We start from the raw sequence: 69,348 nt of genomic DNA on the forward strand, positions 1-69,348 counted from the left end.
GGAAGACTCTTTTCAGGGGCAATGGCCGCTGGGGCGTCTGCAGTGCCCCACACTTGCTGTGCGAGAGAGGCCTAAAAACCCAGTCTTTGGGGCTGCCTTTCCTCCCTCCAAGGAAGACCGCCTGCTTTGCCGCCTTCAAGCTGAAAGTCACATTGTGCTGGCAAGTGCTACCTGGGAAGTCAGTTTGCAGGGGCCATGGCCGCTGGGTGCACGTGTTTGCCTAGGGCTCCCACACTGCCCAGAACATCAAGGTTCCCTCCACACAGCTCTTCCCTCAAGTTAGCTCTGCAGTAAAGAGCTCACGAAACTAGGCCTTTCTTGGCTCGGGAAGTGAGGACCTGTTTGCAGGCCTCTTATTCTTGCGTCTGCAGAGTACCATACTTACTGTGCTCGGGAGGCCTGAAAACCCACTCTCTGGGGCTGCCTTTCCTCCCTCCAAGGAAGTCGGCCTGCCCGGCCGACTTCTGTCTGAAACTCACTTCGGGCTGTGAAGTGCTAGTTGGGAAGTCAGTTTTCAAGGGCAATGGCCGCTGGGTGCACGTGTATGCCTAGGGCTCCAACACTGCCCAGGGACATCAAGGTTTCTTCCACACAATTCTTCCTTCACGTTTGGTCTGCAGGAGAGAGCTCGCGAGACTAGGCCTTTCTTCACTCGGAAAGTGAGGCCCTGCTTGCAGGCCTCTTGTACTGGCATCTGCAGAGCCCCACTTTTGCTGTGCGAGGGAGGCCTAAAAATCCACTCTCTGTGGCTGCTTTCCTCCCACCAAGGAAGACAGCCTGCCCGGCCACGTTCGGGCTGAAAGTCACATTGGGTTGGGAAGTGCTAGCTGGGAAGTCAGTTTTCAGGGGCCATGGCCGCTGGCTGCACGTTTACAGCTAGGGCTCCCACACTGCCCGGGAACATCAAGACTCCCTGCAGTCATCTCTTCCACCACGTTTGCTCTATAGCAGAGAGCTCCAGATAGTACGCCTTTCGTGACTCGCGAAGTGAGGCCCTGCTTGCAGGCCTCTTATTCTTGCGTCTGCAGAGCACCATACTTGCAGTGCGCGAGAGGCCTGAAAACCAACTCTCTGGGGCTGCATTTCCTCCCTCCAAGGAAGTGAGCCTGCGCGGCAGACTTCTGGCGGAAACTCACTTCGGGCTGTGAAGTGCTAGTTGGGAAGTCAGTGTTCAAGGGCAATGGCCGCTGGCTGCACGTTTACAGCTAGGGCTCCCACACTGCCCAGAACATCAGGGTTCGCTCCACGCAGCTCACCCCTCACGTTAGCTCCGCAGGAGAGAGCTCGCGAAACTAGGCCTTTCTTGGCTCGGGAAGTGAGGACCTGTTTGCCGGCCTCTTGTACTGGCGTCTGCAGAGCCCCACACTTGCTGTGTGAACGAGGCTTAAAAACACAATCTCTGGGGCTGCCTTTTCTCCGTCCAAGGAAGACCGCATGCTCGGCCGCCTTCAAGCTGAAAGTCACATTGTGCTGGGAAGAGCTACCTGGGAAGTGAGTTTGCAGGGGCCATGGCCGCTGGGTGCACGTGTATCGCTAGGGCTTCCACACTGCCCAGAACATCAAGGTTCCCTCCACGCAGCTCTCCCCTCAGGTTAGCTCTGCAGTAAAGAGCTCACGAAACTAGGCCTTTCTTGGCTCGGGAAGTGAGGACCTGTTTGCAGGCCTCTTATTCTTGCGTCTGCAGAGCACCATACTTTCTGTGCTCGGGAGGCCTGAAAACACACTCTCTGGGGCTGCCTTTCCTCCCTCCAAGGAAGTCAGCCTGCCCGGCCGACTTCTGGCTGAAACTCACTTCGGGCTGTGAAGTGCTAGTTGGGAAGTCAGTTTTCAGGGCCAATAGCTGCTGGGTGCACGTGTATGCCTAGGGCTCCCACACTGCCCACAACATCAAGGCTCCCTCCACACAGCTCTTCCGTCACGTTACCTCTGCAGGAGAGAGATCGCGAAACTAGGCCTTTCTTGACTCGGGAAGTGAGGCCCTGCTCGCAGCACTATGGGTCGGCCTCTCAAGAGCCCCACGTTGCCTGCGCGCTGAAGGCATGAAAACACTCTCTCTGGGGCTGCCATTCCTCCCTCCAAGGAACACAGCATGCCCGGCCTCCTTCTGGCTGAAAGTCACATCGGGCTGGGAAGTGCTAGTTGGGAAGTCAGTTTTCACGGGCAATGGCCGCTGGGTGCACGTGTATGCCTAGGGCTCCCACACTGCCCAGAACATCAGGGTTCCCTCCACACAGCTCTCCCCTCACGTTAGCTCTGCAGTAAAGAGCTCACGAAACTAGGCCTTTCTTGGCTCGGGAAGTGAGGACCTGTTTGCAGGCCTCTTGTACTGGCGTCTGCAGAGCCCTACACTTGCCTTGCGAGAAAGGCCTAAAAACAAAGTCTGTGGGTCTGCCTTTCCTCCCTCCAAGGAAGACCGCCTGCTTGGCCGCCTTCACGCTGAAAGGCACATCGGGCTGGGAAGTGCTAGTTGCGAAGTCAGTTTTCAGGGGCCATGGCCGCTGGCTGCACGTTTACAGCTAGGCCTCCCACACTGCCCGGGAACATCAAGGCTCCCTCCACACAGCCCTGCCGTCACGTTAGCTCTGCAGGATAGAGCTCACGTAACTAGGCCTTTCTTGGCTCGGGAAGTCAGGACCTGTTTGCAGGCCTCTTGTACTGGCGTCTGCAGAGCCCAACACTTGCTGTGCGAGAGAGGCCTAAAAACCCAGTCTCTGGGGCTGCCTTTCCTCCCTCCAAGGAAGACAGCCTGCTCGGCCGCTTTAAAGCTGACAGTCACATTGGGCTGGGAAGTGCTACCTGGGAAGTCAGTTTGCAGGGGCAATCGCCGCTGGCTGCACGTTTACAGCTAGGCTTCCCACACTGCCCGGGAACATCAAGGCTCCCTCCACACAGCTCTTCCGTCACGTTACCTCTGCAGGAGAGAGATCGCGAAACTAGGCCTTTCTTGACTGGGGAAGTGAGGCCCTGCTCGCAGCACTATGGGTCGGGCCTCTCAAGAGCCCCACGTTGCCTGCGCGCTGAAGGCATGAAAACACTCTCTCTGGGGCTGCCATTCTTCCCTCCAAGGAACACAGCATGCCTGGCCTCCTTCTGGCTGAAAGTCACATCGGGCTGGGAAGTGCTGGTTGGGAAGTCAGTTTTCACGGGCAATGGCCGCTGGGTGCACGTGTTTGCCTAGGGCTCCCACACTGCCCAGAACATCAAGGTTCCCTCCACACAGCTCTTCCCTCAAGTTAGCTCTGCAGTAAAGAGCTCACGAAACTAGGCCTTTCTTGGCTCGGGAAGTGAGGACCTGTTTGCAGGCCTCTTATTCTTGCGTCTGCAGAGCACCATACTTTCTGTGCTCGGGAGGCCTGAAAACACACTCTCTGGGGCTGCCTTTCCTCCCTCCAAGGAAGTCAGCCTGCCCGGCCGAATTCTGGCTGAAACTCACTTCGGGCTGTGAAGTGCTAGTTGGGAAGTCAGTTTTCAGGGCCAATAGCTGCTGGGTGCACGTGTATGCCTAGGGCTCCCACACTGCCCAGAACACCAAGGTTCCCTCCACACAGCTCTTCCGTCACGTTAGCTCCGCAGGAAAGAGCTCGCGAAACTAGGCCTTTCTTGGCTCGGGAAGTGAGGACCTGTTTGCCGGCCTCTTGTACTGGCGTCTGCAGAGCCCCACACTTGCTGTGTGAGCGAGGCCTAATAACACAATCTCTGGGGCTGCCTTTTCTCCGTCCAAGGAAGACAGCCTGCTCGGCCGCCTTCAAGCTGACAGTCACATTGTGCTGGGAAGTGCTACCTGGGAAGTCAGTTTGCAGGGGCCATGGCCGCTGGGTGCACGTGTTTGCCTAGGGCTCCCACACTGCCCAGAACATCAAGGTTCCCTCCACACAGCTCTTCCCTCAAGTTAGCTCTGCAGTAAAGAGCTCACGAAACTAGGCCTTTCTTGGCTCGGGAAGTGAGGACCTGTTTGCAGGCCTCTTATTCTTGCGTCTGCAGAGCACCATACTTTCTGTGCTCGGGAGGCCTGAAAACACACTCTCTGGGGCTGCCTTTCCTCCCTCCAAGGAAGTCAGCCTGCCCGGCCGACTTCTGGCTGAAACTCACTTCGGGCTGTGAAGTGCTAGTTGGGAAGTCAGTTTTCAGGGCCAATAGCTGCTGGGTGCACGTGTATGCCTAGGGCTCCCACACTGCCCAGAACACCAAGGTTCCCTCCACACAGCTCTTCCGTCACGTTAGCTCCGCAGGAAAGAGCTCGCGAAACTAGGCCTTTCTTGGCTCGGGAAGTGAGGACCTGTTTGCCGGCCTCTTGTACTGGCGTCTGCAGAGCCCCACACTTGCTGTGTGAGCGAGGCCTAATAACACAATCTCTGGGGCTGCCTTTTCTCCGTCCAAGGAAGACAGCCTGCTCGGCCGCCTTCAAGCTGACAGTCACATTGTGCTGGGAAGTGCTACCTGGGAAGTCAGTTTGCAGGGGCCATGGCCGCTGGGTGCACGTGTTTGCCTAGGGCTCCCACACTGCCCAGAACATCAAGGTTCCCTCCACACAGCTCTTCCCTCAAGTTAGCTCTGCAGTAAAGAGCTCACGAAACTAGGCCTTTCTTGGCTCGGGAAGTGAGGACCTGTTTGCAGGCCTCTTATTCTTGCGTCTGCAGAGCACCATACTTTCTGTGCTCGGGAGGCCTGAAAACACACTCTCTGGGGCTGCCTTTCCTCCCTCCAAGGAAGTCGGCCTGCCCGGCCGACTTCTGGCTGAAACTCACTTCGGGCTGTGAAGTGCTAGTTGGGAAGTCAGTTTTCAGGGCCAATAGCTGCTGGGTGCACGTGTATGCCTAGGGCTCCAACACTGCCCAGGGACATCAAGGTTTCTTCCACACAATTCTTCCTTCACGTTTGGTCTGCAGGAGAGAACTCGCGAGACTAGGCCTTTCTTCACTCGGAAAGTGAGGCCCTGCTTTCAGCCCTCTTCTACTGGCATCTGCAGAGCCCCACACTTGCTGTGCGAGGAAGCCCTGAAAACCAACTCTCTGGAGCTGTCTTTGCTCCTTCCAAGGAAGACAGCCTGCACGGCCGCCTTCGGGCTGAAAGTCACATTAGGCTGGGAAGTGCTAGCTGGGAAGTCAGTTTCCAGGGCCCATGGCACTGGCTGCACGTTTCCGGCTAGGGCCCCACACTGCCCGGGAACGTCAAGGCTCCCTCAAAACAGCTCTTCCGGCACGTTTGCTCAGCAGGAGAGAGCTCGCGAAACTAGGCCTTTCTTGACTCGGGAAGTGAGGCCCTGCTCGCAGCACTATGGGTCGGCCTCTCAAGAGCCCCACGTTGCCTGCGCGCTGAAGGCATGAAAACACTCTCTCTGGGGCTGCCATTCCTCCCTCCAAGGAACACAGCATGCCCGGCCTCCTTCTGGCTGAAAGTCACATCGGGCTGGGAAGTGCTAGTTGGGAAGTCAGTTTTCACGGGCAATGGCCGCTGGGTGCACGTGTATGCCTAGGGCTCCCACACTGCCCAGAACATCAGGGTTCCCTCCACACAGCTCTCCCCTCACGTTAGCTCTGCAGTAAAGAGCTCACGAAACTAGGCCTTTCTTGGCTCGGGAAGTGAGGACCTGTTTGCAGGCCTCTTGTACTGGCGTCTGCAGAGCCCTACACTTGCCTTGCGAGAAAGGCCTAAAAACAAAGTCTGTGGGTCTGCCTTTCCTCCCTCCAAGGAAGACCGCCTGCTTGGCCGCCTTCACGCTGAAAGGCACATCGGGCTGGGAAGTGCTAGTTGCGAAGTCAGTTTTCAGGGGCCATGGCCGCTGGCTGCACGTTTACAGCTAGGCCTCCCACACTGCCCGGGAACATCAAGGCTCCCTCCACACAGCCCTGCCGTCACGTTAGCTCTGCAGGATAGAGCTCACGTAACTAGGCCTTTCTTGGCTCGGGAAGTCAGGACCTGTTTGCAGGCCTCTTGTACTGGCGTCTGCAGAGCCCAACACTTGCTGTGCGAGAGAGGCCTAAAAACCCAGTCTCTGGGGCTGCCTTTCCTCCCTCCAAGGAAGACAGCCTGCTCGGCCGCTTTAAAGCTGACAGTCACATTGGGCTGGGAAGTGCTACCTGGGAAGTCAGTTTGCAGGGGCAATCGCCGCTGGCTGCACGTTTACAGCTAGGCTTCCCACACTGCCCGGGAACATCAAGGCTCCCTCCACACAGCTCTTCCGTCACGTTACCTCTGCAGGAGAGAGATCGCGAAACTAGGCCTTTCTTGACTGGGGAAGTGAGGCCCTGCTCGCAGCACTATGGGTCGGGCCTCTCAAGAGCCCCACGTTGCCTGCGCGCTGAAGGCATGAAAACACTCTCTCTGGGGCTGCCATTCTTCCCTCCAAGGAACACAGCATGCCTGGCCTCCTTCTGGCTGAAAGTCACATCGGGCTGGGAAGTGCTGGTTGGGAAGTCAGTTTTCACGGGCAATGGCCGCTGGGTGCACGTGTTTGCCTAGGGCTCCCACACTGCCCAGAACATCAAGGTTCCCTCCACACAGCTCTTCCCTCAAGTTAGCTCTGCAGTAAAGAGCTCACGAAACTAGGCCTTTCTTGGCTCGGGAAGTGAGGACCTGTTTGCAGGCCTCTTATTCTTGCGTCTGCAGAGCACCATACTTTCTGTGCTCGGGAGGCCTGAAAACACACTCTCTGGGGCTGCCTTTCCTCCCTCCAAGGAAGTCAGCCTGCCCGGCCGAATTCTGGCTGAAACTCACTTCGGGCTGTGAAGTGCTAGTTGGGAAGTCAGTTTTCAGGGCCAATAGCTGCTGGGTGCACGTGTATGCCTAGGGCTCCCACACTGCCCAGAACACCAAGGTTCCCTCCACACAGCTCTTCCGTCACGTTAGCTCCGCAGGAAAGAGCTCGCGAAACTAGGCCTTTCTTGGCTCGGGAAGTGAGGACCTGTTTGCCGGCCTCTTGTACTGGCGTCTGCAGAGCCCCACACTTGCTGTGTGAGCGAGGCCTAATAACACAATCTCTGGGGCTGCCTTTTCTCCGTCCAAGGAAGACAGCCTGCTCGGCCGCCTTCAAGCTGACAGTCACATTGTGCTGGGAAGTGCTACCTGGGAAGTCAGTTTGCAGGGGCCATGGCCGCTGGGTGCACGTGTTTGCCTAGGGCTCCCACACTGCCCAGAACATCAAGGTTCCCTCCACACAGCTCTTCCCTCAAGTTAGCTCTGCAGTAAAGAGCTCACGAAACTAGGCCTTTCTTGGCTCGGGAAGTGAGGACCTGTTTGCAGGCCTCTTATTCTTGCGTCTGCAGAGCACCATACTTTCTGTGCTCGGGAGGCCTGAAAACACACTCTCTGGGGCTGCCTTTCCTCCCTCCAAGGAAGTCAGCCTGCCCGGCCGACTTCTGGCTGAAACTCACTTCGGGCTGTGAAGTGCTAGTTGGGAAGTCAGTTTTCAGGGCCAATAGCTGCTGGGTGCACGTGTATGCCTAGGGCTCCCACACTGCCCAGAACACCAAGGTTCCCTCCACACAGCTCTTCCGTCACGTTAGCTCCGCAGGAAAGAGCTCGCGAAACTAGGCCTTTCTTGGCTCGGGAAGTGAGGACCTGTTTGCCGGCCTCTTGTACTGGCGTCTGCAGAGCCCCACACTTGCTGTGTGAGCGAGGCCTAATAACACAATCTCTGGGGCTGCCTTTTCTCCGTCCAAGGAAGACAGCCTGCTCGGCCGCCTTCAAGCTGACAGTCACATTGTGCTGGGAAGTGCTACCTGGGAAGTCAGTTTGCAGGGGCCATGGCCGCTGGGTGCACGTGTTTGCCTAGGGCTCCCACACTGCCCAGAACATCAAGGTTCCCTCCACACAGCTCTTCCCTCAAGTTAGCTCTGCAGTAAAGAGCTCACGAAACTAGGCCTTTCTTGGCTCGGGAAGTGAGGACCTGTTTGCAGGCCTCTTATTCTTGCGTCTGCAGAGCACCATACTTTCTGTGCTCGGGAGGCCTGAAAACACACTCTCTGGGGCTGCCTTTCCTCCCTCCAAGGAAGTCGGCCTGCCCGGCCGACTTCTGGCTGAAACTCACTTCGGGCTGTGAAGTGCTAGTTGGGAAGTCAGTTTTCAGGGCCAATAGCTGCTGGGTGCACGTGTATGCCTAGGGCTCCAACACTGCCCAGGGACATCAAGGTTTCTTCCACACAATTCTTCCTTCACGTTTGGTCTGCAGGAGAGAACTCGCGAGACTAGGCCTTTCTTCACTCGGAAAGTGAGGCCCTGCTTTCAGCCCTCTTCTACTGGCATCTGCAGAGCCCCACACTTGCTGTGCGAGGAAGCCCTGAAAACCAACTCTCTGGAGCTGTCTTTGCTCCTTCCAAGGAAGACAGCCTGCACGGCCGCCTTCGGGCTGAAAGTCACATTAGGCTGGGAAGTGCTAGCTGGGAAGTCAGTTTCCAGGGCCCATGGCACTGGCTGCACGTTTCCGGCTAGGGCCCCACACTGCCCGGGAACGTCAAGGCTCCCTCAAAACAGCTCTTCCGGCACGTTTGCTCAGCAGGAGAGAGCTCGCGAAACTAGGCCTTTCTTGACTCGGGAAGTGAGGCCCTGCTCGCAGCACTATGGGTCGGCCTCTCAAGAGCCCCACGTTGCCTGCGCGCTGAAGGCATGAAAACACTCTCTCTGGGGCTGCCATTCCTCCCTCCAAGGAACACAGCATGCCCGGCCTCCTTCTGGCTGAAAGTCACATCGGGCTGGGAAGTGCTAGTTGGGAAGTCAGTTTTCACGGGCAATGGCCGCTGGGTGCACGTGTATGCCTAGGGCTCCCACACTGCCCAGAACATCAGGGTTCCCTCCACACAGCTCTCCCCTCACGTTAGCTCTGCAGTAAAGAGCTCACGAAACTAGGCCTTTCTTGGCTCGGGAAGTGAGGACCTGTTTGCAGGCCTCTTGTACTGGCGTCTGCAGAGCCCTACACTTGCCTTGCGAGAAAGGCCTAAAAACAAAGTCTGTGGGTCTGCCTTTCCTCCCTCCAAGGAAGACCGCCTGCTTGGCCGCCTTCACGCTGAAAGGCACATCGGGCTGGGAAGTGCTAGTTGCGAAGTCAGTTTTCAGGGGCCATGGCCGCTGGCTGCACGTTTACAGCTAGGCCTCCCACACTGCCCGGGAACATCAAGGCTCCCTCCACACAGCCCTGCCGTCACGTTAGCTCTGCAGGATAGAGCTCACGTAACTAGGCCTTTCTTGGCTCGGGAAGTCAGGACCTGTTTGCAGGCCTCTTGTACTGGCGTCTGCAGAGCCCAACACTTGCTGTGCGAGAGAGGCCTAAAAACCCAGTCTCTGGGGCTGCCTTTCCTCCCTCCAAGGAAGACAGCCTGCTCGGCCGCTTTAAAGCTGACAGTCACATTGGGCTGGGAAGTGCTACCTGGGAAGTCAGTTTGCAGGGGCAATCGCCGCTGGCTGCACGTTTACAGCTAGGCTTCCCACACTGCCCGGGAACATCAAGGCTCCCTCCACACAGCTCTTCCGTCACGTTACCTCTGCAGGAGAGAGATCGCGAAACTAGGCCTTTCTTGACTCGGGAAGTGAGGCCCTGCTCGCAGCACTATGGGTCGGGCCTCTCAAGAGCCCCACGTTGCCTGCGCGCTGAAGGCATGAAAACACTCTCTCTGGGGCTGCCATTCCTCCCTCCAAGGAACACAGCATGCCCGGCCTCCTTCTGGCTGAAAGTCACATCGGGCTGGGAAGTGCTAGTTGGGAAGTCATTTTTCACGGGCAATGGCCGCTGGGTGCACGTGTATGCCTAGGGCTCCCACACTGCCCAGAACATCAAGGTTCCCTCCACACAGCTCTTCCGTCACGTTAGCTCCGCAGGAAAGAGCTCGCGAAACCAGGCCTTTCTTGGCTCGGGAAGTGAGGACCTGTTTGCCGGCCTCTTGTACTGGCGTCTGCAGAGCCCCACACTTGCTGTGTGAGCGAGGCCTAATAACACAATCTCTGGGGCTGCCTTTTCTCCGTCCAAGGAAGACAGCCTGCTCGGCCGCCTTCAAGCTGACAGTCACATTGTGCTGGGAAGTGCTACCTGGGAAGTCAGTTTGCAGGGGCAATCGCCGCTGGCTGCACGTTTACAGCTAGGCTTCCCACACTGCCCGGGAACATCAAGGCTCCCTCCACACAGCTCTTCCGGCACGTTAGCTCTGCAGGAGAGAGCTCGCGAGACTAGGCCTTTCCAGGCTCGGGAAGTGAGGACCTGTGTGCAGGCCTCTTGTACTGACGTCTGCAGAGCCCCACACTTGCTGTGCGAGGGAGGCATAAAAACACAGACACTGGGGTTGCCTTTCCTCCCTCCAAGGAAGACAGCCTGCTCGGCCGCTTTCAAGCTGACAGTCACATTGGTCTGAGAAGTGCTAGTTGGGAAGTCAGTTTTCAGGGCCAAGAGCTGCTGGGTTCACGTGTATGCCTAGGGCTCCCACACTGCCCAGAACATCAAGGTTCCCTCCACACAGCTCTTCCGTCATGTTACCTCTGCAGGAGAGAGATCGCGAAACTAGGCCTTTCTTGGCTGGGGAAGTGAGGACCTGTTGGCAGTTCTCTTGTACTGGCGTCTGCAGAGCCCCACACTTGCTGTGAGAGGGAGGCCTAAAAACACCGTTTGTGGGTCTGCCTTTCCTCCCTCCAAGGAAGACCGCCTGCTTTGCCGCCTTCAAGCTGAAAGTCACATTGTGCTGGGAAGTGCTACCTAGGAATTCAGTTTGCAGGGGCCATGCCGCTGGGTGCACATGTATGCCTAAGGCTCCCACACTGCCCAGAACATCAAGGTTCCCTCCACACAGCTCTCCGCTCACGTTAGCTCTGCAGTAAAGAGCTCACGAAACTAGGCCTTCCTTGGCTCGGGAAGTGAGGACCTGTTTGCCGGCCTCTTGTACTGGCGTCTGCAGAGCCCCACACTTGCTGTGTGAGCGAGGCCTAAAAACACAATCTCTGGGGCTGCCTTTTCTCCGTCCAAGGAAGACCGCCTGCTCGGCCGCCTTCAAGCTGAAAGTCACATTGTGCTGGGAAGTGCTACCTGGGAAGTGTTTGCAGGGGCCATGGCCGCTGGGTGCACGTGTATGCCTAGGGCTCCCACACTGCCCAGAACATCAAGGTTCCATCCATACAGCTCTTTCGGCACTTTACCTCTGCAGGAGAGAGATCGCGAAACTAGGCCTTTCTTGACTCGAGAAGTGAGGCCCTGCTCGCAGCCCTATGGTCGGGCCTCTCAAGATCCCCACGCTGCCTGCGCGCGGGAGGCATGAAAACGCTCTCTCTGGGGCTGCCTTTCCTCCCTCCAAGGAAGAGAGCCTACCCAGCCGGCTTCTGGCTGAAAGTCACATCGGGCTTGGAAGTGCTCTTTGGGAAGACTCTTTTCAGGGGCAATGGCCGCTGGGGCGTCTGCAGTGCCCCACACTTGCTGTGCGAGAGAGGCCTAAAAACCCAGTCTTTGGGGCTGCCTTTCCTCCCTCCAAGGAAGACCGCCTGCTTTGCCGCCTTCAAGCTGAAAGTCACATTGTGCTGGCAAGTGCTACCTGGGAAGTCAGTTTGCAGGGGCCATGGCCGCTGGGTGCACGTGTTTGCCTAGGGCTCCCACACTGCCCAGAACATCAAGGTTCCCTCCACACAGCTCTTCCCTCAAGTTAGCTCTGCAGTAAAGAGCTCACGAAACTAGGCCTTTCTTGGCTCGGGAAGTGAGGACCTGTTTGCAGGCCTCTTATTCTTGCGTCTGCAGAGTACCATACTTACTGTGCTCGGGAGGCCTGAAAACCCACTCTCTGGGGCTGCCTTTCCTCCCTCCAAGGAAGTCGGCCTGCCCGGCCGACTTCTGTCTGAAACTCACTTCGGGCTGTGAAGTGCTAGTTGGGAAGTCAGTTTTCAAGGGCAATGGCCGCTGGGTGCACGTGTATGCCTAGGGCTCCAACACTGCCCAGGGACATCAAGGTTTCTTCCACACAATTCTTCCTTCACGTTTGGTCTGCAGGAGAGAGCTCGCGAGACTAGGCCTTTCTTCACTCGGAAAGTGAGGCCCTGCTTGCAGGCCTCTTGTACTGGCATCTGCAGAGCCCCACTTTTGCTGTGCGAGGGAGGCCTAAAAATCCACTCTCTGTGGCTGCTTTCCTCCCACCAAGGAAGACAGCCTGCCCGGCCACGTTCGGGCTGAAAGTCACATTGGGTTGGGAAGTGCTAGCTGGGAAGTCAGTTTTCAGGGGCCATGGCCGCTGGCTGCACGTTTACAGCTAGGGCTCCCACACTGCCCGGGAACATCAAGACTCCCTGCAGTCATCTCTTCCACCACGTTTGCTCTATAGCAGAGAGCTCCAGATAGTACGCCTTTCGTGACTCGCGAAGTGAGGCCCTGCTTGCAGGCCTCTTATTCTTGCGTCTGCAGAGCACCATACTTGCAGTGCGCGAGAGGCCTGAAAACCAACTCTCTGGGGCTGCATTTCCTCCCTCCAAGGAAGTGAGCCTGCGCGGCAGACTTCTGGCGGAAACTCACTTCGGGCTGTGAAGTGCTAGTTGGGAAGTCAGTGTTCAAGGGCAATGGCCGCTGGCTGCACGTTTACAGCTAGGGCTCCCACACTGCCCAGAACATCAGGGTTCGCTCCACGCAGCTCACCCCTCACGTTAGCTCCGCAGGAGAGAGCTCGCGAAACTAGGCCTTTCTTGGCTCGGGAAGTGAGGACCTGTTTGCCGGCCTCTTGTACTGGCGTCTGCAGAGCCCCACACTTGCTGTGTGAACGAGGCTTAAAAACACAATCTCTGGGGCTGCCTTTTCTCCGTCCAAGGAAGACCGCATGCTCGGCCGCCTTCAAGCTGAAAGTCACATTGTGCTGGGAAGAGCTACCTGGGAAGTGAGTTTGCAGGGGCCATGGCCGCTGGGTGCACGTGTATCGCTAGGGCTTCCACACTGCCCAGAACATCAAGGTTCCCTCCACGCAGCACTCCCCTCAGGTTAGCTCTGCAGTAAAGAGCTCACGAAACTAGGCCTTTCTTGGCTCGGGAAGTGAGGACCTGTTTGCAGGCCTCTTATTCTTGCGTCTGCAGAGCACCATACTTTCTGTGCTCGGGAGGCCTGAAAACACACTCTCTGGGGCTGCCTTTCCTCCCTCCAAGGAAGTCAGCCTGCCCGGCCGACTTCTGGCTGAAACTCACTTCGGGCTGTGAAGTGCTAGTTGGGAAGTCAGTTTTCAGGGCCAATAGCTGCTGGGTGCACGTGTATGCCTAGGGCTCCCACACTGCCCACAACATCAAGGCTCCCTCCACACAGCTCTTCCGTCACGTTACCTCTGCAGGAGAGAGATCGCGAAACTAGGCCTTTCTTGACTCGGGAAGTGAGGCCCTGCTCGCAGCACTATGGGTCGGCCTCTCAAGAGCCCCACGTTGCCTGCGCGCTGAAGGCATGAAAACACTCTCTCTGGGGCTGCCATTCCTCCCTCCAAGGAACACAGCATGCCCGGCCTCCTTCTGGCTGAAAGTCACATCGGGCTGGGAAGTGCTAGTTGGGAAGTCAGTTTTCACGGGCAATGGCCGCTGGGTGCACGTGTATGCCTAGGGCTCCCACACTGCCCAGAACATCAGGGTTCCCTCCACACAGCTCTCCCCTCACGTTAGCTCTGCAGTAAGGAGCTCACGAAACTAGGCCTTTCTTGGCTCGGGAAGTGAGGACCTGTTTGCAGGCCTCTTGTACTGGCGTCTGCAGAGCCCTACACTTGCCTTGCGAGAAAGGCCTAAAAACAAAGTCTGTGGGTCTGCCTTTCCTCCCTCCAAGGAAGACCGCCTGCTTGGCCGCCTTCACGCTGAAAGGCACATCGGGCTGGGAAGTGCTAGTTGCGAAGTCAGTTTTCAGGGGCCATGGCCGCTGGCTGCACGTTTACAGCTAGGCCTCCCACACTGCCCGGGAACATCAAGGCTCCCTCCACACAGCCCTGCCGTCACGTTAGCTCTGCAGGATAGAGCTCACGTAACTAGGCCTTTCTTGGCTCGGGAAGTCAGGACCTGTTTGCAGGCCTCTTGTACTGGCGTCTGCAGAGCCCAACACTTGCTGTGCGAGAGAGGCCTAAAAACCCAGTCTCTGGGGCTGCCTTTCCTCCCTCCAAGGAAGACAGCCTGCTCGGCCGCTTTAAAGCTGACAGTCACATTGGGCTGGGAAGTGCTACCTGGGAAGTCAGTTTGCAGGGGCAATCGCCGCTGGCTGCACGTTTACAGCTAGGCTTCCCACACTGCCCGGGAACATCAAGGCTCCCTCCACACAGCTCTTCCGTCACGTTACCTCTGCAGGAGAGAGATCGCGAAACTAGGCCTTTCTTGACTGGGGAAGTGAGGCCCTGCTCGCAGCACTATGGGTCGGGCCTCTCAAGAGCCCCACGTTGCCTGCGCGCTGAAGGCATGAAAACACTCTCTCTGGGGCTGCCATTCTTCCCTCCAAGGAACACAGCATGCCTGGCCTCCTTCTGGCTGAAAGTCACATCGGGCTGGGAAGTGCTGGTTGGGAAGTCAGTTTTCACGGGCAATGGCCGCTGGGTGCACGTGTTTGCCTAGGGCTCCCACACTGCCCAGAACATCAAGGTTCCCTCCACACAGCTCTTCCCTCAAGTTAGCTCTGCAGTAAAGAGCTCACGAAACTAGGCCTTTCTTGGCTCGGGAAGTGAGGACCTGTTTGCAGGCCTCTTATTCTTGCGTCTGCAGAGCACCATACTTTCTGTGCTCGGGAGGCCTGAAAACACACTCTCTGGGGCTGCCTTTCCTCCCTCCAAGGAAGTCAGCCTGCCCGGCCGAATTCTGGCTGAAACTCACTTCGGGCTGTGAAGTGCTAGTTGGGAAGTCAGTTTTCAGGGCCAATAGCTGCTGGGTGCACGTGTATGCCTAGGGCTCCCACACTGCCCAGAACACCAAGGTTCCCTCCACACAGCTCTTCCGTCACGTTAGCTCCGCAGGAAAGAGCTCGCGAAACTAGGCCTTTCTTGGCTCGGGAAGTGAGGACCTGTTTGCCGGCCTCTTGTACTGGCGTCTGCAGAGCCCCACACTTGCTGTGTGAGCGAGGCCTAATAACACAATCTCTGGGGCTGCCTTTTCTCCGTCCAAGGAAGACAGCCTGCTCGGCCGCCTTCAAGCTGACAGTCACATTGTGCTGGGAAGTGCTACCTGGGAAGTCAGTTTGCAGGGGCCATGGCCGCTGGGTGCACGTGTTTGCCTAGGGCTCCCACACTGCCCAGAACATCAAGGTTCCCTCCACACAGCTCTTCCCTCAAGTTAGCTCTGCAGTAAAGAGCTCACGAAACTAGGCCTTTCTTGGCTCGGGAAGTGAGGACCTGTTTGCAGGCCTCTTATTCTTGCGTCTGCAGAGCACCATACTTTCTGTGCTCGGGAGGCCTGAAAACACACTCTCTGGGGCTGCCTTTCCTCCCTCCAAGGAAGTCAGCCTGCCCGGCCGACTTCTGGCTGAAACTCACTTCGGGCTGTGAAGTGCTAGTTGGGAAGTCAGTTTTCAGGGCCAATAGCTGCTGGGTGCACGTGTATGCCTAGGGCTCCCACACTGCCCAGAACACCAAGGTTCCCTCCACACAGCTCTTCCGTCACGTTAGCTCCGCAGGAAAGAGCTCGCGAAACTAGGCCTTTCTTGGCTCGGGAAGTGAGGACCTGTTTGCCGGCCTCTTGTACTGGCGTCTGCAGAGCCCCACACTTGCTGTGTGAGCGAGGCCTAATAACACAATCTCTGGGGCTGCCTTTTCTCCGTCCAAGGAAGACAGCCTGCTCGGCCGCCTTCAAGCTGACAGTCACATTGTGCTGGGAAGTGCTACCTGGGAAGTCAGTTTGCAGGGGCCATGGCCGCTGGGTGCACGTGTTTGCCTAGGGCTCCCACACTGCCCAGAACATCAAGGTTCCCTCCACACAGCTCTTCCCTCAAGTTAGCTCTGCAGTAAAGAGCTCACGAAACTAGGCCTTTCTTGGCTCGGGAAGTGAGGACCTGTTTGCAGGCCTCTTATTCTTGCGTCTGCAGAGCACCATACTTTCTGTGCTCGGGAGGCCTGAAAACACACTCTCTGGGGCTGCCTTTCCTCCCTCCAAGGAAGTCGGCCTGCCCGGCCGACTTCTGGCTGAAACTCACTTCGGGCTGTGAAGTGCTAGTTGGGAAGTCAGTTTTCAGGGCCAATAGCTGCTGGGTGCACGTGTATGCCTAGGGCTCCAACACTGCCCAGGGACATCAAGGTTTCTTCCACACAATTCTTCCTTCACGTTTGGTCTGCAGGAGAGAACTCGCGAGACTAGGCCTTTCTTCACTCGGAAAGTGAGGCCCTGCTTTCAGCCCTCTTCTACTGGCATCTGCAGAGCCCCACACTTGCTGTGCGAGGAAGCCCTGAAAACCAACTCTCTGGAGCTGTCTTTGCTCCTTCCAAGGAAGACAGCCTGCACGGCCGCCTTCGGGCTGAAAGTCACATTAGGCTGGGAAGTGCTAGCTGGGAAGTCAGTTTCCAGGGCCCATGGCACTGGCTGCACGTTTCCGGCTAGGGCCCCACACTGCCCGGGAACGTCAAGGCTCCCTCAAAACAGCTCTTCCGTCACGTTACCTCTGCAGGAGAGAGCTCGCGAAACTAGGCCTTTCTTGACTCGGGAAGTGAGGCCCTGCTCGCAGCACTATGGGTCGGCCTCTCAAGAGCCCCACGTTGCCTGCGCGCTGAAGGCATGAAAACACTCTCTCTGGGGCTGCCATTCCTCCCTCCAAGGAACACAGCATGCCCGGCCTCCTTCTGGCTGAAAGTCACATCGGGCTGGGAAGTGCTAGTTGGGAAGTCAGTTTTCACGGGCAATGGCCGCTGGGTGCACGTGTATGCCTAGGGCTCCCACACTGCCCAGAACATCAGGGTTCCCTCCACACAGCTCTCCCCTCACGTTAGCTCTGCAGTAAAGAGCTCACGAAACTAGGCCTTTCTTGGCTCGGGAAGTGAGGACCTGTTTGCAGGCCTCTTGTACTGGCGTCTGCAGAGCCCTACACTTGCCTTGCGAGAAAGGCCTAAAAACAAAGTCTGTGGGTCTGCCTTTCCTCCCTCCAAGGAAGACCGCCTGCTTGGCCGCCTTCACGCTGAAAGGCACATCGGGCTGGGAAGTGCTAGTTGCGAAGTCAGTTTTCAGGGGCCATGGCCGCTGGCTGCACGTTTACAGCTAGGCCTCCCACACTGCCCGGGAACATCAAGGCTCCCTCCACACAGCCCTGCCGTCACGTTAGCTCTGCAGGATAGAGCTCACGTAACTAGGCCTTTCTTGGCTCGGGAAGTCAGGACCTGTTTGCAGGCCTCTTATTCTTGCGTCTGCAGAGTACCATACTTACTGTGCTCGGGAGGCCTGAAAACCCACTCTCTGGGGCTGCCTTTCCTCCCTCCAAGGAAGTCGGCCTGCCCGGCCGACTTCTGTCTGAAACTCACTTCGGGCTGTGAAGTGCTAGTTGGGAAGTCAGTTTTCAAGGGCAATGGCCGCTGGGTGCACGTGTATGCCTAGGGCTCCAACACTGCCCAGGGACATCAAGGTTTCTTCCACACAATTCTTCCTTCACGTTTGGTCTGCAGGAGAGAGCTCGCGAGACTAGGCCTTTCTTCACTCGGAAAGTGAGGCCCTGCTTGCAGGCCTCTTGTACTGGCATCTGCAGAGCCCCACTTTTGCTGTGCGAGGGAGGCCTAAAAATCCACTCTCTGTGGCTGCTTTCCTCCCACCAAGGAAGACAGCCTGCCCGGCCACGTTCGGGCTGAAAGTCACATTGGGTTGGGAAGTGCTAGCTGGGAAGTCAGTTTTCAGGGGCCATGGCCGCTGGCTGCACGTTTACAGCTAGGGCTCCCACACTGCCCGGGAACATCAAGACTCCCTGCACTCATCTCTTCCACCACGTTTGCTCTATAGCAGAGAGCTCCAGATAGTACGCCTTTCGTGACTCGCGAAGTGAGGCCCTGCTTGCAGGCCTCTTATTCTTGCGTCTGCAGAGCACCATACTTGCTGTGCGCGAGAGGCCTGAAAACCAACTCTCTGGGGCTGCATTTCCTCCCTCCAAGGAAGTGAGCCTGCGCGGCAGACTTCTGGCGGAAACTCACTTCGGGCTGTGAAGTGCTAGTTGGGAAGTCAGTGTTCAAGGGCAATGGCCGCTGGCTGCACGTTTACAGCTAGGGCTCCCACACTGCCCAGAACATCAGGGTTCGCTCCACGCAGCTCACCCCTCACGTTAGCTCCGCAGGAGAGAGCTCGCGAAACTAGGCCTTTCTTGGCTCGGGAAGTGAGGACCTGTTTGCCGGCCTCTTGTACTGGCGTCTGCAGAGCCCCACACTTGCTGTGTGAACGAGGCTTAAAAACACAATCTCTGGGGCTGCCTTTTCTCCGTCCAAGGAAGACCGCCTGCTCGGCCGCCTTCAAGCTGAAAGTCACATTGTGCTGGGAAGAGCTACCTGGGAAGTGAGTTTGCAGGGGCCATGGCCGCTGGGTGCACGTGTATCGCTAGGGCTTCCACACTGCCCAGAACATCAAGGTTCCCTCCACGCAGCTCTCCCCTCAGGTTAGCTCTGCAGTAAAGAGCTCACGAAACTAGGCCTTTCTTGGCTCGGGAAGTGAGGACCTGTTTGCAGGCCTCTTATTCTTGCGTCTGCAGAGCACCATACTTTCTGTGCTCGGGAGGCCTGAAAACACACTCTCTGGGGCTGCCTTTCCTCCCTCCAAGGAAGTCAGCCTGCCCGGCCGACTTCTGGCTGAAACTCACTTCGGGCTGTGAAGTGCTAGTTGGGAAGTCAGTTTTCAGGGCCAATAGCTGCTGGGTGCACGTGTATGCCTAGGGCTCCCACACTGCCCACAACATCAAGGCTCCCTCCACACAGCTCTTCCGTCACGTTACCTCTGCAGGAGAGAGATCGCGAAACTAGGCCTTTCTTGACTCGGGAAGTGAGGCCCTGCTCGCAGCACTATGGGTCGGCCTCTCAAGAGCCCCACGTTGCCTGCGCGCTGAAGGCATGAAAACACTCTCTCTGGGGCTGCCATTCCTCCCTCCAAGGAACACAGCATGCCCGGCCTCCTTCTGGCTGAAAGTCACATCGGGCTGGGAAGTGCTAGTTGGGAAGTCAGTTTTCACGGGCAATGGCCGCTGGGTGCACGTGTATGCCTAGGGCTCCCACACTGCCCAGAACATCAGGGTTCCCTCCACACAGCTCTCCCCTCACGTTAGCTCTGCAGTAAAGAGCTCACGAAACTAGGCCTTTCTTGGCTCGGGAAGTGAGGACCTGTTTGCAGGCCTCTTGTACTGGCGTCTGCAGAGCCCTACACTTGCCTTGCGAGAAAGGCCTAAAAACAAAGTCTGTGGGTCTGCCTTTCCTCCCTCCAAGGAAGACCGCCTGCTTGGCCGCCTTCACGCTGAAAGGCACATCGGGCTGGGAAGTGCTAGTTGCGAAGTCAGTTTTCAGGGGCCATGGCCGCTGGCTGCACGTTTACAGCTAGGCCTCCCACACTGCCCGGGAACATCAAGGCTCCCTCCACACAGCCCTGCCGTCACGTTAGCTCTGCAGGATAGAGCTCACGTAACTAGGCCTTTCTTGGCTCGGGAAGTCAGGACCTGTTTGCAGGCCTCTTGTACTGGCGTCTGCAGAGCCCAACACTTGCTGTGCGAGAGAGGCCTAAAAACCCAGTCTCTGGGGCTGCCTTTCCTCCCTCCAAGGAAGACAGCCTGCTCGGCCGCTTTAAAGCTGACAGTCACATTGGGCTGGGAAGTGCTACCTGGGAAGTCAGTTTGCAGGGGCAATCGCCGCTGGCTGCACGTTTACAGCTAGGCTTCCCACACTGCCCGGGAACATCAAGGCTCCCTCCACACAGCTCTTCCGTCACGTTACCTCTGCAGGAGAGAGATCGCGAAACTAGGCCTTTCTTGACTCGGGAAGTGAGGCCCTGCTCGCAGCACTATGGGTCGGGCCTCTCAAGAGCCCCACGTTGCCTGCGCGCTGAAGGCATGAAAACACTCTCTCTGGGGCTGCCATTCCTCCCTCCAAGGAACACAGCATGCCCGGCCTCCTTCTGGCTGAAAGTCACATCGGGCTGGGAAGTGCTAGTTGGGAAGTCATTTTTCACGGGCAATGGCCGCTGGGTGCACGTGTATGCCTAGGGCTCCCACACTGCCCAGAACATCAAGGTTCCCTCCACACAGCTCTTCCGTCACGTTAGCTCCGCAGGAAAGAGCTCGCGAAACCAGGCCTTTCTTGGCTCGGGAAGTGAGGACCTGTTTGCCGGCCTCTTGTACTGGCGTCTGCAGAGCCCCACACTTGCTGTGTGAGCGAGGCCTAATAACACAATCTCTGGGGCTGCCTTTTCTCCGTCCAAGGAAGACAGCCTGCTCGGCCGCCTTCAAGCTGACAGTCACATTGTGCTGGGAAGTGCTACCTGGGAAGTCAGTTTGCAGGGGCAATCGCCGCTGGCTGCACGTTTACAGCTAGGCTTCCCACACTGCCCGGGAACATCAAGGCTCCCTCCACACAGCTCTTCCGGCACGTTAGCTCTGCAGGAGAGAGCTCGCGAGACTAGGCCTTTCCAGGCTCGGGAAGTGAGGACCTGTGTGCAGGCCTCTTGTACTGACGTCTGCAGAGCCCCACACTTGCTGTGCGAGGGAGGCATAAAAACACAGACACTGGGGTTGCCTTTCCTCCCTCCAAGGAAGACAGCCTGCTTTGCCGCCTTCAAGCTGAAAGTCACATTGTGCTGGGAAGTGCTACCTAGGAATTCAGTTTGCAGGGGCCATGCCGCTGGGTGCACATGTATGCCTAAGGCTCCCACACTGCCCAGAACATCAAGGTTCCCTCCACACAGCTCTCCGCTCACGTTAGCTCTGCAGTAAAGAGCTCACGAAACTAGGCCTTCCTTGGCTCGGGAAGTGAGGACCTGTTTGCCGGCCTCTTGTACTGGCGTCTGCAGAGCCCCACACTTGCTGTGTGAGCGAGGCCTAAAAACACAATCTCTGGGGCTGCCTTTTCTCCGTCCAAGGAAGACCGCCTGCTCGGCCGCCTTCAAGCTGAAAGTCACATTGTGCTGGGAAGTGCTACCTGGGAAGTGTTTGCAGGGGCCATGGCCGCTGGGTGCACGTGTATGCCTAGGGCTCCCACACTGCCCAGAACATCAAGGTTCCATCCATACAGCTCTTTCGGCACTTTACCTCTGCAGGAGAGAGATCGCGAAACTAGGCCTTTCTTGACTCGAGAAGTGAGGCCCTGCTCGCAGCCCTATGGTCGGGCCTCTCAAGATCCCCACGCTGCCTGCGCGCGGGAGGCATGAAAACGCTCTCTCTGGGGCTGCCTTTCCTCCCTCCAAGGAAGAGAGCCTACCCAGCCGGCTTCTGGCTGAAAGTCACATCGGGCTTGGAAGTGCTCTTTGGGAAGACTCTTTTCAGGGGCAATGGCCGCTGGGGCGTCTGCAGTGCCCCACACTTGCTGTGCGAGAGAGGCCTAAAAACCCAGTCTTTGGGGCTGCCTTTCCTCCCTCCAAGGAAGACCGCCTGCTTTGCCGCCTTCAAGCTGAAAGTCACATTGTGCTGGCAAGTGCTACCTGGGAAGTCAGTTTGCAGGGGCCATGGCCGCTGGGTGCACGTGTTTGCCTAGGGCTCCCACACTGCCCAGAACATCAAGGTTCCCTCCACACAGCTCTTCCCTCAAGTTAGCTCTGCAGTAAAGAGCTCACGAAACTAGGCCTTTCTTGGCTCGGGAAGTGAGGACCTGTTTGCAGGCCTCTTATTCTTGCGTCTGCAGAGTACCATACTTACTGTGCTCGGGAGGCCTGAAAACCCACTCTCTGGGGCTGCCTTTCCTCCCTCCAAGGAAGTCGGCCTGCCCGGCCGACTTCTGTCTGAAACTCACTTCGGGCTGTGAAGTGCTAGTTGGGAAGTCAGTTTTCAAGGGCAATGGCCGCTGGGTGCACGTGTATGCCTAGGGCTCCAACACTGCCCAGGGACATCAAGGTTTCTTCCACACAATTCTTCCTTCACGTTTGGTCTGCAGGAGAGAGCTCGCGAGACTAGGCCTTTCTTCACTCGGAAAGTGAGGCCCTGCTTGCAGGCCTCTTGTACTGGCATCTGCAGAGCCCCACTTTTGCTGTGCGAGGGAGGCCTAAAAATCCACTCTCTGTGGCTGCTTTCCTCCCACCAAGGAAGACAGCCTGCCCGGCCACGTTCGGGCTGAAAGTCACATTGGGTTGGGAAGTGCTAGCTGGGAAGTCAGTTTTCAGGGGCCATGGCCGCTGGCTGCACGTTTACAGCTAGGGCTCCCACACTGCCCGGGAACATCAAGACTCCCTGCACTCATCTCTTCCACCACGTTTGCTCTATAGCAGAGAGCTCCAGATAGTACGCCTTTCGTGACTCGCGAAGTGAGGCCCTGCTTGCAGGCCTCTTATTCTTGCGTCTGCAGAGCACCATACTTGCAGTGCGCGAGAGGCCTGAAAACCAACTCTCTGGGGCTGCATTTCCTCCCTCCAAGGAAGTGAGCCTGCGCGGCAGACTTCTGGCGGAAACTCACTTCGGGCTGTGAAGTGCTAGTTGGGAAGTCAGTGTTCAAGGGCAATGGCCGCTGGCTGCACGTTTACAGCTAGGGCTCCCACACTGCCCAGAACATCAGGGTTCGCTCCACGCAGCTCACCCCTCACGTTAGCTCCGCAGGAGAGAGCTCGCGAAACTAGGCCTTTCTTGGCTCGGGAAGTGAGGACCTGTTTGCCGGCCTCTTGTACTGGCGTCTGCAGAGCCCCACACTTGCTGTGTGAACGAGGCTTAAAAACACAATCTCTGGGGCTGCCTTTTCTCCGTCCAAGGAAGACCGCCTGCTCGGCCGCCTTCAAGCTGAAAGTCACATTGTGCTGGGAAGAGCTACCTGGGAAGTGAGTTTGCAGGGGCCATGGCCGCTGGGTGCACGTGTATCGCTAGGGCTTCCACACTGCCCAGAACATCAAGGTTCCCTCCACGCAGCTCTCCCCTCAGGTTAGCTCTGCAGTAAAGAGCTCACGAAACTAGGCCTTTCTTGGCTCGGGAAGTGAGGACCTGTTTGCAGGCCTCTTATTCTTGCGTCTGCAGAGCACCATACTTTCTGTGCTCGGGAGGCCTGAAAACACACTCTCTGGGGCTGCCTTTCCTCCCTCCAAGGAAGTCAGCCTGCCCGGCCGACTTCTGGCTGAAACTCACTTCGGGCTGTGAAGTGCTAGTTGGGAAGTCAGTTTTCAGGGCCAATAGCTGCTGGGTGCACGTGTATGCCTAGGGCTCCCACACTGCCCACAACATCAAGGCTCCCTCCACACAGCTCTTCCGTCACGTTACCTCTGCAGGAGAGAGATCGCGAAACTAGGCCTTTCTTGACTCGGGAAGTGAGGCCCTGCTCGCAGCACTATGGGTCGGCCTCTCAAGAGCCCCACGTTGCCTGCGCGCTGAAGGCATGAAAACACTCTCTCTGGGGCTGCCATTCCTCCCTCCAAGGAACACAGCATGCCCGGCCTCCTTCTGGCTGAAAGTCACATCGGGCTGGGAAGTGCTAGTTGGGAAGTCAGTTTTCACGGGCAATGGCCGCTGGGTGCACGTGTATGCCTAGGGCTCCCACACTGCCCAGAACATCAGGGTTCCCTCCACACAGCTCTCCCCTCACGTTAGCTCTGCAGTAAAGAGCTCACGAAACTAGGCCTTTCTTGGCTCGGGAAGTGAGGACCTGTTTGCAGGCCTCTTGTACTGGCGTCTGCAGAGCCCTACACTTGCCTTGCGAGAAAGGCCTAAAAACAAAGTCTGTGGGTCTGCCTTTCCTCCCTCCAAGGAAGACCGCCTGCTTGGCCGCCTTCACGCTGAAAGGCACATCGGGCTGGGAAGTGCTAGTTGCGAAGTCAGTTTTCAGGGGCCATGGCCGCTGGCTGCACGTTTACAGCTAGGCCTCCCACACTGCCCGGGAACATCAAGGCTCCCTCCACACAGCCCTGCCGTCACGTTAGCTCTGCAGGATAGAGCTCACGTAACTAGGCCTTTCTTGGCTCGGGAAGTCAGGACCTGTTTGCAGGCCTCTTGTACTGGCGTCTGCAGAGCCCAACACTTGCTGTGCGAGAGAGGCCTAAAAACCCAGTCTCTGGGGCTGCCTTTCCTCCCTCCAAGGAAGACAGCCTGCTCGGCCGCTTTAAAGCTGACAGTCACATTGGGCTGGGAAGTGCTACCTGGGAAGTCAGTTTGCAGGGGCAATCGCCGCTGGCTGCACGTTTACAGCTAGGCTTCCCACACTGCCCGGGAACATCAAGGCTCCCTCCACACAGCTCTTCCGTCACGTTACCTCTGCAGGAGAGAGATCGCGAAACTAGGCCTTTCTTGACTGGGGAAGTGAGGCCCTGCTCGCAGCACTATGGGTCGGGCCTCTCAAGAGCCCCACGTTGCCTGCGCGCTGAAGGCATGAAAACACTCTCTCTGGGGCTGCCATTCCTCCCTCCAAGGAACACAGCATGCCCGGCCTCCTTCTGGCTGAAAGTCACATCGGGCTGGGAAGTGCTAGTTGGGAAGTCATTTTTCACGGGCAATGGCCGCTGGGTGCACGTGTATGCCTAGGGCTCCCACACTGCCCAGAACATCAAGGTTCCCTCCACACAGCTCTTCCGTCACGTTAGCTCCGCAGGAAAGAGCTCGCGAAACCAGGCCTTTCTTGGCTCGGGAAGTGAGGACCTGTTTGCCGGCCTCTTGTACTGGCGTCTGCAGAGCCCCACACTTGCTGTGTGAGCGAGGCCTAATAACACAATCTCTGGGGCTGCCTTTTCTCCGTCCAAGGAAGACAGCCTGCTCGGCCGCCTTCAAGCTGACAGTCACATTGTGCTGGGAAGTGCTACCTGGGAAGTCAGTTTGCAGGGGCAATCGCCGCTGGCTGCACGTTTACAGCTAGGCTTCCCACACTGCCCGGGAACATCAAGGCTCCCTCCACACAGCTCTTCCGGCACGTTAGCTCTGCAGGAGAGAGCTCGCGAGACTAGGCCTTTCCAGGCTCGGGAAGTGAGGACCTGTGTGCAGGCCTCTTGTACTGACGTCTGCAGAGCCCCACACTTGCTGTGCGAGGGAGGCATAAAAACACAGACACTGGGGTTGCCTTTCCTCCCTCCAAGGAAGACAGCCTGCTTTGCCGCCTTCAAGCTGAAAGTCACATTGTGCTGGGAAGTGCTACCTAGGAATTCAGTTTGCAGGGGCCATGCCGCTGGGTGCACATGTATGCCTAAGGCTCCCACACTGCCCAGAACATCAAGGTTCCCTCCACACAGCTCTCCGCTCACGTTAGCTCTGCAGTAAAGAGCTCACGAAACTAGGCCTTCCTTGGCTCGGGAAGTGAGGACCTGTTTGCCGGCCTCTTGTACTGGCGTCTGCAGAGCCCCACACTTGCTGTGTGAGCGAGGCCTAAAAACACAATCTCTGGGGCTGCCTTTTCTCCGTCCAAGGAAGACCGCCTGCTCGGCCGCCTTCAAGCTGAAAGTCACATTGTGCTGGGAAGTGCTACCTGGGAAGTGTTTGCAGGGGCCATGGCCGCTGGGTGCACGTGTATGCCTAGGGCTCCCACACTGCCCAGAACATCAAGGTTCCATCCATACAGCTCTTTCGGCACTTTACCTCTGCAGGAGAGAGATCGCGAAACTAGGCCTTTCTTGACTCGAGAAGTGAGGCCCTGCTCGCAGCCCTATGGTCGGGCCTCTCAAGATCCCCACGCTGCCTGCGCGCGGGAGGCATGAAAACGCTCTCTCTGGGGCTGCCTTTCCTCCCTCCAAGGAAGAGAGCCTACCCAGCCGGCTTCTGGCTGAAAGTCACATCGGGCTTGGAAGTGCTCTTTGGGAAGACTCTTTTCAGGGGCAATGGCCGCTGGGGCGTCTGCAGTGCCCCACACTTGCTGTGCGAGAGAGGCCTAAAAACCCAGTCTTTGGGGCTGCCTTTCCTCCCTCCAAGGAAGACCGCCTGCTTTGCCGCCTTCAAGCTGAAAGTCACATTGTGCTGGCAAGTGCTACCTGGGAAGTCAGTTTGCAGGGGCCATGGCCGCTGGGTGCACGTGTTTGCCTAGGGCTCCCACACTGCCCAGAACATCAAGGTTCCCTCCACACAGCTCTTCCCTCAAGTTAGCTCTGCAGTAAAGAGCTCACGAAACTAGGCCTTTCTTGGCTCGGGAAGTGAGGACCTGTTTGCAGGCCTCTTATTCTTGCGTCTGCAGAGTACCATACTTACTGTGCTCGGGAGGCCTGAAAACCCACTCTCTGGGGCTGCCTTTCCTCCCTCCAAGGAAGTCGGCCTGCCCGGCCGACTTCTGTCTGAAACTCACTTCGGGCTGTGAAGTGCTAGTTGGGAAGTCAGTTTTCAAGGGCAATGGCCGCTGGGTGCACGTGTATGCCTAGGGCTCCAACACTGCCCAGGGACATCAAGGTTTCTTCCACACAATTCTTCCTTCACGTTTGGTCTGCAGGAGAGAGCTCGCGAGACTAGGCCTTTCTTCACTCGGAAAGTGAGGCCCTGCTTGCAGGCCTCTTGTACTGGCATCTGCAGAGCCCCACTTTTGCTGTGCGAGGGAGGCCTAAAAATCCACTCTCTGTGGCTGCTTTCCTCCCACCAAGGAAGACAGCCTGCCCGGCCACGTTCGGGCTGAAAGTCACATTGGGTTGGGAAGTGCTAGCTGGGAAGTCAGTTTTCAGGGGCCATGGCCGCTGGCTGCACGTTTACAGCTAGGGCTCCCACACTGCCCGGGAACATCAAGACTCCCTGCACTCATCTCTTCCACCACGTTTGCTCTATAGCAGAGAGCTCCAGATAGTACGCCTTTCGTGACTCGCGAAGTGAGGCCCTGCTTGCAGGCCTCTTATTCTTGCGTCTGCAGAGCACCATACTTGCAGTGCGCGAGAGGCCTGAAAACCAACTCTCTGGGGCTGCATTTCCTCCCTCCAAGGAAGTGAGCCTGCGCGGCAGACTTCTGGCGGAAACTCACTTCGGGCTGTGAAGTGCTAGTTGGGAAGTCAGTGTTCAAGGGCAATGGCCGCTGGCTGCACGTTTACAGCTAGGGCTCCCACACTGCCCAGAACATCAGGGTTCGCTCCACGCAGCTCACCCCTCACGTTAGCTCCGCAGGAGAGAGCTCGCGAAACTAGGCCTTTCTTGGCTCGGGAAGTGAGGACCTGTTTGCCGGCCTCTTGTACTGGCGTCTGCAGAGCCCCACACTTGCTGTGTGAACGAGGCTTAAAAACACAATCTCTGGGGCTGCCTTTTCTCCGTCCAAGGAAGACCGCCTGCTCGGCCGCCTTCAAGCTGAAAGTCACATTGTGCTGGGAAGAGCTACCTGGGAAGTGAGTTTGCAGGGGCCATGGCCGCTGGGTGCACGTGTATCGCTAGGGCTTCCACACTGCCCAGAACATCAAGGTTCCCTCCACGCAGCTCTCCCCTCAGGTTAGCTCTGCAGTAAAGAGCTCACGAAACTAGGCCTTTCTTGGCTCGGGAAGTGAGGACCTGTTTGCAGGCCTCTTATTCTTGCGTCTGCAGAGCACCATACTTTCTGTGCTCGGGAGGCCTGAAAACACACTCTCTGGGGCTGCCTTTCCTCCCTCCAAGGAAGTCAGCCTGCCCGGCCGACTTCTGGCTGAAACTCACTTCGGGCTGTGAAGTGCTAGTTGGGAAGTCAGTTTTCAGGGCCAATAGCTGCTGGGTGCACGTGTATGCCTAGGGCTCCCACACTGCCCACAACATCAAGGCTCCCTCCACACAGCTCTTCCGTCACGTTACCTCTGCAGGAGAGAGATCGCGAAACTAGGCCTTTCTTGACTCGGGAAGTGAGGCCCTGCTCGCAGCACTATGGGTCGGCCTCTCAAGAGCCCCACGTTGCCTGCGCGCTGAAGGCATGAAAACACTCTCTCTGGGGCTGCCATTCCTCCCTCCAAGGAACACAGCATGCCCGGCCTCCTTCTGGCTGAAAGTCACATCGGGCTGGGAAGTGCTAGTTGGGAAGTCAGTTTTCACGGGCAATGGCCGCTGGGTGCACGTGTATGCCTAGGGCTCCCACACTGCCCAGAACATCAGGGTTCCCTCCACACAGCTCTCCCCTCACGTTAGCTCTGCAGTAAAGAGCTCACGAAACTAGGCCTTTCTTGGCTCGGGAAGTGAGGACCTGTTTGCAGGCCTCTTGTACTGGCGTCTGCAGAGCCCTACACTTGCCTTGCGAGAAAGGCCTAAAAACAAAGTCTGTGGGTCTGCCTTTCCTCCCTCCAAGGAAGACCGCCTGCTTGGCCGCCTTCACGCTGAAAGGCACATCGGGCTGGGAAGTGCTAGTTGCGAAGTCAGTTTTCAGGGGCCATGGCCGCTGGCTGCACGTTTACAGCTAGGCCTCCCACACTGCCCGGGAACATCAAGGCTCCCTCCACACAGCCCTGCCGTCACGTTAGCTCTGCAGGATAGAGCTCACGTAACTAGGCCTTTCTTGGCTCGGGAAGTCAGGACCTGTTTGCAGGCCTCTTGTACTGGCGTCTGCAGAGCCCAACACTTGCTGTGCGAGAGAGGCCTAAAAACCCAGTCTCTGGGGCTGCCTTTCCTCCCTCCAAGGAAGACAGCCTGCTCGGCCGCTTTAAAGCTGACAGTCACATTGGGCTGGGAAGTGCTACCTGGGAAGTCAGTTTGCAGGGGCAATCGCCGCTGGCTGCACGTTTACAGCTAGGCTTCCCACACTGCCCGGGAACATCAAGGCTCCCTCCACACAGCTCTTCCGTCACGTTACCTCTGCAGGAGAGAGATCGCGAAACTAGGCCTTTCTTGACTGGGGAAGTGAGGCCCTGCTCGCAGCACTATGGGTCGGGCCTCTCAAGAGCCCCACGTTGCCTGCGCGCTGAAGGCATGAAAACACTCTCTCTGGGGCTGCCATTCTTCCCTCCAAGGAACACAGCATGCCTGGCCTCCTTCTGGCTGAAAGTCACATCGGGCTGGGAAGTGCTGGTTGGGAAGTCAGTTTTCACGGGCAATGGCCGCTGGGTGCACGTGTTTGCCTAGGGCTCCCACACTGCCCAGAACATCAAGGTTCCCTCCACACAGCTCTTCCCTCAAGTTAGCTCTGCAGTAAAGAGCTCACGAAACTAGGCCTTTCTTGGCTCGGGAAGTGAGGACCTGTTTGCAGGCCTCTTATTCTTGCGTCTGCAGAGCACCATACTTTCTGTGCTCGGGAGGCCTGAAAACACACTCTCTGGGGCTGCCTTTCCTCCCTCCAAGGAAGTCAGCCTGCCCGGCCGAATTCTGGCTGAAACTCACTTCGGGCTGTGAAGTGCTAGTTGGGAAGTCAGTTTTCAGGGCCAATAGCTGCTGGGTGCACGTGTATGCCTAGGGCTCCCACACTGCCCAGAACACCAAGGTTCCCTCCACACAGCTCTTCCGTCACGTTAGCTCCGCAGGAAAGAGCTCGCGAAACTAGGCCTTTCTTGGCTCGGGAAGTGAGGACCTGTTTGCCGGCCTCTTGTACTGGCGTCTGCAGAGCCCCACACTTGCTGTGTGAGCGAGGCCTAATAACACAATCTCTGGGGCTGCCTTTTCTCCGTCCAAGGAAGACAGCCTGCTCGGCCGCCTTCAAGCTGACAGTCACATTGTGCTGGGAAGTGCTACCTGGGAAGTCAGTTTGCAGGGGCCATGGCCGCTGGGTGCACGTGTTTGCCTAGGGCTCCCACACTGCCCAGAACATCAAGGTTCCCTCCACACAGCTCTTCCCTCAAGTTAGCTCTGCAGTAAAGAGCTCACGAAACTAGGCCTTTCTTGGCTCGGGAAGTGAGGACCTGTTTGCAGGCCTCTTATTCTTGCGTCTGCAGAGCACCATACTTTCTGTGCTCGGGAGGCCTGAAAACACACTCTCTGGGGCTGCCTTTCCTCCCTCCAAGGAAGTCAGCCTGCCCGGCCGACTTCTGGCTGAAACTCACTTCGGGCTGTGAAGTGCTAGTTGGGAAGTCAGTTTTCAGGGCCAATAGCTGCTGGGTGCACGTGTATGCCTAGGGCTCCCACACTGCCCAGAACACCAAGGTTCCCTCCACACAGCTCTTCCGTCACGTTAGCTCCGCAGGAAAGAGCTCGCGAAACTAGGCCTTTCTTGGCTCGGGAAGTGAGGACCTGTTTGCCGGCCTCTTGTACTGGCGTCTGCAGAGCCCCACACTTGCTGTGTGAGCGAGGCCTAATAACACAATCTCTGGGGCTGCCTTTTCTCCGTCCAAGGAAGACAGCCTGCTCGGCCGCCTTCAAGCTGACAGTCACATTGTGCTGGGAAGTGCTACCTGGGAAGTCAGTTTGCAGGGGCCATGGCCGCTGGGTGCACGTGTTTGCCTAGGGCTCCCACACTGCCCAGAACATCAAGGTTCCCTCCACACAGCTCTTCCCTCAAGTTAGCTCTGCAGTAAAGAGCTCACGAAACTAGGCCTTTCTTGGCTCGGGAAGTGAGGACCTGTTTGCAGGCCTCTTATTCTTGCGTCTGCAGAGCACCATACTTTCTGTGCTCGGGAGGCCTGAAAACACACTCTCTGGGGCTGCCTTTCCTCCCTCCAAGGAAGTCGGCCTGCCCGGCCGACTTCTGGCTGAAACTCACTTCGGGCTGTGAAGTGCTAGTTGGGAAGTCAGTTTTCAGGGCCAATAGCTGCTGGGTGCACGTGTATGCCTAGGGCTCCAACACTGCCCAGGGACATCAAGGTTTCTTCCACACAATTCTTCCTTCACGTTTGGTCTGCAGGAGAGAACTCGCGAGACTAGGCCTTTCTTCACTCGGAAAGTGAGGCCCTGCTTTCAGCCCTCTTCTACTGGCATCTGCAGAGCCCCACACTTGCTGTGCGAGGAAGCCCTGAAAACCAACTCTCTGGAGCTGTCTTTGCTCCTTCCAAGGAAGACAGCCTGCACGGCCGCCTTCGGGCTGAAAGTCACATTAGGCTGGGAAGTGCTAGCTGGGAAGTCAGTTTCCAGGGCCCATGGCACTGGCTGCACGTTTCCGGCTAGGGCCCCACACTGCCCGGGAACGTCAAGGCTCCCTCAAAACAGCTCTTCCGGCACGTTTGCTCAGCAGGAGAGAGCTCGCGAAACTAGGCCTTTCTTGACTCGGGAAGTGAGGCCCTGCTCGCAGCACTATGGGTCGGCCTCTCAAGAGCCCCACGTTGCCTGCGCGCTGAAGGCATGAAAACACTCTCTCTGGGGCTGCCATTCCTCCCTCCAAGGAACACAGCATGCCCGGCCTCCTTCTGGCTGAAAGTCACATCGGGCTGGGAAGTGCTAGTTGGGAAGTCAGTTTTCACGGGCAATGGCCGCTGGGTGCACGTGTATGCCTAGGGCTCCCACACTGCCCAGAACATCAGGGTTCCCTCCACACAGCTCTCCCCTCACGTTAGCTCTGCAGTAAAGAGCTCACGAAACTAGGCCTTTCTTGGCTCGGGAAGTGAGGACCTGTTTGCAGGCCTCTTGTACTGGCGTCTGCAGAGCCCTACACTTGCCTTGCGAGAAAGGCCTAAAAACAAAGTCTGTGGGTCTGCCTTTCCTCCCTCCAAGGAAGACCGCCTGCTTGGCCGCCTTCACGCTGAAAGGCACATCGGGCTGGGAAGTGCTAGTTGCGAAGTCAGTTTTCAGGGGCCATGGCCGCTGGCTGCACGTTTACAGCTAGGCCTCCCACACTGCCCGGGAACATCAAGGCTCCCTCCACACAGCCCTGCCGTCACGTTAGCTCTGCAGGATAGAGCTCACGTAACTAGGCCTTTCTTGGCTCGGGAAGTCAGGACCTGTTTGCAGGCCTCTTGTACTGGCGTCTGCAGAGCCCAACACTTGCTGTGCGAGAGAGGCCTAAAAACCCAGTCTCTGGGGCTGCCTTTCCTCCCTCCAAGGAAGACAGCCTGCTCGGCCGCTTTAAAGCTGACAGTCACATTGGGCTGGGAAGTGCTACCTGGGAAGTCAGTTTGCAGGGGCAATCGCCGCTGGCTGCACGTTTACAGCTAGGCTTCCCACACTGCCCGGGAACATCAAGGCTCCCTCCACACAGCTCTTCCGTCACGTTACCTCTGCAGGAGAGAGATCGCGAAACTAGGCCTTTCTTGACTCGGGAAGTGAGGCCCTGCTCGCAGCACTATGGGTCGGGCCTCTCAAGAGCCCCACGTTGCCTGCGCGCTGAAGGCATGAAAACACTCTCTCTGGGGCTGCCATTCCTCCCTCCAAGGAACACAGCATGCCCGGCCTCCTTCTGGCTGAAAGTCACATCGGGCTGGGAAGTGCTAGTTGGGAAGTCATTTTTCACGGGCAATGGCCGCTGGGTGCACGTGTATGCCTAGGGCTCCCACACTGCCCAGAACATCAAGGTTCCCTCCACACAGCTCTTCCGTCACGTTAGCTCCGCAGGAAAGAGCTCGCGAAACCAGGCCTTTCTTGGCTCGGGAAGTGAGGACCTGTTTGCCGGCCTCTTGTACTGGCGTCTGCAGAGCCCCACACTTGCTGTGTGAGCGAGGCCTAATAACACAATCTCTGGGGCTGCCTTTTCTCCGTCCAAGGAAGACAGCCTGCTCGGCCGCCTTCAAGCTGACAGTCACATTGTGCTGGGAAGTGCTACCTGGGAAGTCAGTTTGCAGGGGCAATCGCCGCTGGCTGCACATTTACAGCTAGGCTTCCCACACTGCCCGGGAACATCAAGGCTCCCTCCACACAGCTCTTCCGGCACGTTAGCTCTGCAGGAGAGAGCTCGCGAGACTAGGCCTTTCCAGGCTCGGGAAGTGAGGACCTGTGTGCAGGCCTCTTGTACTGACGTCTGCAGAGCCCCACACTTGCTGTGCGAGGGAGGCATAAAAACACAGACACTGGGGTTGCCTTTCCTCCCTCCAAGGAAGACAGCCTGCTCGGCCGCTTTCAAGCTGACAGTCACATTGGTCTGAGAAGTGCTAGTTGGGAAGTCAGTTTTCAGGGCCAAGAGCTGCTGGGTTCACGTGTATGCCTAGGGCTCCCACACTGCCCAGAACATCAAGGTTCCCTCCACACAGCTCTTCCGTCATGTTACCTCTGCAGGAGAGAGATCGCGAAACTAGGCCTTTCTTGGCTGGGGAAGTGAGGACCTGTTGGCAGTTCTCTTGTACTGGCGTCTGCAGAGCCCCACACTTGCTGTGAGAGGGAGGCCTAAAAACACCGTTTGTGGGTCTGCCTTTCCTCCCTCCAAGGAAGACCGCCTGCTTTGCCGCCTTCAAGCTGAAAGTCACATTGTGCTGGGAAGTGCTACCTAGGAATTCAGTTTGCAGGGGCCATGCCGCTGGGTGCACATGTATGCCTAAGGCTCCCACACTGCCCAGAACATCAAGGTTCCCTCCACACAGCTCTCCGCTCACGTTAGCTCTGCAGTAAAGAGCTCACGAAACTAGGCCTTCCTTGGCTCGGGAAGTGAGGACCTGTTTGCCGGCCTCTTGTACTGGCGTCTGCAGAGCCCCACACTTGCTGTGTGAACGAGGCTTAAAAACACAATCTCTGGGGCTGCCTTTTCTCCGTCCAAGGAAGACCGCCTGCTCGGCCGCCTTCAAGCTGAAAGTCACATTGTGCTGGGAAGAGCTACCTGGGAAGTGAGTTTGCAGGGGCCATGGCCGCTGGGTGCACGTGTATCGCTAGGGCTTCCACACTGCCCAGAACATCAAGGTTCCCTCCACGCAGCTCTCCCCTCAGGTTAGCTCTGCAGTAAAGAGCTCACGAAACTAGGCCTTTCTTGGCTCGGGAAGTGAGGACCTGTTTGCAGGCCTCTTATTCTTGCGTCTGCAGAGCACCATACTTTCTGTGCTCGGGAGGCCTGAAAACACACTCTCTGGGGCTGCCTTTCCTCCCTCCAAGGAAGTCAGCCTGCCCGGCCGACTTCTGGCTGAAACTCACTTCGGGCTGTGAAGTGCTAGTTGGGAAGTCAGTTTTCAGGGCCAATAGCTGCTGGGTGCACGTGTATGCCTAGGGCTCCCACACTGCCCACAACATCAAGGCTCCCTCCACACAGCTCTTCCGTCACGTTACCTCTGCAGGAGAGAGATCGCGAAACTAGGCCTTTCTTGACTCGGGAAGTGAGGCCCTGCTCGCAGCACTATGGGTCGGCCTCTCAAGAGCCCCACGTTGCCTGCGCGCTGAAGGCATGAAAACACTCTCTCTGGGGCTGCCATTCCTCCCTCCAAGGAACACAGCATGCCCGGCCTCCTTCTGGCTGAAAGTCACATCGGGCTGGGAAGTGCTAGTTGGGAAGTCAGTTTTCACGGGCAATGGCCGCTGGGTGCACGTGTATGCCTAGGGCTCCCACACTGCCCAGAACATCAGGGTTCCCTCCACACAGCTCTCCCCTCACGTTAGCTCTGCAGTAAAGAGCTCACGAAACTAGGCCTTTCTTGGCTCGGGAAGTGAGGACCTGTTTGCAGGCCTCTTGTACTGGCGTCTGCAGAGCCCTACACTTGCCTTGCGAGAAAGGCCTAAAAACAAAGTCTGTGGGTCTGCCTTTCCTCCCTCCAAGGAAGACCGCCTGCTTGGCCGCCTTCACGCTGAAAGGCACATCGGGCTGGGAAGTGCTAGTTGCGAAGTCAGTTTTCAGGGGCCATGGCCGCTGGCTGCACGTTTACAGCTAGGCCTCCCACACTGCCCGGGAACATCAAGGCTCCCTCCACACAGCCCTGCCGTCACGTTAGCTCTGCAGGATAGAGCTCACGTAACTAGGCCTTTCTTGGCTCGGGAAGTCAGGACCTGTTTGCAGGCCTCTTGTACTGGCGTCTGCAGAGCCCAACACTTGCTGTGCGAGAGAGGCCTAAAAACCCAGTCTCTGGGGCTGCCTTTCCTCCCTCCAAGGAAGACAGCCTGCTCGGCCGCTTTAAAGCTGACAGTCACATTGGGCTGGGAAGTGCTACCTGGGAAGTCAGTTTGCAGGGGCAATCGCCGCTGGCTGCACGTTTACAGCTAGGCTTCCCACACTGCCCGGGAACATCAAGGCTCCCTCCACACAGCTCTTCCGTCACGTTACCTCTGCAGGAGAGAGATCGCGAAACTAGGCCTTTCTTGACTGGGGAAGTGAGGCCCTGCTCGCAGCACTATGGGTCGGGCCTCTCAAGAGCCCCACGTTGCCTGCGCGCTGAAGGCATGAAAACACTCTCTCTGGGGCTGCCATTCTTCCCTCCAAGGAACACAGCATGCCTGGCCTCCTTCTGGCTGAAAGTCACATCGGGCTGGGAAGTGCTGGTTGGGAAGTCAGTTTTCACGGGCAATGGCCGCTGGGTGCACGTGTTTGCCTAGGGCTCCCACACTGCCCAGAACATCAAGGTTCCCTCCACACAGCTCTTCCCTCAAGTTAGCTCTGCAGTAAAGAGCTCACGAAACTAGGCCTTTCTTGGCTCGGGAAGTGAGGACCTGTTTGCAGGCCTCTTATTCTTGCGTCTGCAGAGCACCATACTTTCTGTGCTCGGGAGGCCTGAAAACACACTCTCTGGGGCTGCCTTTCCTCCCTCCAAGGAAGTCAGCCTGCCCGGCCGAATTCTGGCTGAAACTCACTTCGGGCTGTGAAGTGCTAGTTGGGAAGTCAGTTTTCAGGGCCAATAGCTGCTGGGTGCACGTGTATGCCTAGGGCTCCCACACTGCCCAGAACACCAAGGTTCCCTCCACACAGCTCTTCCGTCACGTTAGCTCCGCAGGAAAGAGCTCGCGAAACTAGGCCTTTCTTGGCTCGGGAAGTGAGGACCTGTTTGCCGGCCTCTTGTACTGGCGTCTGCAGAGCCCCACACTTGCTGTGTGAGCGAGGCCTAATAACACAATCTCTGGGGCTGCCTTTTCTCCGTCCAAGGAAGACAGCCTGCTCGGCCGCCTTCAAGCTGACAGTCACATTGTGCTGGGAAGTGCTACCTGGGAAGTCAGTTTGCAGGGGCCATGGCCGCTGGGTGCACGTGTTTGCCTAGGGCTCCCACACTGCCCAGAACATCAAGGTTCCCTCCACACAGCTCTTCCCTCAAGTTAGCTCTGCAGTAAAGAGCTCACGAAACTAGGCCTTTCTTGGCTCGGGAAGTGAGGACCTGTTTGCAGGCCTCTTATTCTTGCGTCTGCAGAGCACCATACTTTCTGTGCTCGGGAGGCCTGAAAACACACTCTCTGGGGCTGCCTTTCCTCCCTCCAAGGAAGTCAGCCTGCCCGGCCGACTTCTGGCTGAAACTCACTTCGGGCTGTGAAGTGCTAGTTGGGAAGTCAGTTTTCAGGGCCAATAGCTGCTGGGTGCACGTGTATGCCTAGGGCTCCCACACTGCCCAGAACACCAAGGTTCCCTCCACACAGCTCTTCCGTCACGTTAGCTCCGCAGGAAAGAGCTCGCGAAACTAGGCCTTTCTTGGCTCGGGAAGTGAGGACCTGTTTGCCGGCCTCTTGTACTGGCGTCTGCAGAGCCCCACACTTGCTGTGTGAGCGAGGCCTAATAACACAATCTCTGGGGCTGCCTTTTCTCCGTCCAAGGAAGACAGCCTGCTCGGCCGCCTTCAAGCTGACAGTCACATTGTGCTGGGAAGTGCTACCTGGGAAGTCAGTTTGCAGGGGCCATGGCCGCTGGGTGCACGTGTTTGCCTAGGGCTCCCACACTGCCCAGAACATCAAGGTTCCCTCCACACAGCTCTTCCCTCAAGTTAGCTCTGCAGTAAAGAGCTCACGAAACTAGGCCTTTCTTGGCTCGGGAAGTGAGGACCTGTTTGCAGGCCTCTTATTCTTGCGTCTGCAGAGCACCATACTTTCTGTGCTCGGGAGGCCTGAAAACACACTCTCTGGGGCTGCCTTTCCTCCCTCCAAGGAAGTCGGCCTGCCCGGCCGACTTCTGGCTGAAACTCACTTCGGGCTGTGAAGTGCTAGTTGGGAAGTCAGTTTTCAGGGCCAATAGCTGCTGGGTGCACGTGTATGCCTAGGGCTCCAACACTGCCCAGGGACATCAAGGTTTCTTCCACACAATTCTTCCTTCACGTTTGGTCTGCAGGAGAGAACTCGCGAGACTAGGCCTTTCTTCACTCGGAAAGTGAGGCCCTGCTTTCAGCCCTCTTCTACTGGCATCTGCAGAGCCCCACACTTGCTGTGCGAGGAAGCCCTGAAAACCAACTCTCTGGAGCTGTCTTTGCTCCTTCCAAGGAAGACAGCCTGCACGGCCGCCTTCGGGCTGAAAGTCACATTAGGCTGGGAAGTGCTAGCTGGGAAGTCAGTTTCCAGGGCCCATGGCACTGGCTGCACGTTTCCGGCTAGGGCCCCACACTGCCCGGGAACGTCAAGGCTCCCTCAAAACAGCTCTTCCGGCACGTTTGCTCAGCAGGAGAGAGCTCGCGAAACTAGGCCTTTCTTGACTCGGGAAGTGAGGCCCTGCTCGCAGCACTATGGGTCGGCCTCTCAAGAGCCCCACGTTGCCTGCGCGCTGAAGGCATGAAAACACTCTCTCTGGGGCTGCCATTCCTCCCTCCAAGGAACACAGCATGCCCGGCCTCCTTCTGGCTGAAAGTCACATCGGGCTGGGAAGTGCTAGTTGGGAAGTCAGTTTTCACGGGCAATGGCCGCTGGGTGCACGTGTATGCCTAGGGCTCCCACACTGCCCAGAACATCAGGGTTCCCTCCACACAGCTCTCCCCTCACGTTAGCTCTGCAGTAAAGAGCTCACGAAACTAGGCCTTTCTTGGCTCGGGAAGTGAGGACCTGTTTGCAGGCCTCTTGTACTGGCGTCTGCAGAGCCCTACACTTGCCTTGCGAGAAAGGCCTAAAAACAAAGTCTGTGGGTCTGCCTTTCCTCCCTCCAAGGAAGACCGCCTGCTTGGCCGCCTTCACGCTGAAAGGCACATCGGGCTGGGAAGTGCTAGTTGCGAAGTCAGTTTTCAGGGGCCATGGCCGCTGGCTGCACGTTTACAGCTAGGCCTCCCACACTGCCCGGGAACATCAAGGCTCCCTCCACACAGCCCTGCCGTCACGTTAGCTCTGCAGGATAGAGCTCACGTAACTAGGCCTTTCTTGGCTCGGGAAGTCAGGACCTGTTTGCAGGCCTCTTGTACTGGCGTCTGCAGAGCCCAACACTTGCTGTGCGAGAGAGGCCTAAAAACCCAGTCTCTGGGGCTGCCTTTCCTCCCTCCAAGGAAGACAGCCTGCTCGGCCGCTTTAAAGCTGACAGTCACATTGGGCTGGGAAGTGCTACCTGGGAAGTCAGTTTGCAGGGGCAATCGCCGCTGGCTGCACGTTTACAGCTAGGCTTCCCACACTGCCCGGGAACATCAAGGCTCCCTCCACACAGCTCTTCCGTCACGTTACCTCTGCAGGAGAGAGATCGCGAAACTAGGCCTTTCTTGACTGGGGAAGTGAGGCCCTGCTCGCAGCACTATGGGTCGGGCCTCTCAAGAGCCCCACGTTGCCTGCGCGCTGAAGGCATGAAAACACTCTCTCTGGGGCTGCCATTCTTCCCTCCAAGGAACACAGCATGCCTGGCCTCCTTCTGGCTGAAAGTCACATCGGGCTGGGAAGTGCTGGTTGGGAAGTCAGTTTTCACGGGCAATGGCCGCTGGGTGCACGTGTTTGCCTAGGGCTCCCACACTGCCCAGAACATCAAGGTTCCCTCCACACAGCTCTTCCCTCAAGTTAGCTCTGCAGTAAAGAGCTCACGAAACTAGGCCTTTCTTGGCTCGGGAAGTGAGGACCTGTTTGCAGGCCTCTTATTCTTGCGTCTGCAGAGCACCATACTTTCTGTGCTCGGGAGGCCTGAAAACACACTCTCTGGGGCTGCCTTTCCTCCCTCCAAGGAAGTCAGCCTGCCCGGCCGAATTCTGGCTGAAACTCACTTCGGGCTGTGAAGTGCTAGTTGGGAAGTCAGTTTTCAGGGCCAATAGCTGCTGGGTGCACGTGTATGCCTAGGGCTCCCACACTGCCCAGAACACCAAGGTTCCCTCCACACAGCTCTTCCGTCACGTTAGCTCCGCAGGAAAGAGCTCGCGAAACTAGGCCTTTCTTGGCTCGGGAAGTGAGGACCTGTTTGCCGGCCTCTTGTACTGGCGTCTGCAGAGCCCCACACTTGCTGTGTGAGCGAGGCCTAATAACACAATCTCTGGGGCTGCCTTTTCTCCGTCCAAGGAAGACAGCCTGCTCGGCCGCCTTCAAGCTGACAGTCACATTGTGCTGGGAAGTGCTACCTGGGAAGTCAGTTTGCAGGGGCCATGGCCGCTGGGTGCACGTGTTTGCCTAGGGCTCCCACACTGCCCAGAACATCAAGGTTCCCTCCACACAGCTCTTCCCTCAAGTTAGCTCTGCAGTAAAGAGCTCACGAAACTAGGCCTTTCTTGGCTCGGGAAGTGAGGACCTGTTTGCAGGCCTCTTATTCTTGCGTCTGCAGAGCACCATACTTTCTGTGCTCGGGAGGCCTGAAAACACACTCTCTGGGGCTGCCTTTCCTCCCTCCAAGGAAGTCAGCCTGCCCGGCCGACTTCTGGCTGAAACTCACTTCGGGCTGTGAAGTGCTAGTTGGGAAGTCAGTTTTCAGGGCCAATAGCTGCTGGGTGCACGTGTATGCCTAGGGCTCCCACACTGCCCAGAACACCAAGGTTCCCTCCACACAGCTCTTCCGTCACGTTAGCTCCGCAGGAAAGAGCTCGCGAAACTAGGCCTTTCTTGGCTCGGGAAGTGAGGACCTGTTTGCCGGCCTCTTGTACTGGCGTCTGCAGAGCCCCACACTTGCTGTGTGAGCGAGGCCTAATAACACAATCTCTGGGGCTGCCTTTTCTCCGTCCAAGGAAGACAGCCTGCTCGGCCGCCTTCAAGCTGACAGTCACATTGTGCTGGGAAGTGCTACCTGGGAAGTCAGTTTGCAGGGGCCATGGCCGCTGGGTGCACGTGTTTGCCTAGGGCTCCCACACTGCCCAGAACATCAAGGTTCCCTCCACACAGCTCTTCCCTCAAGTTAGCTCTGCAGTAAAGAGCTCACGAAACTAGGCCTTTCTTGGCTCGGGAAGTGAGGACCTGTTTGCAGGCCTCTTATTCTTGCGTCTGCAGAGCACCATACTTTCTGTGCTCGGGAGGCCTGAAAACACACTCTCTGGGGCTGCCTTTCCTCCCTCCAAGGAAGTCGGCCTGCCCGGCCGACTTCTGGCTGAAACTCACTTCGGGCTGTGAAGTGCTAGTTGGGAAGTCAGTTTTCAGGGCCAATAGCTGCTGGGTGCACGTGTATGCCTAGGGCTCCAACACTGCCCAGGGACATCAAGGTTTCTTCCACACAATTCTTCCTTCACGTTTGGTCTGCAGGAGAGAACTCGCGAGACTAGGCCTTTCTTCACTCGGAAAGTGAGGCCCTGCTTTCAGCCCTCTTCTACTGGCATCTGCAGAGCCCCACACTTGCTGTGCGAGGAAGCCCTGAAAACCAACTCTCTGGAGCTGTCTTTGCTCCTTCCAAGGAAGACAGCCTGCACGGCCGCCTTCGGGCTGAAAGTCACATTAGGCTGGGAAGTGCTAGCTGGGAAGTCAGTTTCCAGGGCCCATGGCACTGGCTGCACGTTTCCGGCTAGGGCCCCACACTGCCCGGGAACGTCAAGGCTCCCTCAAAACAGCTCTTCCGGCACGTTTGCTCAGCAGGAGAGAGCTCGCGAAACTAGGCCTTTCTTGACTCGGGAAGTGAGGCCCTGCTCGCAGCACTATGGGTCGGCCTCTCAAGAGCCCCACGTTGCCTGCGCGCTGAAGGCATGAAAACACTCTCTCTGGGGCTGCCATTCCTCCCTCCAAGGAACACAGCATGCCCGGCCTCCTTCTGGCTGAAAGTCACATCGGGCTGGGAAGTGCTAGTTGGGAAGTCAGTTTTCACGGGCAATGGCCGCTGGGTGCACGTGTATGCCTAGGGCTCCCACACTGCCCAGAACATCAGGGTTCCCTCCACACAGCTCTCCCCTCACGTTAGCTCTGCAGTAAAGAGCTCACGAAACTAGGCCTTTCTTGGCTCGGGAAGTGAGGACCTGTTTGCAGGCCTCTTGTACTGGCGTCTGCAGAGCCCTACACTTGCCTTGCGAGAAAGGCCTAAAAACAAAGTCTGTGGGTCTGCCTTTCCTCCCTCCAAGGAAGACCGCCTGCTTGGCCGCCTTCACGCTGAAAGGCACATCGGGCTGGGAAGTGCTAGTTGCGAAGTCAGTTTTCAGGGGCCATGGCCGCTGGCTGCACGTTTACAGCTAGGCCTCCCACACTGCCCGGGAACATCAAGGCTCCCTCCACACAGCCCTGCCGTCACGTTAGCTCTGCAGGATAGAGCTCACGTAACTAGGCCTTTCTTGGCTCGGGAAGTCAGGACCTGTTTGCAGGCCTCTTGTACTGGCGTCTGCAGAGCCCAACACTTGCTGTGCGAGAGAGGCCTAAAAACCCAGTCTCTGGGGCTGCCTTTCCTCCCTCCAAGGAAGACAGCCTGCTCGGCCGCTTTAAAGCTGACAGTCACATTGGGCTGGGAAGTGCTACCTGGGAAGTCAGTTTGCAGGGGCAATCGCCGCTGGCTGCACGTTTACAGCTAGGCTTCCCACACTGCCCGGGAACATCAAGGCTCCCTCCACACAGCTCTTCCGTCACGTTACCTCTGCAGGAGAGAGATCGCGAAACTAGGCCTTTCTTGACTCGGGAAGTGAGGCCCTGCTCGCAGCACTATGGGTCGGGCCTCTCAAGAGCCCCACGTTGCCTGCGCGCTGAAGGCATGAAAACACTCTCTCTGGGGCTGCCATTCCTCCCTCCAAGGAACACAGCATGCCCGGCCTCCTTCTGGCTGAAAGTCACATCGGGCTGGGAAGTGCTAGTTGGGAAGTCATTTTTCACGGGCAATGGCCGCTGGGTGCACGTGTATGCCTAGGGCTCCCACACTGCCCAGAACATCAAGGTTCCCTCCACACAGCTCTTCCGTCACGTTAGCTCCGCAGGAAAGAGCTCGCGAAACCAGGCCTTTCTTGGCTCGGGAAGTGAGGACCTGTTTGCCGGCCTCTTGTACTGGCGTCTGCAGAGCCCCACACTTGCTGTGTGAGCGAGGCCTAATAACACAATCTCTGGGGCTGCCTTTTCTCCGTCCAAGGAAGACAGCCTGCTCGGCCGCCTTCAAGCTGACAGTCACATTGTGCTGGGAAGTGCTACCTGGGAAGTCAGTTTGCAGGGGCAATCGCCGCTGGCTGCACGTTTACAGCTAGGCTTCCCACACTGCCCGGGAACATCAAGGCTCCCTCCACACAGCTCTTCCGGCACGTTAGCTCTGCAGGAGAGAGCTCGCGAGACTAGGCCTTTCCAGGCTCGGGAAGTGAGGACCTGTGTGCAGGCCTCTTGTACTGACGTCTGCAGAGCCCCACACTTGCTGTGCGAGGGAGGCATAAAAACACAGACACTGGGGTTGCCTTTCCTCCCTCCAAGGAAGACAGCCTGCTCGGCCGCTTTCAAGCTGACAGTCACATTGGTCTGAGAAGTGCTAGTTGGGAAGTCAGTTTTCAGGGCCAAGAGCTGCTGGGTTCACGTGTATGCCTAGGGCTCCCACACTGCCCAGAACATCAAGGTTCCCTCCACACAGCTCTTCCGTCATGTTACCTCTGCAGGAGAGAGATCGCGAAACTAGGCCTTTCTTGGCTGGGGAAGTGAGGACCTGTTGGCAGTTCTCTTGTACTGGCGTCTGCAGAGCCCCACACTTGCTGTGAGAGGGAGGCCTAAAAACACCGTTTGTGGGTCTGCCTTTCCTCCCTCCAAGGAAGACCGCCTGCTTTGCCGCCTTCAAGCTGAAAGTCACATTGTGCTGGGAAGTGCTACCTAGGAATTCAGTTTGCAGGGGCCATGCCGCTGGGTGCACATGTATGCCTAAGGCTCCCACACTGCCCAGAACATCAAGGTTCCCTCCACACAGCTCTCCGCTCACGTTAGCTCTGCAGTAAAGAGCTCACGAAACTAGGCCTTCCTTGGCTCGGGAAGTGAGGACCTGTTTGCCGGCCTCTTGTACTGGCGTCTGCAGAGCCCCACACTTGCTGTGTGAGCGAGGCCTAAAAACACAATCTCTGGGGCTGCCTTTTCTCCGTCCAAGGAAGACCGCCTGCTCGGCCGCCTTCAAGCTGAAAGTCACATTGTGCTGGGAAGTGCTACCTGGGAAGTGTTTGCAGGGGCCATGGCCGCTGGGTGCACGTGTATGCCTAGGGCTCCCACACTGCCCAGAACATCAAGGTTCCATCCATACAGCTCTTTCGGCACTTTACCTCTGCAGGAGAGAGATCGCGAAACTAGGCCTTTCTTGACTCGAGAAGTGAGGCCCTGCTCGCAGCCCTATGGTCGGGCCTCTCAAGATCCCCACGCTGCCTGCGCGCGGGAGGCATGAAAACGCTCTCTCTGGGGCTGCCTTTCCTCCCTCCAAGGAAGAGAGCCTACCCAGCCGGCTTCTGGCTGAAAGTCACATCGGGCTTGGAAGTGCTCTTTGGGAAGACTCTTTTCAGGGGCAATGGCCGCTGGGGCGTCTGCAGTGCCCCACACTTGCTGTGCGAGAGAGGCCTAAAAACCCAGTCTTTGGGGCTGCCTTTCCTCCCTCCAAGGAAGACCGCCTGCTTTGCCGCCTTCAAGCTGAAAGTCACATTGTGCTGGCAAGTGCTACCTGGGAAGTCAGTTTGCAGGGGCCATGGCCGCTGGGTGCACGTGTTTGCCTAGGGCTCCCACACTGCCCAGAACATCAAGGTTCCCTCCACACAGCTCTTCCCTCAAGTTAGCTCTGCAGTAAAGAGCTCACGAAACTAGGCCTTTCTTGGCTCGGGAAGTGAGGACCTGTTTGCAGGCCTCTTATTCTTGCGTCTGCAGAGTACCATACTTACTGTGCTCGGGAGGCCTGAAAACCCACTCTCTGGGGCTGCCTTTCCTCCCTCCAAGGAAGTCGGCCTGCCCGGCCGACTTCTGTCTGAAACTCACTTCGGGCTGTGAAGTGCTAGTTGGGAAGTCAGTTTTCAAGGGCAATGGCCGCTGGGTGCACGTGTATGCCTAGGGCTCCAACACTGCCCAGGGACATCAAGGTTTCTTCCACACAATTCTTCCTTCACGTTTGGTCTGCAGGAGAGAGCTCGCGAGACTAGGCCTTTCTTCACTCGGAAAGTGAGGCCCTGCTTGCAGGCCTCTTGTACTGGCATCTGCAGAGCCCCACTTTTGCTGTGCGAGGGAGGCCTAAAAATCCACTCTCTGTGGCTGCTTTCCTCCCACCAAGGAAGACAGCCTGCCCGGCCACGTTCGGGCTGAAAGTCACATTGGGTTGGGAAGTGCTAGCTGGGAAGTCAGTTTTCAGGGGCCATGGCCGCTGGCTGCACGTTTACAGCTAGGGCTCCCACACTGCCCGGGAACATCAAGACTCCCTGCACTCATCTCTTCCACCACGTTTGCTCTATAGCAGAGAGCTCCAGATAGTACGCCTTTCGTGACTCGCGAAGTGAGGCCCTGCTTGCAGGCCTCTTATTCTTGCGTCTGCAGAGCACCATACTTGCAGTGCGCGAGAGGCCTGAAAACCAACTCTCTGGGGCTGCATTTCCTCCCTCCAAGGAAGTGAGCCTGCGCGGCAGACTTCTGGCGGAAACTCACTTCGGGCTGTGAAGTGCTAGTTGGGAAGTCAGTGTTCAAGGGCAATGGCCGCTGGCTGCACGTTTACAGCTAGGGCTCCCACACTGCCCAGAACATCAGGGTTCGCTCCACGCAGCTCACCCCTCACGTTAGCTCCGCAGGAGAGAGCTCGCGAAACTAGGCCTTTCTTGGCTCGGGAAGTGAGGACCTGTTTGCCGGCCTCTTGTACTGGCGTCTGCAGAGCCCCACACTTGCTGTGTGAACGAGGCTTAAAAACACAATCTCTGGGGCTGCCTTTTCTCCGTCCAAGGAAGACCGCATGCTCGGCCGCCTTCAAGCTGAAAGTCACATTGTGCTGGGAAGAGCTACCTGGGAAGTGAGTTTGCAGGGGCCATGGCCGCTGGGTGCACGTGTATCGCTAGGGCTTCCACACTGCCCAGAACATCAAGGTTCCCTCCACGCAGCACTCCCCTCAGGTTAGCTCTGCAGTAAAGAGCTCACGAAACTAGGCCTTTCTTGGCTCGGGAAGTGAGGACCTGTTTGCAGGCCTCTTATTCTTGCGTCTGCAGAGCACCATACTTTCTGTGCTCGGGAGGCCTGAAAACACACTCTCTGGGGCTGCCTTTCCTCCCTCCAAGGAAGTCAGCCTGCCCGGCCGACTTCTGGCTGAAACTCACTTCGGGCTGTGAAGTGCTAGTTGGGAAGTCAGTTTTCAGGGCCAATAGCTGCTGGGTGCACGTGTATGCCTAGGGCTCCCACACTGCCCACAACATCAAGGCTCCCTCCACACAGCTCTTCCGTCACGTTACCTCTGCAGGAGAGAGATCGCGAAACTAGGCCTTTCTTGACTCGGGAAGTGAGGCCCTGCTCGCAGCACTATGGGTCGGCCTCTCAAGAGCCCCACGTTGCCTGCGCGCTGAAGGCATGAAAACACTCTCTCTGGGGCTGCCATTCCTCCCTCCAAGGAACACAGCATGCCCGGCCTCCTTCTGGCTGAAAGTCACATCGGGCTGGGAAGTGCTAGTTGGGAAGTCAGTTTTCACGGGCAATGGCCGCTGGGTGCACGTGTATGCCTAGGGCTCCCACACTGCCCAGAACATCAGGGTTCCCTCCACACAGCTCTCCCCTCACGTTAGCTCTGCAGTAAGGAGCTCACGAAACTAGGCCTTTCTTGGCTCGGGAAGTGAGGACCTGTTTGCAGGCCTCTTGTACTGGCGTCTGCAGAGCCCTACACTTGCCTTGCGAGAAAGGCCTAAAAACAAAGTCTGTGGGTCTGCCTTTCCTCCCTCCAAGGAAGACCGCCTGCTTGGCCGCCTTCACGCTGAAAGGCACATCGGGCTGGGAAGTGCTAGTTGCGAAGTCAGTTTTCAGGGGCCATGGCCGCTGGCTGCACGTTTACAGCTAGGCCTCCCACACTGCCCGGGAACATCAAGGCTCCCTCCACACAGCCCTGCCGTCACGTTAGCTCTGCAGGATAGAGCTCACGTAACTAGGCCTTTCTTGGCTCGGGAAGTCAGGACCTGTTTGCAGGCCTCTTGTACTGGCGTCTGCAGAGCCCAACACTTGCTGTGCGAGAGAGGCCTAAAAACCCAGTCTCTGGGGCTGCCTTTCCTCCCTCCAAGGAAGACAGCCTGCTCGGCCGCTTTAAAGCTGACAGTCACATTGGGCTGGGAAGTGCTACCTGGGAAGTCAGTTTGCAGGGGCAATCGCCGCTGGCTGCACGTTTACAGCTAGGCTTCCCACACTGCCCGGGAACATCAAGGCTCCCTCCACACAGCTCTTCCGTCACGTTACCTCTGCAGGAGAGAGATCGCGAAACTAGGCCTTTCTTGACTGGGGAAGTGAGGCCCTGCTCGCAGCACTATGGGTCGGGCCTCTCAAGAGCCCCACGTTGCCTGCGCGCTGAAGGCATGAAAACACTCTCTCTGGGGCTGCCATTCTTCCCTCCAAGGAACACAGCATGCCTGGCCTCCTTCTGGCTGAAAGTCACATCGGGCTGGGAAGTGCTGGTTGGGAAGTCAGTTTTCACGGGCAATGGCCGCTGGGTGCACGTGTTTGCCTAGGGCTCCCACACTGCCCAGAACATCAAGGTTCCCTCCACACAGCTCTTCCCTCAAGTTAGCTCTGCAGTAAAGAGCTCACGAAACTAGGCCTTTCTTGGCTCGGGAAGTGAGGACCTGTTTGCAGGCCTCTTATTCTTGCGTCTGCAGAGCACCATACTTTCTGTGCTCGGGAGGCCTGAAAACACACTCTCTGGGGCTGCCTTTCCTCCCTCCAAGGAAGTCAGCCTGCCCGGCCGAATTCTGGCTGAAACTCACTTCGGGCTGTGAAGTGCTAGTTGGGAAGTCAGTTTTCAGGGCCAATAGCTGCTGGGTGCACGTGTATGCCTAGGGCTCCCACACTGCCCAGAACACCAAGGTTCCCTCCACACAGCTCTTCCGTCACGTTAGCTCCGCAGGAAAGAGCTCGCGAAACTAGGCCTTTCTTGGCTCGGGAAGTGAGGACCTGTTTGCCGGCCTCTTGTACTGGCGTCTGCAGAGCCCCACACTTGCTGTGTGAGCGAGGCCTAATAACACAATCTCTGGGGCTGCCTTTTCTCCGTCCAAGGAAGACAGCCTGCTCGGCCGCCTTCAAGCTGACAGTCACATTGTGCTGGGAAGTGCTACCTGGGAAGTCAGTTTGCAGGGGCCATGGCCGCTGGGTGCACGTGTTTGCCTAGGGCTCCCACACTGCCCAGAACATCAAGGTTCCCTCCACACAGCTCTTCCCTCAAGTTAGCTCTGCAGTAAAGAGCTCACGAAACTAGGCCTTTCTTGGCTCGGGAAGTGAGGACCTGTTTGCAGGCCTCTTATTCTTGCGTCTGCAGAGCACCATACTTTCTGTGCTCGGGAGGCCTGAAAACACACTCTCTGGGGCTGCCTTTCCTCCCTCCAAGGAAGTCAGCCTGCCCGGCCGACTTCTGGCTGAAACTCACTTCGGGCTGTGAAGTGCTAGTTGGGAAGTCAGTTTTCAGGGCCAATAGCTGCTGGGTGCACGTGTATGCCTAGGGCTCCCACACTGCCCAGAACACCAAGGTTCCCTCCACACAGCTCTTCCGTCACGTTAGCTCCGCAGGAAAGAGCTCGCGAAACTAGGCCTTTCTTGGCTCGGGAAGTGAGGACCTGTTTGCCGGCCTCTTGTACTGGCGTCTGCAGAGCCCCACACTTGCTGTGTGAGCGAGGCCTAATAACACAATCTCTGGGGCTGCCTTTTCTCCGTCCAAGGAAGACAGCCTGCTCGGCCGCCTTCAAGCTGACAGTCACATTGTGCTGGGAAGTGCTACCTGGGAAGTCAGTTTGCAGGGGCCATGGCCGCTGGGTGCACGTGTTTGCCTAGGGCTCCCACACTGCCCAGAACATCAAGGTTCCCTCCACACAGCTCTTCCCTCAAGTTAGCTCTGCAGTAAAGAGCTCACGAAACTAGGCCTTTCTTGGCTCGGGAAGTGAGGACCTGTTTGCAGGCCTCTTATTCTTGCGTCTGCAGAGCACCATACTTTCTGTGCTCGGGAGGCCTGAAAACACACTCTCTGGGGCTGCCTTTCCTCCCTCCAAGGAAGTCGGCCTGCCCGGCCGACTTCTGGCTGAAACTCACTTCGGGCTGTGAAGTGCTAGTTGGGAAGTCAGTTTTCAGGGCCAATAGCTGCTGGGTGCACGTGTATGCCTAGGGCTCCAACACTGCCCAGGGACATCAAGGTTTCTTCCACACAATTCTTCCTTCACGTTTGGTCTGCAGGAGAGAACTCGCGAGACTAGGCCTTTCTTCACTCGGAAAGTGAGGCCCTGCTTTCAGCCCTCTTCTACTGGCATCTGCAGAGCCCCACACTTGCTGTGCGAGGAAGCCCTGAAAACCAACTCTCTGGAGCTGTCTTTGCTCCTTCCAAGGAAGACAGCCTGCACGGCCGCCTTCGGGCTGAAAGTCACATTAGGCTGGGAAGTGCTAGCTGGGAAGTCAGTTTCCAGGGCCCATGGCACTGGCTGCACGTTTCCGGCTAGGGCCCCACACTGCCCGGGAACGTCAAGGCTCCCTCAAAACAGCTCTTCCGGCACGTTTGCTCAGCAGGAGAGAGCTCGCGAAACTAGGCCTTTCTTGACTCGGGAAGTGAGGCCCTGCTCGCAGCACTATGGGTCGGCCTCTCAAGAGCCCCACGTTGCCTGCGCGCTGAAGGCATGAAAACACTCTCTCTGGGGCTGCCATTCCTCCCTCCAAGGAACACAGCATGCCCGGCCTCCTTCTGGCTGAAAGTCACATCGGGCTGGGAAGTGCTAGTTGGGAAGTCAGTTTTCACGGGCAATGGCCGCTGGGTGCACGTGTATGCCTAGGGCTCCCACACTGCCCAGAACATCAGGGTTCCCTCCACACAGCTCTCCCCTCACGTTAGCTCTGCAGTAAAGAGCTCACGAAACTAGGCCTTTCTTGGCTCGGGAAGTGAGGACCTGTTTGCAGGCCTCTTGTACTGGCGTCTGCAGAGCCCTACACTTGCCTTGCGAGAAAGGCCTAAAAACAAAGTCTGTGGGTCTGCCTTTCCTCCCTCCAAGGAAGACCGCCTGCTTGGCCGCCTTCACGCTGAAAGGCACATCGGGCTGGGAAGTGCTAGTTGCGAAGTCAGTTTTCAGGGGCCATGGCCGCTGGCTGCACGTTTACAGCTAGGCCTCCCACACTGCCCGGGAACATCAAGGCTCCCTCCACACAGCCCTGCCGTCACGTTAGCTCTGCAGGATAGAGCTCACGTAACTAGGCCTTTCTTGGCTCGGGAAGTCAGGACCTGTTTGCAGGCCTCTTGTACTGGCGTCTGCAGAGCCCAACACTTGCTGTGCGAGAGAGGCCTAAAAACCCAGTCTCTGGGGCTGCCTTTCCTCCCTCCAAGGAAGACAGCCTGCTCGGCCGCTTTAAAGCTGACAGTCACATTGGGCTGGGAAGTGCTACCTGGGAAGTCAGTTTGCAGGGGCAATCGCCGCTGGCTGCACGTTTACAGCTAGGCTTCCCACACTGCCCGGGAACATCAAGGCTCCCTCCACACAGCTCTTCCGTCACGTTACCTCTGCAGGAGAGAGATCGCGAAACTAGGCCTTTCTTGACTCGGGAAGTGAGGCCCTGCTCGCAGCACTATGGGTCGGGCCTCTCAAGAGCCCCACGTTGCCTGCGCGCTGAAGGCATGAAAACACTCTCTCTGGGGCTGCCATTCCTCCCTCCAAGGAACACAGCATGCCCGGCCTCCTTCTGGCTGAAAGTCACATCGGGCTGGGAAGTGCTAGTTGGGAAGTCATTTTTCACGGGCAATGGCCGCTGGGTGCACGTGTATGCCTAGGGCTCCCACACTGCCCAGAACATCAAGGTTCCCTCCACACAGCTCTTCCGTCACGTTAGCTCCGCAGGAAAGAGCTCGCGAAACCAGGCCTTTCTTGGCTCGGGAAGTGAGGACCTGTTTGCCGGCCTCTTGTACTGGCGTCTGCAGAGCCCCACACTTGCTGTGTGAGCGAGGCCTAATAACACAATCTCTGGGGCTGCCTTTTCTCCGTCCAAGGAAGACAGCCTGCTCGGCCGCCTTCAAGCTGACAGTCACATTGTGCTGGGAAGTGCTACCTGGGAAGTCAGTTTGCAGGGGCAATCGCCGCTGGCTGCACGTTTACAGCTAGGCTTCCCACACTGCCCGGGAACATCAAGGCTCCCTCCACACAGCTCTTCCGGCACGTTAGCTCTGCAGGAGAGAGCTCGCGAGACTAGGCCTTTCCAGGCTCGGGAAGTGAGGACCTGTGTGCAGGCCTCTTGTACTGACGTCTGCAGAGCCCCACACTTGCTGTGCGAGGGAGGCATAAAAACACAGACACTGGGGTTGCCTTTCCTCCCTCCAAGGAAGACAGCCTGCTCGGCCGCTTTCAAGCTGACAGTCACATTGGTCTGAGAAGTGCTAGTTGGGAAGTCAGTTTTCAGGGCCAAGAGCTGCTGGGTTCACGTGTATGCCTAGGGCTCCCACACTGCCCAGAACATCAAGGTTCCCTCCACACAGCTCTTCCGTCATGTTACCTCTGCAGGAGAGAGATCGCGAAACTAGGCCTTTCTTGGCTGGGGAAGTGAGGACCTGTTGGCAGTTCTCTTGTACTGGCGTCTGCAGAGCCCCACACTTGCTGTGAGAGGGAGGCCTAAAAACACCGTTTGTGGGTCTGCCTTTCCTCCCTCCAAGGAAGACCGCCTGCTTTGCCGCCTTCAAGCTGAAAGTCACATTGTGCTGGGAAGTGCTACCTAGGAATTCAGTTTGCAGGGGCCATGCCGCTGGGTGCACATGTATGCCTAAGGCTCCCACACTGCCCAGAACATCAAGGTTCCCTCCACACAGCTCTCCGCTCACGTTAGCTCTGCAGTAAAGAGCTCACGAAACTAGGCCTTCCTTGGCTCGGGAAGTGAGGACCTGTTTGCCGGCCTCTTGTACTGGCGTCTGCAGAGCCCCACACTTGCTGTGTGAGCGAGGCCTAAAAACACAATCTCTGGGGCTGCCTTTTCTCCGTCCAAGGAAGACCGCCTGCTCGGCCGCCTTCAAGCTGAAAGTCACATTGTGCTGGGAAGTGCTACCTGGGAAGTGTTTGCAGGGGCCATGGCCGCTGGGTGCACGTGTATGCCTAGGGCTCCCACACTGCCCAGAACATCAAGGTTCCATCCATACAGCTCTTTCGGCACTTTACCTCTGCAGGAGAGAGATCGCGAAACTAGGCCTTTCTTGACTCGAGAAGTGAGGCCCTGCTCGCAGCCCTATGGTCGGGCCTCTCAAGATCCCCACGCTGCCTGCGCGCGGGAGGCATGAAAACGCTCTCTCTGGGGCTGCCTTTCCTCCCTCCAAGGAAGAGAGCCTACCCAGCCGGCTTCTGGCTGAAAGTCACATCGGGCTTGGAAGTGCTCTTTGGGAAGACTCTTTTCAGGGGCAATGGCCGCTGGGGCGTCTGCAGTGCCCCACACTTGCTGTGCGAGAGAGGCCTAAAAACCCAGTCTTTGGGGCTGCCTTTCCTCCCTCCAAGGAAGACCGCCTGCTTTGCCGCCTTCAAGCTGAAAGTCACATTGTGCTGGCAAGTGCTACCTGGGAAGTCAGTTTGCAGGGGCCATGGCCGCTGGGTGCACGTGTTTGCCTAGGGCTCCCACACTGCCCAGAACATCAAGGTTCCCTCCACACAGCTCTTCCCTCAAGTTAGCTCTGCAGTAAAGAGCTCACGAAACTAGGCCTTTCTTGGCTCGGGAAGTGAGGACCTGTTTGCAGGCCTCTTATTCTTGCGTCTGCAGAGTACCATACTTACTGTGCTCGGGAGGCCTGAAAACCCACTCTCTGGGGCTGCCTTTCCTCCCTCCAAGGAAGTCGGCCTGCCCGGCCGACTTCTGGCTGAAACTCACTTCGGGCTGTGAAGTGCTAGTTGGGAAGTCAGTTTTCAAGGGCAATGGCCGCTGGGTGCACGTGTATGCCTAGGGCTCCAACACTGCCCAGGGACATCAAGGTTTCTTCCACACAATTCTTCCTTCACGTTTGGTCTGCAGGAGAGAGCTCGCGAGACTAGGCCTTTCTTCACTCGGAAAGTGAGGCCCTGCTTGCAGGCCTCTTGTACTGGCATCTGCAGAGCCCCACTTTTGCTGTGCGAGGGAGGCCTAAAAATCCACTCTCTGTGGCTGCTTTCCTCCCACCAAGGAAGACAGCCTGCCCGGCCACGTTCGGGCTGAAAGTCACATTGGGTTGGGAAGTGCTAGCTGGGAAGTCAGTTTTCAGGGGCCATGGCCGCTGGCTGCACGTTTACAGCTAGGGCTCCCACACTGCCCGGGAACATCAAGACTCCCTGCACTCATCTCTTCCACCACGTTTGCTCTATAGCAGAGAGCTCCAGATAGTACGCCTTTCGTGACTCGCGAAGTGAGGCCCTGCTTGCAGGCCTCTTATTCTTGCGTCTGCAGAGCACCATACTTGCTGTGCGCGAGAGGCCTGAAAACCAACTCTCTGGGGCTGCATTTCCTCCCTCCAAGGAAGTGAGCCTGCGCGGCAGACTTCTGGCGGAAACTCACTTCGGGCTGTGAAGTGCTAGTTGGGAAGTCAGTGTTCAAGGGCAATGGCCGCTGGCTGCACGTTTACAGCTAGGGCTCCCACACTGCCCAGAACATCAGGGTTCGCTCCACGCAGCTCACCCCTCACGTTAGCTCCGCAGGAGAGAGCTCGCGAAACTAGGCCTTTCTTGGCTCGGGAAGTGAGGACCTGTTTGCCGGCCTCTTGTACTGGCGTCTGCAGAGCCCCACACTTGCTGTGTGAACGAGGCTTAAAAACACAATCTCTGGGGCTGCCTTTTCTCCGTCCAAGGAAGACCGCCTGCTCGGCCGCCTTCAAGCTGAAAGTCACATTGTGCTGGGAAGAGCTACCTGGGAAGTGAGTTTGCAGGGGCCATGGCCGCTGGGTGCACGTGTATCGCTAGGGCTTCCACACTGCCCAGAACATCAAGGTTCCCTCCACGCAGCTCTCCCCTCAGGTTAGCTCTGCAGTAAAGAGCTCACGAAACTAGGCCTTTCTTGGCTCGGGAAGTGAGGACCTGTTTGCAGGCCTCTTATTCTTGCGTCTGCAGAGCACCATACTTTCTGTGCTCGGGAGGCCTGAAAACACACTCTCTGGGGCTGCCTTTCCTCCCTCCAAGGAAGTCAGCCTGCCCGGCCGACTTCTGGCTGAAACTCACTTCGGGCTGTGAAGTGCTAGTTGGGAAGTCAGTTTTCAGGGCCAATAGCTGCTGGGTGCACGTGTATGCCTAGGGCTCCCACACTGCCCACAACATCAAGGCTCCCTCCACACAGCTCTTCCGTCACGTTACCTCTGCAGGAGAGAGATCGCGAAACTAGGCCTTTCTTGACTCGGGAAGTGAGGCCCTGCTCGCAGCACTATGGGTCGGCCTCTCAAGAGCCCCACGTTGCCTGCGCGCTGAAGGCATGAAAACACTCTCTCTGGGGCTGCCATTCCTCCCTCCAAGGAACACAGCATGCCCGGCCTCCTTCTGGCTGAAAGTCACATCGGGCTGGGAAGTGCTAGTTGGGAAGTCAGTTTTCACGGGCAATGGCCGCTGGGTGCACGTGTATGCCTAGGGCTCCCACACTGCCCAGAACATCAGGGTTCCCTCCACACAGCTCTCCCCTCACGTTAGCTCTGCAGTAAAGAGCTCACGAAACTAGGCCTTTCTTGGCTCGGGAAGTGAGGACCTGTTTGCAGGCCTCTTGTACTGGCGTCTGCAGAGCCCTACACTTGCCTTGCGAGAAAGGCCTAAAAACAAAGTCTGTGGGTCTGCCTTTCCTCCCTCCAAGGAAGACCGCCTGCTTGGCCGCCTTCACGCTGAAAGGCACATCGGGCTGGGAAGTGCTAGTTGCGAAGTCAGTTTTCAGGGGCCATGGCCGCTGGCTGCACGTTTACAGCTAGGCCTCCCACACTGCCCGGGAACATCAAGGCTCCCTCCACACAGCCCTGCCGTCACGTTAGCTCTGCAGGATAGAGCTCACGTAACTAGGCCTTTCTTGGCTCGGGAAGTCAGGACCTGTTTGCAGGCCTCTTGTACTGGCGTCTGCAGAGCCCAACACTTGCTGTGCGAGAGAGGCCTAAAAACCCAGTCTCTGGGGCTGCCTTTCCTCCCTCCAAGGAAGACAGCCTGCTCGGCCGCTTTAAAGCTGACAGTCACATTGGGCTGGGAAGTGCTACCTGGGAAGTCAGTTTGCAGGGGCAATCGCCGCTGGCTGCACGTTTACAGCTAGGCTTCCCACACTGCCCGGGAACATCAAGGCTCCCTCCACACAGCTCTTCCGTCACGTTACCTCTGCAGGAGAGAGATCGCGAAACTAGGCCTTTCTTGACTCGGGAAGTGAGGCCCTGCTCGCAGCACTATGGGTCGGGCCTCTCAAGAGCCCCACGTTGCCTGCGCGCTGAAGGCATGAAAACACTCTCTCTGGGGCTGCCATTCCTCCCTCCAAGGAACACAGCATGCCCGGCCTCCTTCTGGCTGAAAGTCACATCGGGCTGGGAAGTGCTAGTTGGGAAGTCATTTTTCACGGGCAATGGCCGCTGGGTGCACGTGTATGCCTAGGGCTCCCACACTGCCCAGAACATCAAGGTTCCCTCCACACAGCTCTTCCGTCACGTTAGCTCCGCAGGAAAGAGCTCGCGAAACCAGGCCTTTCTTGGCTCGGGAAGTGAGGACCTGTTTGCCGGCCTCTTGTACTGGCGTCTGCAGAGCCCCACACTTGCTGTGTGAGCGAGGCCTAATAACACAATCTCTGGGGCTGCCTTTTCTCCGTCCAAGGAAGACAGCCTGCTCGGCCGCCTTCAAGCTGACAGTCACATTGTGCTGGGAAGTGCTACCTGGGAAGTCAGTTTGCAGGGGCAATCGCCGCTGGCTGCACGTTTACAGCTAGGCTTCCCACACTGCCCGGGAACATCAAGGCTCCCTCCACACAGCTCTTCCGGCACGTTAGCTCTGCAGGAGAGAGCTCGCGAGACTAGGCCTTTCCAGGCTCGGGAAGTGAGGACCTGTGTGCAGGCCTCTTGTACTGACGTCTGCAGAGCCCCACACTTGCTGTGCGAGGGAGGCATAAAAACACAGACACTGGGGTTGCCTTTCCTCCCTCCAAGGAAGACAGCCTGCTTTGCCGCCTTCAAGCTGAAAGTCACATTGTGCTGGGAAGTGCTACCTAGGAATTCAGTTTGCAGGGGCCATGCCGCTGGGTGCACATGTATGCCTAAGGCTCCCACACTGCCCAGAACATCAAGGTTCCCTCCACACAGCTCTCCGCTCACGTTAGCTCTGCAGTAAAGAGCTCACGAAACTAGGCCTTCCTTGGCTCGGGAAGTGAGGACCTGTTTGCCGGCCTCTTGTACTGGCGTCTGCAGAGCCCCACACTTGCTGTGTGAGCGAGGCCTAAAAACACAATCTCTGGGGCTGCCTTTTCTCCGTCCAAGGAAGACCGCCTGCTCGGCCGCCTTCAAGCTGAAAGTCACATTGTGCTGGGAAGTGCTACCTGGGAAGTGTTTGCAGGGGCCATGGCCGCTGGGTGCACGTGTATGCCTAGGGCTCCCACACTGCCCAGAACATCAAGGTTCCATCCATACAGCTCTTTCGGCACTTTACCTCTGCAGGAGAGAGATCGCGAAACTAGGCCTTTCTTGACTCGAGAAGTGAGGCCCTGCTCGCAGCCCTATGGTCGGGCCTCTCAAGATCCCCACGCTGCCTGCGCGCGGGAGGCATGAAAACGCTCTCTCTGGGGCTGCCTTTCCTCCCTCCAAGGAAGAGAGCCTACCCAGCCGGCTTCTGGCTGAAAGTCACATCGGGCTTGGAAGTGCTCTTTGGGAAGACTCTTTTCAGGGGCAATGGCCGCTGGGGCGTCTGCAGTGCCCCACACTTGCTGTGCGAGAGAGGCCTAAAAACCCAGTCTTTGGGGCTGCCTTTCCTCCCTCCAAGGAAGACCGCCTGCTTTGCCGCCTTCAAGCTGAAAGTCACATTGTGCTGGCAAGTGCTACCTGGGAAGTCAGTTTGCAGGGGCCATGGCCGCTGGGTGCACGTGTTTGCCTAGGGCTCCCACACTGCCCAGAACATCAAGGTTCCCTCCACACAGCTCTTCCCTCAAGTTAGCTCTGCAGTAAAGAGCTCACGAAACTAGGCCTTTCTTGGCTCGGGAAGTGAGGACCTGTTTGCAGGCCTCTTATTCTTGCGTCTGCAGAGTACCATACTTACTGTGCTCGGGAGGCCTGAAAACCCACTCTCTGGGGCTGCCTTTCCTCCCTCCAAGGAAGTCGGCCTGCCCGGCCGACTTCTGTCTGAAACTCACTTCGGGCTGTGAAGTGCTAGTTGGGAAGTCAGTTTTCAAGGGCAATGGCCGCTGGGTGCACGTGTATGCCTAGGGCTCCAACACTGCCCAGGGACATCAAGGTTTCTTCCACACAATTCTTCCTTCACGTTTGGTCTGCAGGAGAGAGCTCGCGAGACTAGGCCTTTCTTCACTCGGAAAGTGAGGCCCTGCTTGCAGGCCTCTTGTACTGGCATCTGCAGAGCCCCACTTTTGCTGTGCGAGGGAGGCCTAAAAATCCACTCTCTGTGGCTGCTTTCCTCCCACCAAGGAAGACAGCCTGCCCGGCCACGTTCGGGCTGAAAGTCACATTGGGTTGGGAAGTGCTAGCTGGGAAGTCAGTTTTCAGGGGCCATGGCCGCTGGCTGCACGTTTACAGCTAGGGCTCCCACACTGCCCGGGAACATCAAGACTCCCTGCACTCATCTCTTCCACCACGTTTGCTCTATAGCAGAGAGCTCCAGATAGTACGCCTTTCGTGACTCGCGAAGTGAGGCCCTGCTTGCAGGCCTCTTATTCTTGCGTCTGCAGAGCACCATACTTGCAGTGCGCGAGAGGCCTGAAAACCAACTCTCTGGGGCTGCCTTTCCTCCCTCCAAGGAAGTGAGCCTGCGCGGCAGACTTCTGGCGGAAACTCACTTCGGGCTGTGAAGTGCTAGTTGGGAAGTCAGTGTTCAAGGGCAATGGCCGCTGGCTGCACGTTTACAGCTAGGGCTCCCACACTGCCCAGAACATCAGGGTTCGCTCCACGCAGCTCACCCCTCACGTTAGCTCCGCAGGAGAGAGCTCGCGAAACTAGGCCTTTCTTGGCTCGGGAAGTGAGGACCTGTTTGCCGGCCTCTTGTACTGGCGTCTGCAGAGCCCCACACTTGCTGTGTGAACGAGGCTTAAAAACACAATCTCTGGGGCTGCCTTTTCTCCGTCCAAGGAAGACCGCCTGCTCGGCCGCCTTCAAGCTGAAAGTCACATTGTGCTGGGAAGAGCTACCTGGGAAGTGAGTTTGCAGGGGCCATGGCCGCTGGGTGCACGTGTATCGCTAGGGCTTCCACACTGCCCAGAACATCAAGGTTCCCTCCACGCAGCTCTCCCCTCAGGTTAGCTCTGCAGTAAAGAGCTCACGAAACTAGGCCTTTCTTGGCTCGGGAAGTGAGGACCTGTTTGCAGGCCTCTTATTCTTGCGTCTGCAGAGCACCATACTTTCTGTGCTCGGGAGGCCTGAAAACACACTCTCTGGGGCTGCCTTTCCTCCCTCCAAGGAAGTCAGCCTGCCCGGCCGACTTCTGGCTGAAACTCACTTCGGGCTGTGAAGTGCTAGTTGGGAAGTCAGTTTTCAGGGCCAATAGCTGCTGGGTGCACGTGTATGCCTAGGGCTCCCACACTGCCCACAACATCAAGGCTCCCTCCACACAGCTCTTCCGTCACGTTACCTCTGCAGGAGAGAGATCGCGAAACTAGGCCTTTCTTGACTCGGGAAGTGAGGCCCTGCTCGCAGCACTATGGGTCGGCCTCTCAAGAGCCCCACGTTGCCTGCGCGCTGAAGGCATGAAAACACTCTCTCTGGGGCTGCCATTCCTCCCTCCAAGGAACACAGCATGCCCGGCCTCCTTCTGGCTGAAAGTCACATCGGGCTGGGAAGTGCTAGTTGGGAAGTCAGTTTTCACGGGCAATGGCCGCTGGGTGCACGTGTATGCCTAGGGCTCCCACACTGCCCAGAACATCAGGGTTCCCTCCACACAGCTCTCCCCTCACGTTAGCTCTGCAGTAAAGAGCTCACGAAACTAGGCCTTTCTTGGCTCGGGAAGTGAGGACCTGTTTGCAGGCCTCTTGTACTGGCGTCTGCAGAGCCCTACACTTGCCTTGCGAGAAAGGCCTAAAAACAAAGTCTGTGGGTCTGCCTTTCCTCCCTCCAAGGAAGACCGCCTGCTTGGCCGCCTTCACGCTGAAAGGCACATCGGGCTGGGAAGTGCTAGTTGCGAAGTCAGTTTTCAGGGGCCATGGCCGCTGGCTGCACGTTTACAGCTAGGCCTCCCACACTGCCCGGGAACATCAAGGCTCCCTCCACACAGCCCTGCCGTCACGTTAGCTCTGCAGGATAGAGCTCACGTAACTAGGCCTTTCTTGGCTCGGGAAGTCAGGACCTGTTTGCAGGCCTCTTGTACTGGCGTCTGCAGAGCCCAACACTTGCTGTGCGAGAGAGGCCTAAAAACCCAGTCTCTGGGGCTGCCTTTCCTCCCTCCAAGGAAGACAGCCTGCTCGGCCGCTTTAAAGCTGACAGTCACATTGGGCTGGGAAGTGCTACCTGGGAAGTCAGTTTGCAGGGGCAATCGCCGCTGGCTGCACGTTTACAGCTAGGCTTCCCACACTGCCCGGGAACATCAAGGCTCCCTCCACACAGCTCTTCCGTCACGTTACCTCTGCAGGAGAGAGATCGCGAAACTAGGCCTTTCTTGACTGGGGAAGTGAGGCCCTGCTCGCAGCACTATGGGTCGGGCCTCTCAAGAGCCCCACGTTGCCTGCGCGCTGAAGGCATGAAAACACTCTCTCTGGGGCTGCCATTCTTCCCTCCAAGGAACACAGCATGCCTGGCCTCCTTCTGGCTGAAAGTCACATCGGGCTGGGAAGTGCTGGTTGGGAAGTCAGTTTTCACGGGCAATGGCCGCTGGGTGCACGTGTTTGCCTAGGGCTCCCACACTGCCCAGAACATCAAGGTTCCCTCCACACAGCTCTTCCCTCAAGTTAGCTCTGCAGTAAAGAGCTCACGAAACTAGGCCTTTCTTGGCTCGGGAAGTGAGGACCTGTTTGCAGGCCTCTTATTCTTGCGTCTGCAGAGCACCATACTTTCTGTGCTCGGGAGGCCTGAAAACACACTCTCTGGGGCTGCCTTTCCTCCCTCCAAGGAAGTCAGCCTGCCCGGCCGAATTCTGGCTGAAACTCACTTCGGGCTGTGAAGTGCTAGTTGGGAAGTCAGTTTTCAGGGCCAATAGCTGCTGGGTGCACGTGTATGCCTAGGGCTCCCACACTGCCCAGAACACCAAGGTTCCCTCCACACAGCTCTTCCGTCACGTTAGCTCCGCAGGAAAGAGCTCGCGAAACTAGGCCTTTCTTGGCTCGGGAAGTGAGGACCTGTTTGCCGGCCTCTTGTACTGGCGTCTGCAGAGCCCCACACTTGCTGTGTGAGCGAGGCCTAATAACACAATCTCTGGGGCTGCCTTTTCTCCGTCCAAGGAAGACAGCCTGCTCGGCCGCCTTCAAGCTGACAGTCACATTGTGCTGGGAAGTGCTACCTGGGAAGTCAGTTTGCAGGGGCCATGGCCGCTGGGTGCACGTGTTTGCCTAGGGCTCCCACACTGCCCAGAACATCAAGGTTCCCTCCACACAGCTCTTCCCTCAAGTTAGCTCTGCAGTAAAGAGCTCACGAAACTAGGCCTTTCTTGGCTCGGGAAGTGAGGACCTGTTTGCAGGCCTCTTATTCTTGCGTCTGCAGAGCACCATACTTTCTGTGCTCGGGAGGCCTGAAAACACACTCTCTGGGGCTGCCTTTCCTCCCTCCAAGGAAGTCAGCCTGCCCGGCCGACTTCTGGCTGAAACTCACTTCGGGCTGTGAAGTGCTAGTTGGGAAGTCAGTTTTCAGGGCCAATAGCTGCTGGGTGCACGTGTATGCCTAGGGCTCCCACACTGCCCAGAACACCAAGGTTCCCTCCACACAGCTCTTCCGTCACGTTAGCTCCGCAGGAAAGAGCTCGCGAAACTAGGCCTTTCTTGGCTCGGGAAGTGAGGACCTGTTTGCCGGCCTCTTGTACTGGCGTCTGCAGAGCCCCACACTTGCTGTGTGAGCGAGGCCTAATAACACAATCTCTGGGGCTGCCTTTTCTCCGTCCAAGGAAGACAGCCTGCTCGGCCGCCTTCAAGCTGACAGTCACATTGTGCTGGGAAGTGCTACCTGGGAAGTCAGTTTGCAGGGGCCATGGCCGCTGGGTGCACGTGTTTGCCTAGGGCTCCCACACTGCCCAGAACATCAAGGTTCCCTCCACACAGCTCTTCCCTCAAGTTAGCTCTGCAGTAAAGAGCTCACGAAACTAGGCCTTTCTTGGCTCGGGAAGTGAGGACCTGTTTGCAGGCCTCTTATTCTTGCGTCTGCAGAGCACCATACTTTCTGTGCTCGGGAGGCCTGAAAACACACTCTCTGGGGCTGCCTTTCCTCCCTCCAAGGAAGTCGGCCTGCCCGGCCGACTTCTGGCTGAAACTCACTTCGGGCTGTGAAGTGCTAGTTGGGAAGTCAGTTTTCAGGGCCAATAGCTGCTGGGTGCACGTGTATGCCTAGGGCTCCAACACTGCCCAGGGACATCAAGGTTTCTTCCACACAATTCTTCCTTCACGTTTGGTCTGCAGGAGAGAACTCGCGAGACTAGGCCTTTCTTCACTCGGAAAGTGAGGCCCTGCTTTCAGCCCTCTTCTACTGGCATCTGCAGAGCCCCACACTTGCTGTGCGAGGAAGCCCTGAAAACCAACTCTCTGGAGCTGTCTTTGCTCCTTCCAAGGAAGACAGCCTGCACGGCCGCCTTCGGGCTGAAAGTCACATTAGGCTGGGAAGTGCTAGCTGGGAAGTCAGTTTCCAGGGCCCATGGCACTGGCTGCACGTTTCCGGCTAGGGCCCCACACTGCCCGGGAACGTCAAGGCTCCCTCAAAACAGCTCTTCCGGCACGTTTGCTCAGCAGGAGAGAGCTCGCGAAACTAGGCCTTTCTTGACTCGGGAAGTGAGGCCCTGCTCGCAGCACTATGGGTCGGCCTCTCAAGAGCCCCACGTTGCCTGCGCGCTGAAGGCATGAAAACACTCTCTCTGGGGCTGCCATTCCTCCCTCCAAGGAACACAGCATGCCCGGCCTCCTTCTGGCTGAAAGTCACATCGGGCTGGGAAGTGCTAGTTGGGAAGTCAGTTTTCACGGGCAATGGCCGCTGGGTGCACGTGTATGCCTAGGGCTCCCACACTGCCCAGAACATCAGGGTTCCCTCCACACAGCTCTCCCCTCACGTTAGCTCTGCAGTAAAGAGCTCACGAAACTAGGCCTTTCTTGGCTCGGGAAGTGAGGACCTGTTTGCAGGCCTCTTGTACTGGCGTCTGCAGAGCCCTACACTTGCCTTGCGAGAAAGGCCTAAAAACAAAGTCTGTGGGTCTGCCTTTCCTCCCTCCAAGGAAGACCGCCTGCTTGGCCGCCTTCACGCTGAAAGGCACATCGGGCTGGGAAGTGCTAGTTGCGAAGTCAGTTTTCAGGGGCCATGGCCGCTGGCTGCACGTTTACAGCTAGGCCTCCCACACTGCCCGGGAACATCAAGGCTCCCTCCACACAGCCCTGCCGTCACGTTAGCTCTGCAGGATAGAGCTCACGTAACTAGGCCTTTCTTGGCTCGGGAAGTCAGGACCTGTTTGCAGGCCTCTTGTACTGGCGTCTGCAGAGCCCAACACTTGCTGTGCGAGAGAGGCCTAAAAACCCAGTCTCTGGGGCTGCCTTTCCTCCCTCCAAGGAAGACAGCCTGCTCGGCCGCTTTAAAGCTGACAGTCACATTGGGCTGGGAAGTGCTACCTGGGAAGTCAGTTTGCAGGGGCAATCGCCGCTGGCTGCACGTTTACAGCTAGGCTTCCCACACTGCCCGGGAACATCAAGGCTCCCTCCACACAGCTCTTCCGTCACGTTACCTCTGCAGGAGAGAGATCGCGAAACTAGGCCTTTCTTGACTCGGGAAGTGAGGCCCTGCTCGCAGCACTATGGGTCGGGCCTCTCAAGAGCCCCACGTTGCCTGCGCGCTGAAGGCATGAAAACACTCTCTCTGGGGCTGCCATTCCTCCCTCCAAGGAACACAGCATGCCCGGCCTCCTTCTGGCTGAAAGTCACATCGGGCTGGGAAGTGCTAGTTGGGAAGTCATTTTTCACGGGCAATGGCCGCTGGGTGCACGTGTATGCCTAGGGCTCCCACACTGCCCAGAACATCAAGGTTCCCTCCACACAGCTCTTCCGTCACGTTAGCTCCGCAGGAAAGAGCTCGCGAAACCAGGCCTTTCTTGGCTCGGGAAGTGAGGACCTGTTTGCCGGCCTCTTGTACTGGCGTCTGCAGAGCCCCACACTTGCTGTGTGAGCGAGGCCTAATAACACAATCTCTGGGGCTGCCTTTTCTCCGTCCAAGGAAGACAGCCTGCTCGGCCGCCTTCAAGCTGACAGTCACATTGTGCTGGGAAGTGCTACCTGGGAAGTCAGTTTGCAGGGGCAATCGCCGCTGGCTGCACATTTACAGCTAGGCTTCCCACACTGCCCGGGAACATCAAGGCTCCCTCCACACAGCTCTTCCGGCACGTTAGCTCTGCAGGAGAGAGCTCGCGAGACTAGGCCTTTCCAGGCTCGGGAAGTGAGGACCTGTGTGCAGGCCTCTTGTACTGACGTCTGCAGAGCCCCACACTTGCTGTGCGAGGGAGGCATAAAAACACAGACACTGGGGTTGCCTTTCCTCCCTCCAAGGAAGACAGCCTGCTCGGCCGCTTTCAAGCTGACAGTCACATTGGTCTGAGAAGTGCTAGTTGGGAAGTCAGTTTTCAGGGCCAAGAGCTGCTGGGTTCACGTGTATGCCTAGGGCTCCCACACTGCCCAGAACATCAAGGTTCCCTCCACACAGCTCTTCCGTCATGTTACCTCTGCAGGAGAGAGATCGCGAAACTAGGCCTTTCTTGGCTGGGGAAGTGAGGACCTGTTGGCAGTTCTCTTGTACTGGCGTCTGCAGAGCCCCACACTTGCTGTGAGAGGGAGGCCTAAAAACACCGTTTGTGGGTCTGCCTTTCCTCCCTCCAAGGAAGACCGCCTGCTTTGCCGCCTTCAAGCTGAAAGTCACATTGTGCTGGGAAGTGCTACCTAGGAATTCAGTTTGCAGGGGCCATGCCGCTGGGTGCACATGTATGCCTAAGGCTCCCACACTGCCCAGAACATCAAGGTTCCCTCCACACAGCTCTCCGCTCACGTTAGCTCTGCAGTAAAGAGCTCACGAAACTAGGCCTTCCTTGGCTCGGGAAGTGAGGACCTGTTTGCCGGCCTCTTGTACTGGCGTCTGCAGAGCCCCACACTTGCTGTGTGAACGAGGCTTAAAAACACAATCTCTGGGGCTGCCTTTTCTCCGTCCAAGGAAGACCGCCTGCTCGGCCGCCTTCAAGCTGAAAGTCACATTGTGCTGGGAAGAGCTACCTGGGAAGTGAGTTTGCAGGGGCCATGGCCGCTGGGTGCACGTGTATCGCTAGGGCTTCCACACTGCCCAGAACATCAAGGTTCCCTCCACGCAGCTCTCCCCTCAGGTTAGCTCTGCAGTAAAGAGCTCACGAAACTAGGCCTTTCTTGGCTCGGGAAGTGAGGACCTGTTTGCAGGCCTCTTATTCTTGCGTCTGCAGAGCACCATACTTTCTGTGCTCGGGAGGCCTGAAAACACACTCTCTGGGGCTGCCTTTCCTCCCTCCAAGGAAGTCAGCCTGCCCGGCCGACTTCTGGCTGAAACTCACTTCGGGCTGTGAAGTGCTAGTTGGGAAGTCAGTTTTCAGGGCCAATAGCTGCTGGGTGCACGTGTATGCCTAGGGCTCCCACACTGCCCACAACATCAAGGCTCCCTCCACACAGCTCTTCCGTCACGTTACCTCTGCAGGAGAGAGATCGCGAAACTAGGCCTTTCTTGACTCGGGAAGTGAGGCCCTGCTCGCAGCACTATGGGTCGGCCTCTCAAGAGCCCCACGTTGCCTGCGCGCTGAAGGCATGAAAACACTCTCTCTGGGGCTGCCATTCCTCCCTCCAAGGAACACAGCATGCCCGGCCTCCTTCTGGCTGAAAGTCACATCGGGCTGGGAAGTGCTAGTTGGGAAGTCAGTTTTCACGGGCAATGGCCGCTGGGTGCACGTGTATGCCTAGGGCTCCCACACTGCCCAGAACATCAGGGTTCCCTCCACACAGCTCTCCCCTCACGTTAGCTCTGCAGTAAAGAGCTCACGAAACTAGGCCTTTCTTGGCTCGGGAAGTGAGGACCTGTTTGCAGGCCTCTTGTACTGGCGTCTGCAGAGCCCTACACTTGCCTTGCGAGAAAGGCCTAAAAACAAAGTCTGTGGGTCTGCCTTTCCTCCCTCCAAGGAAGACCGCCTGCTTGGCCGCCTTCACGCTGAAAGGCACATCGGGCTGGGAAGTGCTAGTTGCGAAGTCAGTTTTCAGGGGCCATGGCCGCTGGCTGCACGTTTACAGCTAGGCCTCCCACACTGCCCGGGAACATCAAGGCTCCCTCCACACAGCCCTGCCGTCACGTTAGCTCTGCAGGATAGAGCTCACGTAACTAGGCCTTTCTTGGCTCGGGAAGTCAGGACCTGTTTGCAGGCCTCTTGTACTGGCGTCTGCAGAGCCCAACACTTGCTGTGCGAGAGAGGCCTAAAAACCCAGTCTCTGGGGCTGCCTTTCCTCCCTCCAAGGAAGACAGCCTGCTCGGCCGCTTTAAAGCTGACAGTCACATTGGGCTGGGAAGTGCTACCTGGGAAGTCAGTTTGCAGGGGCAATCGCCGCTGGCTGCACGTTTACAGCTAGGCTTCCCACACTGCCCGGGAACATCAAGGCTCCCTCCACACAGCTCTTCCGTCACGTTACCTCTGCAGGAGAGAGATCGCGAAACTAGGCCTTTCTTGACTCGGGAAGTGAGGCCCTGCTCGCAGCACTATGGGTCGGGCCTCTCAAGAGCCCCACGTTGCCTGCGCGCTGAAGGCATGAAAACACTCTCTCTGGGGCTGCCATTCCTCCCTCCAAGGAACACAGCATGCCCGGCCTCCTTCTGGCTGAAAGTCACATCGGGCTGGGAAGTGCTAGTTGGGAAGTCATTTTTCACGGGCAATGGCCGCTGGGTGCACGTGTATGCCTAGGGCTCCCACACTGCCCAGAACATCAAGGTTCCCTCCACACAGCTCTTCCGTCACGTTAGCTCCGCAGGAAAGAGCTCGCGAAACCAGGCCTTTCTTGGCTCGGGAAGTGAGGACCTGTTTGCCGGCCTCTTGTACTGGCGTCTGCAGAGCCCCACACTTGCTGTGTGAGCGAGGCCTAATAACACAATCTCTGGGGCTGCCTTTTCTCCGTCCAAGGAAGACAGCCTGCTCGGCCGCCTTCAAGCTGACAGTCACATTGTGCTGGGAAGTGCTACCTGGGAAGTCAGTTTGCAGGGGCAATCGCCGCTGGCTGCACGTTTACAGCTAGGCTTCCCACACTGCCCGGGAACATCAAGGCTCCCTCCACACAGCTCTTCCGGCACGTTAGCTCTGCAGGAGAGAGCTCGCGAGACTAGGCCTTTCCAGGCTCGGGAAGTGAGGACCTGTGTGCAGGCCTCTTGTACTGACGTCTGCAGAGCCCCACACTTGCTGTGCGAGGGAGGCATAAAAACACAGACACTGGGGTTGCCTTTCCTCCCTCCAAGGAAGACAGCCTGCTTTGCCGCCTTCAAGCTGAAAGTCACATTGTGCTGGGAAGTGCTACCTAGGAATTCAGTTTGCAGGGGCCATGCCGCTGGGTGCACATGTATGCCTAAGGCTCCCACACTGCCCAGAACATCAAGGTTCCCTCCACACAGCTCTCCGCTCACGTTAGCTCTGCAGTAAAGAGCTCACGAAACTAGGCCTTCCTTGGCTCGGGAAGTGAGGACCTGTTTGCCGGCCTCTTGTACTGGCGTCTGCAGAGCCCCACACTTGCTGTGTGAGCGAGGCCTAAAAACACAATCTCTGGGGCTGCCTTTTCTCCGTCCAAGGAAGACCGCCTGCTCGGCCGCCTTCAAGCTGAAAGTCACATTGTGCTGGGAAGTGCTACCTGGGAAGTGTTTGCAGGGGCCATGGCCGCTGGGTGCACGTGTATGCCTAGGGCTCCCACACTGCCCAGAACATCAAGGTTCCATCCATACAGCTCTTTCGGCACTTTACCTCTGCAGGAGAGAGATCGCGAAACTAGGCCTTTCTTGACTCGAGAAGTGAGGCCCTGCTCGCAGCCCTATGGTCGGGCCTCTCAAGATCCCCACGCTGCCTGCGCGCGGGAGGCATGAAAACGCTCTCTCTGGGGCTGCCTTTCCTCCCTCCAAGGAAGAGAGCCTACCCAGCCGGCTTCTGGCTGAAAGTCACATCGGGCTTGGAAGTGCTCTTTGGGAAGACTCTTTTCAGGGGCAATGGCCGCTGGGGCGTCTGCAGTGCCCCACACTTGCTGTGCGAGAGAGGCCTAAAAACCCAGTCTTTGGGGCTGCCTTTCCTCCCTCCAAGGAAGACCGCCTGCTTTGCCGCCTTCAAGCTGAAAGTCACATTGTGCTGGCAAGTGCTACCTGGGAAGTCAGTTTGCAGGGGCCATGGCCGCTGGGTGCACGTGTTTGCCTAGGGCTCCCACACTGCCCAGAACATCAAGGTTCCCTCCACACAGCTCTTCCCTCAAGTTAGCTCTGCAGTAAAGAGCTCACGAAACTAGGCCTTTCTTGGCTCGGGAAGTGAGGACCTGTTTGCAGGCCTCTTATTCTTGCGTCTGCAGAGTACCATACTTACTGTGCTCGGGAGGCCTGAAAACCCACTCTCTGGGGCTGCCTTTCCTCCCTCCAAGGAAGTCGGCCTGCCCGGCCGACTTCTGTCTGAAACTCACTTCGGGCTGTGAAGTGCTAGTTGGGAAGTCAGTTTTCAAGGGCAATGGCCGCTGGGTGCACGTGTATGCCTAGGGCTCCAACACTGCCCAGGGACATCAAGGTTTCTTCCACACAATTCTTCCTTCACGTTTGGTCTGCAGGAGAGAGCTCGCGAGACTAGGCCTTTCTTCACTCGGAAAGTGAGGCCCTGCTTGCAGGCCTCTTGTACTGGCATCTGCAGAGCCCCACTTTTGCTGTGCGAGGGAGGCCTAAAAATCCACTCTCTGTGGCTGCTTTCCTCCCACCAAGGAAGACAGCCTGCCCGGCCACGTTCGGGCTGAAAGTCACATTGGGTTGGGAAGTGCTAGCTGGGAAGTCAGTTTTCAGGGGCCATGGCCGCTGGCTGCACGTTTACAGCTAGGGCTCCCACACTGCCCGGGAACATCAAGACTCCCTGCACTCATCTCTTCCACCACGTTTGCTCTATAGCAGAGAGCTCCAGATAGTACGCCTTTCGTGACTCGCGAAGTGAGGCCCTGCTTGCAGGCCTCTTATTCTTGCGTCTGCAGAGCACCATACTTGCAGTGCGCGAGAGGCCTGAAAACCAACTCTCTGGGGCTGCCTTTCCTCCCTCCAAGGAAGTGAGCCTGCGCGGCAGACTTCTGGCGGAAACTCACTTCGGGCTGTGAAGTGCTAGTTGGGAAGTCAGTGTTCAAGGGCAATGGCCGCTGGCTGCACGTTTACAGCTAGGGCTCCCACACTGCCCAGAACATCAGGGTTCGCTCCACGCAGCTCACCCCTCACGTTAGCTCCGCAGGAGAGAGCTCGCGAAACTAGGCCTTTCTTGGCTCGGGAAGTGAGGACCTGTTTGCCGGCCTCTTGTACTGGCGTCTGCAGAGCCCCACACTTGCTGTGTGAACGAGGCTTAAAAACACAATCTCTGGGGCTGCCTTTTCTCCGTCCAAGGAAGACCGCCTGCTCGGCCGCCTTCAAGCTGAAAGTCACATTGTGCTGGGAAGAGCTACCTGGGAAGTGAGTTTGCAGGGGCCATGGCCGCTGGGTGCACGTGTATCGCTAGGGCTTCCACACTGCCCAGAACATCAAGGTTCCCTCCACGCAGCTCTCCCCTCAGGTTAGCTCTGCAGTAAAGAGCTCACGAAACTAGGCCTTTCTTGGCTCGGGAAGTGAGGACCTGTTTGCAGGCCTCTTATTCTTGCGTCTGCAGAGCACCATACTTTCTGTGCTCGGGAGGCCTGAAAACACACTCTCTGGGGCTGCCTTTCCTCCCTCCAAGGAAGTCAGCCTGCCCGGCCGACTTCTGGCTGAAACTCACTTCGGGCTGTGAAGTGCTAGTTGGGAAGTCAGTTTTCAGGGCCAATAGCTGCTGGGTGCACGTGTATGCCTAGGGCTCCCACACTGCCCACAACATCAAGGCTCCCTCCACACAGCTCTTCCGTCACGTTACCTCTGCAGGAGAGAGATCGCGAAACTAGGCCTTTCTTGACTCGGGAAGTGAGGCCCTGCTCGCAGCACTATGGGTCGGCCTCTCAAGAGCCCCACGTTGCCTGCGCGCTGAAGGCATGAAAACACTCTCTCTGGGGCTGCCATTCCTCCCTCCAAGGAACACAGCATGCCCGGCCTCCTTCTGGCTGAAAGTCACATCGGGCTGGGAAGTGCTAGTTGGGAAGTCAGTTTTCACGGGCAATGGCCGCTGGGTGCACGTGTATGCCTAGGGCTCCCACACTGCCCAGAACATCAGGGTTCCCTCCACACAGCTCTCCCCTCACGTTAGCTCTGCAGTAAAGAGCTCACGAAACTAGGCCTTTCTTGGCTCGGGAAGTGAGGACCTGTTTGCAGGCCTCTTGTACTGGCGTCTGCAGAGCCCTACACTTGCCTTGCGAGAAAGGCCTAAAAACAAAGTCTGTGGGTCTGCCTTTCCTCCCTCCAAGGAAGACCGCCTGCTTGGCCGCCTTCACGCTGAAAGGCACATCGGGCTGGGAAGTGCTAGTTGCGAAGTCAGTTTTCAGGGGCCATGGCCGCTGGCTGCACGTTTACAGCTAGGCCTCCCACACTGCCCGGGAACATCAAGGCTCCCTCCACACAGCCCTGCCGTCACGTTAGCTCTGCAGGATAGAGCTCACGTAACTAGGCCTTTCTTGGCTCGGGAAGTCAGGACCTGTTTGCAGGCCTCTTGTACTGGCGTCTGCAGAGCCCAACACTTGCTGTGCGAGAGAGGCCTAAAAACCCAGTCTCTGGGGCTGCCTTTCCTCCCTCCAAGGAAGACAGCCTGCTCGGCCGCTTTAAAGCTGACAGTCACATTGGGCTGGGAAGTGCTACCTGGGAAGTCAGTTTGCAGGGGCAATCGCCGCTGGCTGCACGTTTACAGCTAGGCTTC

Source organism: Giraffa tippelskirchi, chromosome 5, assembly GCF_054371585.1.
Source record: "Giraffa tippelskirchi isolate mGirTip1 chromosome 5, T2T-mGirTip1v1.2.pri, whole genome shotgun sequence".
NCBI lineage: Eukaryota > Metazoa > Chordata > Mammalia > Artiodactyla > Giraffidae > Giraffa > Giraffa tippelskirchi.